The sequence below is a fragment of the Vanellus vanellus genome (assembly GCF_965231255.1).
Source record: "Vanellus vanellus genome assembly, chromosome: 5".
In the NCBI taxonomy this organism is placed as follows: Eukaryota; Metazoa; Chordata; class Aves; order Charadriiformes; family Charadriidae; genus Vanellus; species Vanellus vanellus.
Genome location: NC_138910.1, coordinates 49,760,442 through 49,821,389, shown reverse-complemented (window position 1 = coordinate 49,821,389; position 60,948 = coordinate 49,760,442). Strand labels below are relative to the sequence as shown.

The window sequence follows — 60,948 nt, the reverse complement described above, 5'->3', positions numbered from 1 at the left end:
TCTCCAATTACTTGGAAAAGGCCTCCGTAATGTCAGAATATAATTATTCAGGGGCACATGAATTGCTTGATCATTAGCTCTAGTTTTCAAATTTGTAGTTGTTGCAGTTCTTTTGGTTATTTGGGTGTTCAGAAAGCAACTGTTCAAACATGTACCTGCTTCTGGGAAAAGCAAATTATTTGCTTGCCTCCTTGAGAGCAGGACTGATAGCTCTGGACTATTTGACCAGTTGAACCAAAGTCTCCCTTCTGACAGCTGTTGTGAATATTTGAAGTGCCATCTGCCTGCCTTCTGTTAACCTATTTAGTTCTTCCTTGATTTTTAATCCTGGTTTAATCATTGTGTTACCGTTAGTCATTTGCATTGACAAATGCAAAAACTCTTAATTTGAAATGAAAGGAACGTGTTCTAGACATGCTTGTCTGCTATTAACTCCCTAGTCTTAATCATCTATGGGCTTGGGAGTTCTTATGATTGGTAGAAAAATTTTCCTAGGTAGTAGATCATGAAACCATTAAGTGTTGGTCACTTCCCCTTTCTTTTAAATAAGCTGTAAGGGGCGTATAACATCAACCAGAAATTATGAAGTTAGTCACGTGTATCTTCCCTGAAAATTTACTATTTGACCTTTGTTCAGGTTATATGTTTTGGGCGGTATGATCAGAAGGTTTAAGCTTCCTCTACACGTGTTGTCTTTTAATGTTCATTACCCTTGTGGTGCAAGGGATTGTATGTTGAGTGAGAATAAGAGGTCAAGAAAATATTGTATTAGGTTTCATTCCATTTTTTTTCCTGTGAAACACTAGATAGATAACTTTATTCAACAGTTTCTCGTTCTGTAGTAAGACATGAGCTTTTGCTGCACAGGATGTTGTGAAGCTTAAATAGTTGAAAATTCCTTTTAGATCCTCTGTTGGGCAGGTACTGTGGTAGAGTTGTGATGGTGGTGGGGGTTTTTTGTTTCTCTTGTGTTGTTACAAGCCAGGAAGCTTCAAATGAGGGATAACATCTTGACCTTAACTGGCCCCATTTTCCTAAGGTACTCTACAGACTACCAAATAAGAGACTTTTGTATGAAAGTAGATAAGCTTCCTTTGTTTTCATAGTCAAAATAAAAATTATTGATGATAATAGAAAGCAAATCTTGAATCTGATTTAACTGAGCTTCAGTGAGTTTGGGACAGAATTTTGATGGGATTCATGATTTTTGTCTCCCTTTTTTTTTCTTTAAAAAAAAAAAAGAGACTGGATCTCACTGAAGCCTGTTGGTGTTTGTGTAGCTTTGAAAGAAGGGTGGGAACATGTGTTACACACAAACTTCCAGGATTTTCTGTTGGGTGGGAGTTTCTTTTGTTGCAGAGCTCTAGTCTTCTGGGCAAGTGTTCAGGCAGCGTTGGGGAGCATGTATGCGAGCGGGCGTGTGCACAGCAGAGGAATGAGGAAGTGGAGCACTTGCTGTCAGTTGACGGTGTACAGCAACGTTTCAGAGAGCAAACAGGAGGGGAAAAAGAATCTCAATCTATCGGAAATACTGTTCTGGGTTTATTGTATGTGTTGTTCATGGAGCTCCCTGGGCGGAGGTAAGAAGCTTTTTCTTCTACCTACTCGTCTCTGATCAGGCATGGGCTTTCTCTCTCTTCAGTTTTTTCAGAGGTTTTTCTGTGGAACTCGATACGGAAAACACAGCTAGTGTGATTTATCCTTTTCTGTGAACCATGAAGTTGGCAGTACTGGGTGTTTGTGTATGTGGCTTCAGCATGCTTTTTGAGAGCAAAGTAGTGAGTCTGTATAAACAACCCATTAGTTTTGGCTGGTCAGGGTTTCCCATGGGTTGTCAAGTCAGTATTTTGCTAAAATGAAACTCAGGACTTTTTAAAGTGTTAGGTCCTGTGCTTGTCCTCAGGAAAGAGAGGAAAGATACTTCAGCATTCTCAGAAATACTCTTTATTACATGGAGCACACTGGAATGGAAGACTTATTTATTTAAATAGGCACTGTGAAGCACTGGGGAAAATTGGTCGTATCTGTTTGGCATTAGGCAAGTATGGAGGGGTCCAGTTGTTGGGTAGGATAATACTGTGGGTATCTGGTAATCCTGATTAGTAAGGAATTGTTTTACTATTATCTGTTCGTTTCATTTAAGTTGTCGATTTAATTTTAATCTCGAGTGTGAGAGAGGTTTTGAAGTAATTAATGTTTCACAGAACCCGTCTCACAGGAGAGAGAATTGCATCCTTGGCTAGGTTACTTTTTCTCAGAAATGTGTATGTTACTACTAAGGAGTTAGTCTTTAAAAAAATTAATAAAATGGTATTTTCTTTATTAGATTAAATTGCAGATTACCCAAGAGCGGTATTTGCGTGAGCAGATCGGTTGGCAAGCCTGAGTTTGTTTTGGCAGTGAGGACCTGCTTTAGTGTTCAGCTTTGCACTCAATAGGGCTTACTTATACGTTAACTGTTGCAGGAAGTTCTGCTTGCTTTATTTCTGAGTAAGACTCAGCAAAAATGAAATGGCTTCAGGATTAAAATAAAAGCAGACAATAAAAACTACTATTATTCAGAATTTTGATCTTCAGGTGTCAAGAAGATGATAATGCTTGGGTAAGAAATGCTTACTGAAATGCCATAGAGAAATATGTAAAAATACGGGAGCAGGTAGTGCTGTCAAGAGCTGTGTATACTGAAACGGCAGAAACTGAGCAGAGGGTGCCCCGTAGGTGTGCTGAGTCATCTGCCTATAACTGTAACATGACTTACTGTGGACTGCTGCTGGGAAAGATCAGTCCAACTTGTGCGTGACAAAGTGGCACATGATACGTCTGTGCTAGTCTAGTACACGTTGGGTCCAAATAACATGTTAGTGAGAGAAGTTAGTATATACTTGTACCTGTACAAAAGGACTTGGATTAATGTAAAGGGAGTTGAATTTTGAATTTTAACTGAAAGCAGGAGAGAGTTTTCCTTTATGTCATCGTGTACAAAACTTGATGCAAGTGAATATTGGCACAGTGTTCTGCATTTTAAAAACGTCTTGTTTCTGAGGGTTGAATCTGCAAATCTTTTTAGCTATGTGTGGAAGGCTGTGGTCATCATGGACATAAAGCAGCTTGGACAGGAGACTGTTTTACCGCTCTGCGTTGTAGTATGGCAGAGTAAGGAATGCAATAAAGCATTCAAGCAGTTGTCCAGGTGGTTTATAGAATGATCCTGGCTTTCTCTGAAGCACTGGCAGGGTCCCAGAGGAGACAGGTCACTGATCTGATTACAGTGCGACATTTCCAGTCTGGGTTGAAGGATGGAATTTCAAGGGTTTTTGGGGAGTGGGGAGGGCCCAGAAGAGAGGAGAAATTTTTTTCAGGTTCCTCTAGCTGTGGATGAAAACAGCTTATGCAGGGCTAATTGGGAGGAGGGGACTTGCATATAGGTATTTCATATGTTCGAACTCAGAAATAACAAAACAAATCTGTCTCTGGTCCCAGTGTAGTATTCAAGGTCTATGTCTTGAGGAATCTTCATTATTAATTACAGCTTTTGTCCTTCAATTTATGTATTGTGGATGTATCTCTTTAGTTTTTTGTTTTCTTGTGTTTGCCATATCTTTATTTTCCTCAATCATGCACGAAGAAGTGTGTATGTATATTTAAAGTGTTAGAAGCTAACAGGTGTGAAATACTTAGTGAATTGAGAGGGTGAGTTAAAAATGTCATAGTACTATGGGAAGGGGGATTTTATTTAAATAGGTATGTCTTTTATAAATGTTTGCATTCTTTGCATTTTGGTCACCTATGGCATAATGCTGGAGAGAAACGTCTGGAGGGGGAAAAAAAAGTGTTGTACCATGAAAGTGTTAATGTGCTTTTTCTACCTTATCTGTACAAGGAAGTATTCTGTTTCTCTAGTGATGATAGTTCCAATAGTAGTCTGTGATAATGAAACTGTCTTGTTTCCATCATTTTACTGTAATCTCTCCAGTTTAAAGTAGCTCTTTGAAGTTGGAGAATGTTTTGTTTCCAGTTATTTCCAAGGTCATAGCAAGTCACAAACCTTGCAAAAAGGTGCACATCTTTCCCAGCTTCACTTCTTATGTGTATACCTGATCAGTATGTTTTGTGCCTAGGAGAGATTTATGTTATATCTCAGTGTTTGACTCTGCTTCCTTGTCTGAAGATTGAAGATCCAGCAGGAAAACTGGACTGTGTATGTGGAAAGCTGTTGCAGCAGCAGCAGTACTTGGTTTGGTGCCAGCCTGTATGCATGCAGCTCATGAACCGTCAGTCCCTGTCATGCCGTTCCCCTCTTACACGGGACCAGAGGAATTCCAGAGTTCTGTGCTGATGTGCTTGGGAGATTTATTAGCAGAGCAGGGTTTGTTGCTCAAACAGCTATTCTTTTCTCCTGTGGGGAAAAGGTTGACTGGATTGAGCCAGTTAGCCATCTGTTCCAGCAGTTAGACCGTGCTGAAATAGATGATTTCCTGAGGTTTCTCCCAGCTACGTTTTCCATTGTCAGTGCTATCTGTGGCCTTCCTCAGGTATTTAGGCAACCAGTATGTGTCCAGAGGCACTTCAGAATCTGGTGAAATGAGAGGTAGGAGAGAAGCCCATCATGGGTAGGGGGGAACTGTCACCCACTGGTGCAATGTGCCTCTCTAGTGATTGCATATCCACAGTCAGGGCTGTGGGTTTTCCATTCATGTGTGACGTGCCCTTCTATTCTGGCAGTTCAGTGCTAGGCTTGGACTCATTGGGACCTTTCTGAGAGTTGCGCTTGAGTGTAAGCTTTGCTTCTGTTGTTCTCCAGCCTTTTGAGACCTGCCTTGATAAGGGATGAGGGATGCCACTAATTACTCCCTCCCTCCTGAGACTCCCCAAACTTCTCTTTCAACTGTTGAGACTGTAAATAAATGACCTTCATATTTCATGATGCCAGTTGTCTGGAGTGGCCAGAGGTATAGATAGGAACAACATGTCTCTGTTTATTATTTTTATTAAATTAGTGAACTCGCGTTAAAGTTGTTTTCAACTCCTTTTTTCCAGTTCAGAGCCTGGGATGGTAGAGTCTCCATGTTCACATCTGCTTTTTAGTATAGATGGTATAGCTTCATCTTAGCTTCTGGTTTTAGATTTTCTCACTTAGTAAGAAACTGCTCTTTTCCTTAATGCTTGGTTAATACACAATGTTTCAAATAGATTGTTCAAATTGTTTCTGAATTGCAGATGAGTCTGGGAAATTGTTGATGGACATTTTAATTCCAGTGTGGTAGAAAGGAAGCAATATGATGCAGCTCTTAGATTTTGGACCTCAAATGGTATTTCATAGCACGGCAATACATACACTAGATTTATCTAGCTCTGTACTGCTCTTTGCAGAAGGATTTTTGTGGAGTTTCAAGGTAATTTCTATTACAGATTTGGTTGACGAAGAAAGGTTGTTGCTGGGATACTTGATACTAAGGTTTACTTAAAAATATCTAAAGGGCTAGGAAGGGGGAAGGTTTGGAAATAAATTTCTTGGATGTTTTTGGCAGTTAGCTTAATCAAGTAACTTACAAGTATAAGTGTTTTCCTTCGGGTTATGATGATATAATAGTAATTGGAATGATTTGGCTGACTGCTGACAAGATGAAAAAAATTACTGATTTGCTATTAAAAAGGTCATTTGACCTTGAACAACCTTGGCATATATTCTAATTGTGCAGTGGTGGTGTTAGGGTTAACCACATGCGGTGCCTCTTCCTCAATACAACCCTATCTGGGTAGTATTGATTTCTTATTGATCACTTGTTGGCTGGTAAACAGTGGCAGTGTGGCATTGTACGTTGTATTTTGAAGACGGAAGTAAAATTTTTTTATTAGCTTTAGAAATAGGCTTTAATGTTTTGTTGATGAAACACGGATAAAAGCTTAACTAGTAACTCTTCACTGTTTGCCTTGGCAAAATGACATTAGCTGTGAACAACATTGCACTAAATTCTGGAAAAAAGCCTGAGGCTTTTCAGAATCTCTGTTTTAGTGTTAGATTTTTGTTGCTCTTTTAAAATACTTTGATTCTGAATTGCACAAGTCCTAACTTGAAGTTTCTCTCTGCCTTTACTTAGAATTGAGATTTTAATTTTGAGATTTTTTTTTTAAGCTAAGATTTGATAAAAGGTTGCTGTTTTTCTTATATAAGGACTTTCTGTCTGAACAGATTAGCAAGCAAGTGCACACTCTGGTATAAAACCTAAGCCAGTGATGTGTGGGAAAGTGAAACTAACATATTTGGGTGTCTGGGGTGGGTTTTTGTTGTTGTTTTGCTGCTTGACTTAGAAAAATCTGTTTGGTAGTAAATCTACGTGACCAGCACTGTTTTTTTTGCTAACTTCACTGGTGATAGAAAATAAGCCAGACATCAGAAATTTATTATTATTAATATTCCTTTTGAGTAATGATCTTTTTCTTATCACTTACTCTGTCTACTCTTATATTTCTCCTCACACACAGAGTTCTGCTTTTATTTAATTCATTTTGTCCCAAAGAGATGTCTTAGCTTCCATTGCCTTAGAATTAGTAACATTTGATCCTCTTAACATTTTTATTCAAAAGTGCCAAGTAGTAAAGACCTCCCAAGTTCTCCTCTATTTCAGTGTTTCAATATAATCCCTCGCGTAAAAAATGTTATTTTCTCTGTCAAAACAATCTCTAGATAGCAATTAATGATATAAATTAGGGCTAGAAAAGGATTCTTGAGAAACAATGGTCGTTCTTCTGGTCCAAAGTGACCTACAGAAATTTTCTTCCTGCTTTTGAGGAATGGAGCTGCTTGGTGGGCAGACTGAAGGCGAGTTATCAATGCTGAATTATACCGAGCTATGCATGGAGTTTCCCAGGGGAACCGAGATGTGACCAGATAAGCCCCTGTGATACCATGCAGCTCTGTACAGATCACCTTGTGTGAGGGTGCTGTAGTAGCAGTACGTAATATTACCTAGTGATGAGTGTGAGCTGTATTGCATGCAGACAGTGTCTGACTGTACACTGAGCCATTCATCAGTTTCTTCTTGAGGTTATGGCAGCTCAGATGTCTCTGCAGTGTCATTGTGTACAAATTCAGAGCCCACTGAACCTTGCTTGTGATAGAGGTTTTGGATGAAGCCTTGTCTAAGCAGAATCATTTAAAACTTAAAATGAATACTGTAAAAAAATTGTTTTAGTGGAATAAGCACAACAGCACTTCAAAAATTGTCTTTTTGTTATTCAAATCTAGTTGATGTTAATTGGCTCATTTGTAAAGAAAAAAAAAGAACATAAAACCCAAAAGCTATTTAGTCTTACAACTTCAATAAGATAGATAACTATATTTAAAAAAAAAAAAAAGCTGCATAACAGCAGAAATGGTTTTAAGTGGCTTTTCCAGTGCCAGAGACTAGCTGGAATTAAAGCAAGTCGTGACTCGGTCCTCTATTTAATGTCAGAACTGCACTCCTAGTTCAGCTATACTTCTACAAGTGGTATTTACCTAGCACTATGGATTTCACATGCTGGTTCCAGTAGAGAATACTAACTTTTCTGTTTCTGTTTTCTTTTAGGTTATGTTTCACACTATGTGCTGACTGTCTGTACTTACAGAAGATATTTAAAAACAAACAGACTTTTTTTCAAAGATTTTGATTCCAGTGGAATCTGTGCTTTAGATTTTTGTCTTGTCAATTAACTCCTGAAGCAATGCCTGTACAAGCTCCACAATGGACGGATTTTCTCTCCTGCCCAATTTGCACACAGACCTTCGACGAAACAATCCGGAAGCCCATCAGCTTGGGTTGTGGCCACACTGTCTGCAAGATGTGCCTCAACAAGCTCCACCGTAAGGCATGCCCTTTTGACCAGACCACTATCAATACAGACATTGAACTCCTTCCTGTGAATTCAGCCTTGCTGCAACTAGTGGGCGCTCAGGTATTGGTGCTTTTTTTTTTTTTTTTTTTAAATCTGTTTCTATGTTGTTTTCCTCCATTCTTCTACATGGACAATTCATGAATAAAGAATACGACTCTACTAATGGTGTGGAGAGTATACATCTACCTTTTTGTAGACTGACTTTGATGAATATGGGGTTTGGACCTTTGACGTGCTGTAGTAGAGGTGCCTAGAACAGTTCAAATCTTGCTTCTACCAGTTGCTGACTGTGATTTTGTGTTTACATCTAATTTAGTGTAACCATTGGCTGTCACCAGAAACGGCTGTTTCTGTTCCCTTCATTCTTCCCTAACTTGTATCTATCTCCCAAAAGCATGAACTGGATCAGTGAGCTTGTCTGGTGGGAAGCCATTCTTCTTCTGTGTTACTTGCTTTACCATATTCACCATATGGGCTTGTGATCGGTTGTTCTGAAAGCAGGAGGGGCAAGTAAGGGAAGTGGGATAGATCCCACTGGTAGCAGCCTTTATACTGCCTTGTGTTTAATTTGAAACTGTGCTCTGGAAATGTAATTTCCTGAGCTGACATGTTAATCTAAGTCCGTATAGGTGAATGGGGGGAGCCTGCCTGAGACACCCCTTTCTGAAGAATTGGTACTCATGAAGTCAGCTGAACCGGTGATCTGATGGGGCTGAGTGCTCCAGCAGCACTGGTACTGACAGCAGCCTGAGGAGAGGGGCAGGGATGTGTGGAAAGCAGAATCGCCCTGTTCAGTTGCAGCACAGACTTAAATTGGCATAAGCTTATCATGGTTAGATCACTAGTAGTTTCCTGTGACCCTTACCTCCCAAGGGTGGACAGGATTGTGGGCCTGGGGAGGGAAGGGACAATCATGTGTAACTTACAGATGATGAATAAAAATGTGGATGGGATGCAGTTGTTATAGTGGGGTTATTGTTTTGTTCTGTCCTGTTTCTGTGTCTGGGCTCTGCTGAGTTGGAGGCAGCAGAAAAATCTATGAGATCCATAGCTCAGGAAGAGCTATGTTGTGGAGGAACTTTAAAAGGTGTGGAGGAAAGAAAGAAGTGCTTATAATGCTTTTCATTAGGTACTCTGACCTAGAGATCCAGACGTGCTTTTGCCACTTCTTTTTTTTCGTTTGGTTTATCGAGTAACATGACTAATTTGTTGTTCTTTTGTGGTGTATGGCATAGAAATTTAAATGTATATTTCAGAAGTTGAAAAATTGAGTTATGTTTCTGGCTGTGCTAAGCGACTCATCCTGCTCAGCAGGAGAAGGCAATGAAGACTGTGTGCTTCCATTTCTGTGATATGTGTATGCCGCCATCTTTGAAGAGCTTCAAAGCAGTGTGAAATCTGTGGGTGATGCCATAAATAAATATTATAATTATCTTTCACCCTTCTGTCTTCTTCCATCCTCTCTGGAGTCTCTAGAATAGTTCCAGCTGTATCCAAATGTCCACATTTATGATAAATGTCTTTTTCCTCCTGCATTTTATTTAATCAAGATTCATAGGATCTTGTTTCATGGTGACCTTAAAGCTGCAAATGCCACCCAAAGATACAGTATTCCCTTCCTTTTATTTGCTACTCATTCCTGCATGTATGCTGCTCGCTGCATTGTTACCTAAACAATAATCAGTGATTTTAGCTGTGTTTTTATTACTGAAAAACTTTCCCCTTAAGAGAAATTTGCAACACCTCCCCCTCCAGCTCCTAATTTCAATGAGCATATGAATGAAATCAGCATTTGATGTAACTCACCCTCTTTTCTTTCCCTTTCCCTTCCTGGCACCTGTAGTAGAGTTTACCAGACTATGGAGTCCTAGAAAATATGTACTACTTTTCTGTGAAGGACAGGGAAGCAGTTGCTATTTTCTACTAAGCTCTATAAGGCCTTTTTTTAGCTTTTTACAGAAAAAGTCTTGGTTAAGGACACAAAAAAAAGAGTACTTTAGAGAAACTACAGTAATTTTGAACAATATCCTGTTAAGAAGGTGGGCTCTCTTTAGTACGTGTCAATAAAAATGATCTGTGAGCAGCAAGCCAGCTTACAGAGCATGAGTTTACAAAGCCTGTTTTCTTGTTCCAGTTCTTGGTTTAGTTTCAGGAGGGTGTGTGTCACTAATGTCCCCTAATCTCCAACAAACCCCGGTATACCTTAACCTGAGTCCATGGAGATGTGTAATACTTCTATTTTTAAATTATAAATTCAAAAAACCAGAATTCATTTTAAAGGAAATACAGTGCAACACAATTAAAGCTTTTATCGGGGGGGGGGGGGGGAGAACAGTTTGTTCTTTTCTCTTTGGGGAGGCTTCTGAGAAGTTCACACATTTATAAATGTTAAGCGCTTTTTTGCTGGAGGCAGAGGAGGAGACCAGGCAGTTTGAAGAAACGAATCTATTCTGCTGTGACTGGCAGCAATGATAGGATTCCAGGGCAAGTCACGTTGTTTGACTTTCATGCAGGCATAATGGATGAAAAGCAGGACTGTACTTCTGGGGAAAGTGTACTAAATTTGTCACACGGGCACCCAGGGAAGCAGTAACCTATTTCTCTGACAATAGCATTATCTCTCTGCGTAGGTTTTGTCACTTTAATGATGAAAGAGTTGGTTTCTTACTTGAATTACAGGCTGTTTCTCAGTTTTCCCTTTCCCCACCCCTTTCCAAAAATGAAACCTGTTGCCCAGGTTATAGCCACCCTTGATGTGAAAATTAACTGGTGCAGACTCAAATTCCTGCTCCCCCACCGTAGCCTGGTACACATCAACAGTGATTACAGGGTCTTATTCCGGAAGGCAGTGGTCGGGCAATTCAGCCCACATATAGATAAGTTCAGCCACATAAGATGATGGCAGTGATAAGGGATTATAAGGGGAAGATAAGAATTATTATTCCTGGGAGACCTGGAAATAGCTGAGGAGCTAAGCGTATTGTGAGGGAAGGGAGGCACAATGGCCTTGAACACAAATCAAAAAGTCAGTCATGGGATATCTTGCTTTTTAAACTTCTTGGGTAAAGAAGTCCCTTAAGCCAGTTTCTATGGGAATGAGGTTTTGAATTTTAACTATTCAAGCATCCATGTATTACTTGCTCTATGCAACTATTTCAAATGTTCACCAGGCCAGTGTTTTAAAGGTGCATAATCATGGATCTGTCATCTAATCTCTTCCCTCCTGTTTTTTTAACACATGAAACAGCAGTGTGCACGTTCCAAACAGGTGACATTAAGTGGCAGAAATTCCTGTGGTGCTTTAATTTCTTTCATAGTCTCCTGCTGGACATGATAAATATTATTCTAGGCATTAGGCAATGGAATCATGTATACGATGAGAGAATGGGTGGGGTGATCTTAACTCACGGCCCTTTCAAAAGGGGAAGATTACAATTGCAGAGATACTAGTGGCACATTTCATAATGTTGTATTGTAATTTCTGGTGAAATGAAGTGCAACAAAAGAGGAATTATCTGTGAAGAAGTTGCCTTAGTGCAAGCTCTGAGGAACTGAAGACAGTAGGCTTTGTTTTTTTGGTTTTGGGTTTTATTTTGGCAGGAAGCAAATCATCCAATCACAAGGGGAAAAAATACGGGGGGAAACAGTTTTCAAACCAGACAAAAAGGGGGTTGGTCTGTTTTACACGTTCTCATTCTGCGCAATTAGATGTCTAATGGTAATTAGTGACAACTCAAGCTGACATCTTTCATCAAATTATACTTAAATCACCAATTCAAAATCACTGCCTGGTATGAGATGATGCTTTAGCATTCTTTTCCGGTCCCCTTCCTCATGCCGTCATAACCTCCTCCTTCCCACAGCCACAAGTAGTCATGCTGATGGGCAGCATTCCACTGCCAGGATACTTGCAGTCATTGCCAAGGCAGATGCATGCAAAACATCACAAATTTAAAGTAATTAAAACATCTGAGATTGTTTTTCCTGTCTTGTTCTAGTCCCCCTTGGGAGGTGTTTATTATATTATGTAAATATATTTGCAGTGAAAACTGTCAAAAGGGTGCAGTGTCTGAGAGAATGGAATATTGAATGAGGATGAAAATAATGAACTCACTCTGCAGGGCATCTATTTCGAGGCTCTCAACAGGCATTGTAAACATAAGTGACCATAGGGTCCTGCATGCTATTGAAAGGATATTTTGCAGAAGGGAAATGAAAATTCTTTGGATTTGAATTATTTCTCATTTGTCCCTCAGTAATTCCATGACAGAGCCAAAATTAAAATTTAGATCTTCTGTGACTCTTATGAGTTACCATTTTTCTCTTGGTAGATGCTGTTTTTATAATCATTCTAACCCTAAAATATTAAAGTCTTATAAGTGCATATAATAGAACCAGCAAAAGAGCAAATTATTTGTAAGTTTTACTGTGAGATGCATCACATGAGTGAAGATGATGGGGGAGGGGAGAAATACATTCTCTGGTCCTGAAGACTCCTGAAACCTCAAAATAAGTATCTTGTTTTATAGTTCAGTGCTTCATTTGCTCCGGCTTAAGATGACAGTTAAACTCTAATATCTGTCGGGCTTATTTTGCTAAAAGTACAGTTGAGCAAGGTGTTTAGATTTTTTACACTGAAGCTTCCTTTGCAGAGAGAGGAAATGGGAATGATATGCAGATACAGCGTTGAGTAGCTTGATTAATTCTTGGAAGTTTTTCTATGCCAGCTTTTTCCTGGGGGAGGGGGAAGTTTTCTTTTAGCTGCCTAGATAGTCCTTGTGTCTCGCTGGCGGAGTTGTGCTGTGTATGGCATTCCAAACCGCTGCTGTGAATGTGTGCTAAACCTGCCTTAATTCAAGATGGAAATCCACGGCTGAACATGGCTTCCTGTCCCACGTCTGTTCCAAGCCTGCTTTGTCTGCTGGGTGTTGCGATGCTGTAGTTGTATTTCAGGTTGTTGCCAGTGCCAGACTGAATGCTTGCAGGACTAAATGGGAATTTGCACAAAATATATTACAGCAGTAAACAGGGCAGGGACGCTGTAGTCTCCGTCTTGGTACAATGCATGAGATGCACGTTGTTTGATCAACAAGCAAGTTCTGCTTGTATAACTTCCCAGACAGAGCAGACTCCTAAAATGGCAGTAGCTTTGAAAAGGAGGTGGATTATTCTGTTAACATGAAAGCAAATATTGAAGGTGTTAATATTTGTTTCCCAAATCCCAAGAAACCAGTCCAGCTGAGGCTGTTGCTTTTGCAACAGTTACTGGTGACCACTATAAAATGCAGTTGCAAAATCTCCTTTTGCTGAAAATTTTCTTGCTTACAGACAAAAAAACAACAACAGAAGCAAACCAAACCACCCCAAACAAAAGCTGCTTCATCCCCAAAATTAAAACAACAGAAACAAACAAACAACAACAACAACAAAAAAAAAAAAAAACAAAAACCGAACAACCCCAAACTTCACAAGTTAACTGCAGTATTTGAAAAGCATCTAGGCTAACCTGGCAGTCTTGGTGTGATTAAACTTGGTTTTGTTTTTCCCTTCAGTAGAAGTAAAATGGAAGGTGTCTGATCCAGGCTAAATTGATTATGTTAGTTTTGGGGTGGTATCAACTCTCTTATTTGCAGCTGATAGGTTACACTTGGAGACTTTTTTTGTCACCTACTATAAAAGGAAGAGTCATGTAGCTAGTAACTTCTTATTTTGCAACGTGTGTCAAATGAGCAACTTAGCATGCATAGTTGTCTAAACCTGTAGAAGTGTGATCTAATGATTGAAACTTTGTATCAATTAATATAAATAGTTAGATATACTTTCAATTAAAATTGATAGGAAAGCTCCAGTCCACATTGGTGGTGGCAACCATATATATATGTCTGTGTGTGTATATATTTTATATATGTTCACTGCTTTTATTTGTTGCTGCCATCATAATGCTACTGTTTACATGGCTGGATTGCACGTGAAGGTGTAGCGGGTTTGTAGCTGTCTTTAACTCAAGCATTAAAGGCTTGTGCTTTTAGATGGAGGGCCTTGGTTTGTCCCTGTAAGCAGCTATGTGCGATTAGCATGCTGTTATTGCCAGTGGGGTAGTGATTGGTTTGGAAATACAAGTTGAAGTCTGAGATCTGTTTGCACTTTGGTAGCATATGCAAAAAGTGCTTGTGTTTAGTCTTATACAAAATTCCAGTTCTTTATACTATCGTATATTGAGTTGATTGCTGAGTAGTGATTTTGAGAAACATTAGTACAGTGCTATACTGCACCTCCAAATTTGTTTAAAGCTTTAAGAATTTAACTGGATGAAAACAAAAACAAAATTCGAACTTGGGGGAAGGGGTCCAACATTCCTTAAAAAAATCCTGATTTCTGGTAAATGCCTGGATGAAGAAATAAAAAAAAAAAAAAACAAACAAAAAAAAAAAAACACCAAACCCAACAACAAAAAAGAGAACCACCAAACCAAGACAAACCAACTCAAGAATGTAACTGGCCTGTGTTGTCAGGTTAATACTTGCAGGTTGTGTTCATATACACTGTGCAGGTTAACTTGATCTTGCTGCTTGGTAATTGAGCCTAGTCCGAATATGTTCCAAGGGTGCCCTAGTATATTTGCTGCTAAGTCTTTATCCCACTAATCCAGGTAGCTCCTATCACTTATCCCTGGATGATTTTAGAGCTGAGGCCCTAGATACAAATCTGTACTTAGCTGCAAACCAGGGTTTTTCTGATTTTGTTCTGATTTTTGGAGTTGGTTTTGGGTTTGTTTTTTTTGGCCAGCCAGCTTTGGGGGTGTCTCAATGTGTGTGTTATTTCAGCCAAAGTTTTATAGTTATAAGAAACGCCATATTTTTTATGTAGGGTGTTTTTTTTGTCATGGAATAAGTCTTCTGCTTCTAGTTCCTGTCAGCCACTAAATAAAAGAAGTCTGCTAATGATAAATTCTTTATATTTTTGTCTTAATTTCTTGGGTTTTTTAATGCTATTTGTTTGTTAGTAAGCATTTTTTCAGCTTGTTTAATATAGAAAAATAATATAGAAATAATATAGAAAAAACACAGAAGGGAAACAAACCAGGAAATGCTTGATATTAACAAGCTTCATGTGGTGTTTGAGCATGACTGCCACTTATTTGTGCGTATTCATCATAGATGTACATGTCATCTCCTTTCAGGTTCCTGAGCAGCAGCCAATTACTCTATGCAGTGGAGCTGAAGATACGAAGCATTATGAGGAGGGCAAGAAATGTGTGGAAGAATTAGCGTTGTACCTCAAACCACTCAGCAGCGCAAGAGGTAGTTCCTGCATTGTTTCCTTTGAAAATGAAAGCTGGAAAGAAGATGCAAAACAAATTATTCAAATGACTAGTTATTCTGTTTGAAAAAAATGGATGTAGACCTTGTTTAGAAACAAATTGAAACAACTTTCCTAAGCATTAAGGTTATGTCTTCACTTGGCGGGGGGTGGGATTTAAAGGCATTTTGTCAGAATTTATACTGGAAAAAGGCCAAGGTATTTGGCTGCAGTATAGTAAGTTGAGACAAACTTAGTAAGTTGAGTTGACCTCTGCAGACTAAGTAAAAATACTTCGGCTTTTTTTTTTTTTTTTTTTTTTGAGTTCTGCTTTGATTCAAGATAACTGTTGTGATGCAGGTTGTTTGTGGAGGAGGAATAAACTGAAATGAGAAAGATACTGCATATAGGTTATGTAAGAGAAATAAGTAATACTCTGTTTATACAACATCTTGTACAAAAGCTGGGTCAATCTGAGTAATTCTTATTTAGCAAAACTGCACTAGGTTCAAGAGTACAGATTTTATCTATATTACATATGGTGGACTTGAAAAATCTGTCAGCCCAAGCAGTAGAGGTGAGCACCGTGGGCATCAGCTTTTCAAAAATGAATTTTCACAAAAAGCTGTCTCAAGCTTTTCCAACTTGTACAGTGTGATAGCAGTATTGCTCTGAGTAGTAGTGGCCCAATGAACAAGCTCTGTGCTGTGGAACAAACTGAGTATGGCAGCTCTGTGTCTAGCGAGTTACTTGTTCCTTTAACCTGGTTTCAGTGGCTCCCAGCACATTTGTGAATCACAGTTTTTGCACATTATTAAACATTACCCAAACAGTTTTGAACTTGCACGAGTTCGGTTTGGCTAGGCCAAATCAGTGGAGATATCAGATACAGATAAAAAGACTAAATGCCTTGTGAAAGCAGGCAAATACCAAAGAAGGCAGTGATCCCTGAAGCCCGTGAATAAGGGAAGGACTGCAGCATGATCCTACCCTTGGGAGACACTTGGGAAATCCGTATAGGAGGGTGCAGGACAGATTTCCAACATGGGGAGAGAATTCATTAGAGCCAAATCAGTCAATCACAAGACTTAAACCTATGGGAAAGATGACTCCCAGGCATTATTGGCTTTTAACACTGAGTAAAACAAACTGACAAAAATGAACTTCTGATATGTCTTCTCTAGTGTTCTGTTTAACAAAGTGGACATCAGGAGAACTGGGTTTGCGCTTCTACAGTACAGTGGTTGAAGGCTGGTATAAGAAGAGATGGTATGAGGTAGTTTATTTTTTTTCCTGCTTTGTTTTTATTTGAAGGTGTGGGTCTTAACAGTACTACTCAGAGCGTGCTAAGTCGTCCCATGCAAAGGAAACTTGTGACATTAGTTCATTGCCAGCTAGTAGAGGAAGAAGGGCGGATCAGAGCCATGCGTGCAGCACGGTCACTTGGTGAAAGAACAGTAACAGAGCTCATTCTTCAGCATCAAAACCCTCAGCAGCTCTCTTCCAATCTCTGGGCTGCAGTGAGAGCCAGAGGGTGCCAGTTCCTTGGACCAGGTAGGTAACATCACAATACTACTTCTATACGAGAAGTAATTCAGAATTGAGGAGGATTTATAAAGGGGTGTCAAATTGTGTTTGAGTGATTTTATTAGGCAGTGGCTTAATTTCTTAATCGTAGGTCTTCTCAGTATCACACAGTATCACAGTATGCTAGGGATTGGAAGGGACCTCAAAAGATCATCTAGTCCAATCCCCCTGTCGGAGCAGGAACACCTAGATGAGGTTGCACAGGAAGGCGTCCAGGCGAGTTTTGAATGTCTCCAGAGAAGGAGACTCCACAACCTCCCTGGGCAGCCTGTTCCAGTGCTCTGTCACCCTCACTGAGAAGAAGTTTCTTCTCAAATTTAAGTGGAACCTCTTGTGTTCCAGCTTGAATCCATTACCCCTTGTCCTATCATTGGTCGCTACTGAGAAGAGCCTGGCTCCATCCTCATGACATTCCCCCTTTATATATTTATAAACGCTAATAAGATCACCCCTCAGTCTCCTCTTCTCCAAACTAAAGAGACCCAGCTCCCTCAGTCTTTCCTCATAAGGGAGATGCTCCACTCCCTTAATCATCTTAGTTGCCCTACGCTGGACTCTCTTCAGAATTAACCATATCTCTAATGAGCTGCTGTCATGAACTTTCTAGCATTATTAGTGCTTTTGCAAGTCAAATTCAGAATAATGTTTGTCCTTCTATTCTTGTGATAAGATAAAATTAGGTTCTTACTTGCTGTTCTTTGAAGAAGTAAGACCCTTCTAGAAAAAATAAGGCTACTAGAACTGACTGGACATAACTTCTTTTCCTTCTCTAGGGCAATAAACATACAAAACAGTTGTGGGGAGAGATTTGGTACATTTGAGGGCAGTATAGATTTTTAAAAAGTTACACACTTAGAAATTAAATTCCTTTTCATAGAATACTAAACCAATCAATTTTGCTTAAAAAAATAATGAAGTCTTGTTACTGAAAATGTAGACTTTGCTTGTAGAGGACCAACAAAAATAATGCCTTGAATTATGAAGCTAATTTCTTAAAATAAAGCAGCTTTACCCTACTGAAACAAATGAAGGAAGACTTAACTTTGGGATGCTAACTTTTGTGCCACTGCAGGGAAGAGAGAGGCTTGTTACCTAGCAAAATATGCAGTGCTACAGCACCTGATTTATTTGTGTGGGCACTAATTGCTCTCTCATGGGAACCAACCTTGCCCTTCCTCAGCCTGTTGGCTTCTTCTGCTGGTACAGGTGTGGGACATAGACAGTACACTTGTTAAACTCTTATATTAACAATTGAGAGATGTATACACAGAAATGAAGAATTCTTTCTATCATTTGATACCCAATATAGAACAAATAATAATTAAAAAAAAAATATCAAAAAGTCCTATTTCCCCAGTCATAGTCTGGGAATCTGGAGGTGTGTTTTTCTGTCTTTTTCCCTCCCTTCTTGCTCAGCTCCCTTTCCTGTCTCTGGGGCGGGGAGTGTTGGGGAATTTTTGTAGCTGGTCTCCCACTTGTAGGGAAACAAGTAACTGTAAATAAGTCTTTCTTGGTCTTCCCTCATCTTTTATCTCTTTTCTTCACATTTTCCTCCCCACCAGCAATGCAAGAGGAGGCTCTAAAGCTGGTTCTACTGGCTCTGGAAGACGGATCTGCGTTGTCACGAAAGGTCTTGGTTCTCTTTGTGGTTCAGAGGCTGGAGCCGCGATTTCCGCAGGCTTCTAAAACTAGCATTGGGCATGTTGTCCAGCTTCTTTACAGAGCCTCGTGCTTTAAGGTATGTAGAAGATTCTGCATAGAGATTTCATAATGCTGTGAAAACTGTTGTTTTTAATTTTCAATTTACATTGTCCTGTAGTATTAAATGTGCCTAACAATGTGTGTAGTTATAGAAAGTAGTACTTGTTAAGTCCTACATGTGTTTGTAGAGTTCTTTGTCATACAGCTATGTTGGCAACATAGGCTGAAATTTCAACTTCAAGCTGTAAAGCTAGGTTTTTACTCTGTCCAGGTTTAATAGATACACAGTAACAAAACCAGTAAGTCAGTATAATTTGTCTCCTTAGAAGAGGCTTAAAGCTGGAAAATCCCCAGTTCTGTTAATTGTGTGCTGGTCTGGTTAGAAACAAAGAAATATGAGGCTCTTGGATATCAGAGTTATATAAAGAGGACTTAAGCTGCTTACTGTACAGCATTTAATGGTCCATTCCTAGGTGCGCAACTTAAATGTCATTCACTTTCACTAAATGAGAAGAATGTTTTGTTGGTGCCAATTGTACCGTCAAACAAAATTCTGCAATACAAACAAAATACGTTGATTAGAGAAGTAAGATGTGGATGCTGTAAAGTCGCTTAGGAAGTGTGACACTTCCACCAATATCTGGGTTAGAGTCTGAATAAATTGTTTGGTATCCATTTCATAGAGGTTCCATTTTATGAAGTGTGTGTTATTTTAGTAGGGCTAGTGTTCACTGCATAGTGTCATAGTTCAATTTACTTTGGGAGGAAGAACTTAGTTGCTGACTGAAGGTTGCACTTGTGTTGGACTTTACATAATCTCTGTCTTATCCTGCTTAATTGTATTTGGCTCATTTCTCCCCTCTAGGTGACAAAGCGAGATGAGGATTCTTCCCTGATGCAACTGAAGGAGGAATTTCGGACTTACGAAGCTCTGAGAAGGGAACATGATTCCCAGATAGTTCAAATAGCTATGGAAGCAGGTTTACGCATTGCACCAGATCAGTGGTCCTCACTGTTATACGGAGACCAGTCTCACAAATCCCACATGCAGTCTATCATTGACAAGGTAAAGCCACCTAAAATCAGCCCAGTCTATCTTGTTTGCAACTGTAGTAGATTTAAATGCTCGTAACATGAGTTTACAAATTGTGCCCGTGTGGACTCACGTTACTCATTAATCATTTGCCCTGTTATTGCAAAACCCATTATGGCCTAAATAATTAGAATATACATTTGTAACCTGATGAATCTTGCTCCCTCTGCCATCTCTTTCTACTTTACCTCTTTCTGCAGATGGCAAGCCACAAAGGTTAGCTGCCCGGTTGGGATGTGTGCTTTCTGAACAGCTGATAACTGCCAATGTAGTAAAAGAGGTTAACGGTTCATGTTTCCATGCAGGAAGCTAGTGTGTACGTTGAAAGAAAATCAGTCCCCTAGTCTATACCTGAAGTTGGTAAGAGAGGTGGAAGCATATTTCTTAAATAAAATGAATTGATGGCTGGAAATGCCCAGGCCCCCTTTTGTTTAGAGGGGACACAGGGGAAAATGGGCTTTTAGATCAGGGGATTCACATGTAAGTGCCTAAATTAGGTGGGTTTGTTGAATCTTTACAAAAGCTTTGAAACAACTGCTTTGGCTGCAGTCCAGGAAGATTAGCTTCAGGATTGGTTTGCTGTGTATTTGTGCATTTGCCCACCTTTTCAGGTGTTGTGCCAGATATCCCCTGAAGGACCTAGGCAGAATTAAAGTATTTTAAATACTGAAATTGTGTCATGTTAGTAAACAGAATGTTGCTAACTGTCCTTCAGCCCTCTTGTTCTTTGTCTGCTGTACTCGGTTTAAAGCAGGGTGCAAGCCTGTTGGTTCAGGGATTGGAGATACTAGACTCTTCAGAAGTCTAAATTAAATTGTTTCTAATATTCTGTGGGGTTTTTTTTCTGGGTGCCAGCACAGCACAGAAAAGAAATAGATTATGTTGCTAGAAATAATGCCAGCCTTCGTTTTATCTGTTTAGAGCTGTTTTAACCTGCGGTGTCAAAGAATTGTGCGTTCTTAATGCTGGAGAAGGGATTTAATAAAAGGTGCTGAAATGGGCTTGTGCGAAAAACATTTTACTCCAGTTCTGAAAGACAGCTCTTGTGAGCTTGTGGAGTAACCTTCAGAAACCATGAGGATTGCTTTGCCTGTAGAAAGTTAATTATTATAATTTTTTTAAGTTGCAGACCCCAGCCTCATTTGCACAGAGTGTTCAGGAATTAACTATTGCTCTTCAGAGGACTGGAGATCCAGCTAACCTGAATCGTCTTCGACCTCACCTAGAGCTCCTGGCAAATATTGATCCCAGTCCAGGTAATTCTAGATATTTTATAAAAACCTTTGACTTACAGTTTAGCAACAGGAGCCTAACGCTGTTGATGGATTGAAAGCTGTTCAACAAGTGGAAAGGAACATCCCCCAACTCAAACTTAAGATTCTTGAGTGTTATTAATAACCAGCCTGGGAACAGCAGTATCCGTGTGAGGAACTGAAATATTCTGAAGCTAAAATAGATTCAAAAGTATGGTAGGAATAATTTCACCACTACTCCAAAGAGAGCTTCCTTGTTTGACAGCACTGGGTGAGCATGGATGTGGATGTTGAATACATATAATACTGTGAGGTTATATGGTGTGTACTTTGATATTGGGCAACGTTAACTGGGGGGAGTGGCAGCAGTCTTAACTTCCTCCTTTTCCCTTTTTTAGTACATGTGCTGCTATTTAAAAACAGATTTGCAGAGCAGCAGGAATATTGATAGAACCGCTGTGCTTAATGCAGAGCCTTAGCTGTCACTCCGAGATATCTTTTTCTCTCCAGTTCTTTACCAGAGCAAATAATTTGTTTACGAATGAGGGGAATTGTTCAGGAAAACACTTATCAGGTTGAGGACTTCCACTAACTAATCTAAAAATTTCATGTCTTTTTCTTTGTCCTAGAAATTCTGTGTATTAGTTTTTGATTTGAGGTATCTAGCCTGCAGGCATTGCACTCAGAAGACTGTCTTAGGGGCATCTTAGAATCATAAGGCATCTTCTAATTTGTAATCCAAAACACAGAATTTTGATAGATTGAATAGACAGAAGCTGGGCAAAAATTAGTCTAGAAAAGAAAGATTTGTTATTCTAGGGAATTTAGTATTTTTCTTGGCACTACGTAATTCTGCAAAGGTGCGAAAGACAGTCTGGGAAGAGGAAGTTAGTTGGAAAGAATGTAACTGGGAAAGCTGTTGACAGAGGAGAGAAAGATGGAAATTATTGAAAAAGTCAACATCACTGTGAGGATGGACCGCCCTGAGGGAGTGCTGTGGCTGAAGTTTTATTTTATACCCGTTAATATTTGTAAAATCAGTATTAATATCAAAATAGTGTGAAGGCCTAAACTATGACTTCAGGAGATGAAAAGTTTTAGTTCTTAGTCTGTTTAAACAAACAGAAACTAAGTTGCCTTTCAAATGAGGGCCAGTTGTACTTTACAGTTAAAGGAGATGCAGTGTTTTCTTCCCAAATCTTTCATACTGTAACAAGTCAGGGACAAATTTGCTTACTGCAAGTCACTGCAAATTTGTTAGCCAAAGACTGATACAGAAGGTGGAATCGCTCAATTTCAGTAGGTGAGTCTGATCTTGATATTTCTCTACTGCACTGTTGAGTTGCTTCCCTGGTGTTCTATACGTATGTTGAAGTGCATCTGGAAGAATTTAGTCCTTGTCAGTGGAATAGAATGTAATTATGCTAAAGATCTTGAAAGACGCTTATTGAAGCATTTTGAGGTCCTGTGTTTTGCAGCAGAGTGTGTAGGCACGTGGTGGGAGTGTTATCTGCTGGACCAGATTAAATTATTCAAAAAGGAAATTGGCTAGAAAGAACTAGTGCCCCTATAGAATTAAGACTTTACAATTTATTCACACTGCTGTATGTTAGATGGTGGTTTGATGCATAGATTTGCCTTGTGATGTTTTTCCATGTGAGAGGCATCAATTTCTGTTGCTATTCAGTGACTGTGCTAGCGTAATCTAGGCCAGTGAGGATGGTGTTAGTTCAGAATGGTATTACCTATTGGAGTCTGAGTGCAAAGACGGATTTTCAGCCCAAAGGAAATAATTTGACATGCTAATAATAGTCTTGCTGACTCATTCCATATTTTGTATGTGGCTCAATCTTGAGTCTTTAGGTAGCTTTAAGTGGTACATTTCCCTAAATTAAGGTGCTGAACACTTGTTATCTAATGACACATGTTCCCGATAAAATCTTTTTGGTTGTCTAGTGAAGTTTTGTGATACTGATGGCGTCTTTGTACCTGGTTTTGGAAAATAATTTTGAATTTTCTTTTTCTTTATATATTCTCTGTTTGCTGTCTATGCAATAGATGCTCCACCTCCAACATGGGAACAACTGGAAAATGGACTAGTTGCTGTGAGGACTGTGGTTCATGGCTTAGTTGACTATATCCAGAATCACAGCAAGAAAGGAACAGATCAGCAACAGGTAAAAGCTAAATTATTTAGGAAATGCTTATCCCTAAATTTTATTTGCTGTATCCAATAGTAGAGGTTTACTGATGTCACCTGGAGAGGTTTGGTTTGAGGAGCTGATTTAAAATATCGCTGCTGTGTCATATTTATCAAAAAAGAAGAAAGGAAAAAACCCAACACAACACACACGCCCACCCAGTATCTGTTGCGCACCTCACTAGGATGAAAGGAAAACAGTCTCATCCAGCTGCAAGCTGAAGGAAATGAATAAACATCCCTCATGACTAGAAGGTGGGGCAGAGAAGCCGGGGTGCCTAGTACTATGATCTGTGGGAATTTTCTTGGGAAATGTGTGACACATTTCAGTCGGATATCTCTGTGTTAATGAAATTATTCTTATAGCTTGTGCTTAATGGTCTGTGAAGTTTAAAGTTTGGGAAGACTTCATATAAAGGTATCATCCAAGGTCCTGAAACAAAACGTTTTGTTTCAGAAATGAAATGGTGTTGCCAAATATATATATTAACTTATCTCATAGTTATCTTATCACATGTTCCTTTGATCTCATTTCATTGTATGGCTAAGTTGATATAAATGCTTGCTGGTGCTGAAAGACAGAACTGCCTGTCACGCATTCCCACTCCCTCCCTTGCTTTGACGCTCATCCTCTTGGAGAGCTGGTTCAGGGAGCTGAACTAGTATAAAAATTCTCTCTGCCAAAAAAAAAAAAAAAAAAAAAAAAGTAAAATTAGAGTGAATTATTTCTGCTGTTCTACCTTTTTGCATTAACTGCGATGCCTAATGAGCAGTGTTACCAGCAAAAGAAAAAGCAGTAGGAATACACAAGTGGTAATTGGGGTAGGAAAAACAGTGAAGGGGTTTGTTCTGGCAAGACCATTGCCTAGACCTAGTATATGCTCTGCTGCTTGGAAGGGAACCCAAAGCCCCCCAAGTGGGAAAGGGAACAACTGCTGAGTATTGGGCAGAGTTTTGCTGGCTGACAGCAGTGACCAGTAGAGGGCTGTGCAGCTTACGTACACCCTGCCTAAATCCTGTTTTTGCTTCAGTAGATGGCCAAAAAAAAAAAAAAATCGGTTTGCAGATGGCTTCTTATGGATTTACATCTTTTGGCTGAGTTTCTCAGAAAGCAAGGGTTTACTTTTACAGACCTTTCCCTCGATGGGAACTTTGATAGGGTATTTCTGCCTCTGATTTAATTCTGCCATAAAAACTGTAGGAACTTAAATGTCTTTGAGACCACCTCTGGCTTTCTGTCAGTGTATTTAGGGAGACTGGCAAATGGGCGTACATGCAGACAGCAAGACTGCAGTAAGTTGTTTCTTGGGAAACCTAAGTAAGAAAAATACAGAAGACAACCCTGCTGATCTGTGTCAAATAATTTGACATGCCTCTGATTTGAAGACAACCCTGCTGATCTGTGTAGGAGTAAGATTGCATCCTCAACCATTGATGGAAATAATTATCATAGATAGCAAAGAGATTTTTAGTTCAAAGGGGAGTAAAGAACTTGATGAAAAATAACTCTCACAGAGATCGAAGGGATACTCAAGTGCCATTTTGAGCTAACAGAAAGCAAGGGAAAAGTAACTAAGTTGTATTTATTTTCAATCTGCCACAAAGCTTGGTGAATATCTGGCAATTTCTGATTAAGCATGGTTGTGTTTTTCAGCCTATATCAGTTTTGTCCATTTAACTGTTTCCTGTCAGCTGTGTTCCAATCAAGCTTCAGTAAGGAATTTGAATAAATGTTTTAAAAACCTGATAGCGACTTAGTTGTCAAAATATCTCCTCTTGTATCTATTAGTTCTGTTGAATGACCAAACCACGAATACTTCTCCAGCCATTTATTTCACATTAGGTACTTCTGGAACATTTAAATTGAGGGACTTATCAACAGTCAAACATCAGGCCTTTAATAAGAGGATATGTTCAACTCTTTGTTAGGTGCGCTTATATTCAGGTATCTCACCTGTTTTCTTCAACCTTGTCAGCCTCCTCAGCACAGCAAGTACAAGACATATATGTGCCGAGACATGAAACAGAGAGGAGGATGCCCCCGAGGGGCCAGCTGCACCTTTGCACATTCACAGGAGGAGCTAGAAAAGTAAGTGTACCTCTTATGGTAGAAATCAGTCCAGTCTTTGTTTCATCTTACCCATAAGTTATTTATATTATCTACGAATAGGGAGAGGAGGCATAACTTGTCTGTTACGTTAGCAGGAAACATTTTGAAAACCTTGTAACAGTCATCTCTTAGATTTTCAAACTGTTCTTAAATGTAGGATGTTTTGCTTTGTTCAACAGTAATGCAGCTCTGAAAGTTTTGTTTACACAACTGTTGTTTGATATTTTTGAGGTGGGCTGATTTTCTCATTTCTTAAGTGTGACTGAACATGCTGTTTGACTGCATCCATTATGGTGGTTTATTTGTGTGTATTTCTCATCTTGCCTTTATATTCAGGTATGAAAAGTATGTTGCTGGCAGTTTTCCAGATGTAGGGGTTCTCTAGTTATTCTGCACTGCTAGGGCTATCCAGAGAACTAAAAACGAGCATTGCAAGTTTTCTTTCTGCAACAGTTATTCTGTGAAATTCTTTGACAGACATACATAAAGAAACATACAGAACATGTCAGAACAATTCTGACATACAGAAACCTAAAAGTAGTTATTGTTCAAGAGTTAAAAAATGGTGGTCATATGAAGTCTGTTGCAAATAAGTTACATTCATTATAGATGTAGAGGGGGCACCCAGTTATCCAAGAGCAAACTGCTGCTGTTCTGAAGGTCATTTTACTGTTTTTTGAAGTAAAATGGATTATTTAAGAGTTAAAAGAAATACAATGTATTTTATGCAGTGTATATAACTTCTTACTTAGCTTTTGGGCTGAAATCATTCACTTCTTTAAACGGTGCTTTTTTAATCAGAAGAAAACTCCAAAGATTTGGAAATGGTATGCAGTCTTTTTTTTTTTTTTTTAAATCCAAAATGTGAGGCATTGATATAACACTTGTATGTATATGATATAACAGCTGGCTGTATAGCCAGCATGCAGTGCATGGGCAAAACAGGAAGAAAAAAAGAGCGAAGCATGTGGCGTTAGAATGACAAAGGCAGTTATTCAAATGAACAGAGAGTAAGGCTTTGATACTTATGTTCTGCAGAAACAGTTGGGCTTTTCCCCCTTTTGTCATGGTGTTAAGAAAATGGAGATTGGTAGTGCTGGTTTGGATGGTTAATGAAGGTGGTAAGTCAGTATTAGCAATTGCCAACTCTCTGAACTAGTTGTGTGTATCAAGAAGGACAGTTTGTCAGCTTTGTAGGTGGAAGAGGTGTATTTTATCCAGACTGGTTTGTATGCCTTAGTAATAATGTTGTTATGGGGTGAAGTATATGCTTGTTCTATTTCAGGTTGCAGCAGTTTCTGTAGGTGGCTGAGGAACTTTGAGTTCTAATTCTTCCTTGTACCTTTTATCTTTGCTTAATTCCTTTGAGTAGATATTCCATTAGTGTTCCTCCTTTTAAAAATGTTTAGTATGAATAATATGCATTGTTGTTGCTATGTAGTTCCTCTATGTCTATATATAGCTTAAAGTTTGCAGGAAGGTTATGGGGCGGTATGTGGTAATGCCTCAGCAAATCATAATCTAGACTTGGTTAAACATCAAGTGATTCCCCTCTTGGCAAGGGACAAAGACCTAGTGTGTGTAGGTAAGCATTATTTTTATGTCCTGCATGTGTGCAGACTGCAACAAAGATTCATAAAATTGTTCAGAAAAAATCCAGAGGGCAGCTCTGCACAGCTTTTATTCTTTCCAAGTATTTTATCATGGAGCGTGCTATATAAACTCTTCCTGTCACCTTTGATTGGGTAGGTGTCTATACCTGTGCACCTGTCTCTCTTGAGTGTACTGTTGTGTTCTAGATGAATGGGCAGGGATGGCCAGTCCCTTCTCATCTTCAATTTGTGTGCAAGCCTTGAGGGTCAGGAGCCATCAGACACTGTACCTCTAAGAGACCTGATGGGAGGCAGATGTCTAGAAGTAATTGGCAGGGAGAACATGGCAGTGATTTCCTGACATCCTGCTGGTGCTTTGCAGGGAGAAGCTATTTTGGATATTGAACAGTACATCAAGGTAAAGCAGTAAGTTCAGCCTGCCTTCATGTGTCTGGCTGACTTGCATGGCTGACATGAGATGCCAGAAAGACTTCTGAGCAGCATAGGTTTAAGAAGTTGTAGTCTGTCCCTACTCAGATGCTGCTACTGTGGTGGTAGCCTGGCTTGTTTATTCCCTTTTAATGCTTTCTGAATGATGCCCACCGTCAACAATATGTAGCTTGAATTTATAGTTTGATTATGTGGGTAAAGATTAATCCAGCCAGGAAACTGAGGTGTTGATGGAGAGTTAGGAGCGTGGCTAGAAGATAATCAATGAACTCTTACACATGAACAGGTCAAGTCTATATGGCAATATTACACTTTGTCTGCACGTCTGAAAAACAAAATGACCACAACATCGAAAACCTGCAGCAACAAAACCCCTTTTTTTCCTCTGTTGCGTTGCTGTTAATGCTGTGCATGTGGGCAAACATAATCTGAAGATTGAGTAATAGGGTATAACTGCCCCCTTTTTATTTTCTACAAGAATGTGTGTACCTTCCTAGTCTGTGTTACCAACTCAATTTGCTTGTTAGATATGATATGAAAGTGTTGGCTTCAACCCTGTTGAAACCTTCTTACGTAGGAAAGGGCCTCTTGTTCCGCAATATAAACAGCAGGACCACTCAGGCCTACAAATACACCCTCATACTTGCATTCTGGTATCTAAGCTAAATGGCAGGATGTTTAGTGGAGGACCTTCAACTCCAGTACCATCAGTCTCCTGGTTTTTGTGGAACAGTTCATTAAAAGGCTCATGTTTGTCCAGACTTATCAGAAGCAGTTAAATTTTTGGAATTACAGGGTGTTCATAGAGTTTTTATCTCTGTAGTCACTTAATTTATCAAATAATGCAAACAGTGTAAGCTACATATTGGTATAGTAAAAGTAGTATAAATCTTAACAACTGTGTTTTAAAGCTATCACAGCTATGGATGGGGCTTTAAGCAACCTGATCTAATTGAAGCCCGTGCTTATTGCAGAGAGTTTGGACTAGATGGCCTTTTAAAAGTCCCTTCCAACTCAGTCTGTGCTATGATTCTCATGACAAGCCAATCCTTCATCGTCTTATTGTTGGACAAATGATGTAAAAGGGAATCTGTTCATCTTCTGTCACTTTAATTTTCTGCTATTATTTTCTTCTCTGAATAAAATAGACTTGAATAGTCTGATTTTTATTCTCAAGCTGCTGTTACTATAGGTAGTGTTTTTATGTGATGTTTGGTTATGGTTTTCTTCTGTACAGTTGAAATGCATATATGTACAGGAAATAAGACTTCTAAACTTGCCATGTGAAGTTTAGCTATGAATTCTTGGTGTACTTGTCATTAAAAATCCACCCTCGTTCTTCTGAACAGTTCAAATAGCAGTGAAGCTGTAGTCTTAACAGGTATTCATAATAAATTTCTCACAAGCCCTTAGGAAACTTTAATTCAAACTTGAAGCTTTTGGTAGCATCTGTGTTTGAAAAATCCTGAAAATGCAACTCCTTTTATTTTTTTTCTTTCAATTTTTGATGTGTGGTTTCTTTTTTCCTGAAGATTCCGTAAAATGAACAAGCGTCTGGTTCCCAGAAGACCCCTGAGTGCCTCCCTGGGCCAGCTGAATGAGGTGGGCCTACCTTCAGGAGCAATCCTCTCGGAGGAAGGGGGAGTGGACTTGCCCAATAGGAAAACTTCTGCTCTGCCAAATGGAATTGTGTCAACAGGCAGCACGGTGACGCAACTTATTTCTCGAGGGACAGACTCCGGTTATGAAACTGCTCTGAAGCCAGGGAAGATGGACCATCTGAGTAGCAGTGCCCCTGGATCCCCTCCTGACTTGTACGGGTCTTCCTAACTGTTGTTCAACATGTCATGTGTGTAAACATGCAGTAGAAACAAAGTAAACCCATTCTCTAGAAGAGAAACAGGACAGGTTGTCTTTTTGTTTTGAAGTAATTAAACAGTAGAGTAGAAAACTAAAGCTGAAACTCCAAACTGCTTTACTTCCCTGTTTCCTTATATTTTAATTGGAGAAAGTGATATAAGCCTTTAGAAGGTGGAATATAGACAAAGAACAGTGTTTTAAAGTACAGTCTGCTATATCAGGCCTTAATAAGCAGTACCATTTTTCTGCTTTTTAGAATGGAGTCTGTGCCCAAGAGCTCTATTTCTGCCTTACCAGTGAACCCTCATCCTGTGCCCGCTCGGGCACCAGCGGATCTGCCTTCAGTGTCTGTCACCAAGCAGTTGCAAATGGTACCACGAGGGTCTCAATTGTATAATACTCAGCAAGCAGATATGTTTTATCAAGATCCTCGAGGAGCTGCCCCACCATTTGAACCAGCACCCTACCAACAAGGTAAGTTTGAGACCAAGCTCTCTATCTTTCATCTTCATACTGATTTTATTCTTTCTTCCCATTCTGGTGTTTACTTGAGCTCTTAAGTTGGAGTTGTCTTGCGTATCATGTGGACTATAGGCACTAGTGTGGTGATGGCATAATAGAATGGAAGTTGGCAGGCTTTTTATGTCTTGACTGAGGATTTTAATGCAAGTGAAAAGAGAGATTTATACCCATCCAGTGTAGCAAATCGTTCTTTCTTCAGTTCTTCCTAACTCTGCTAGATAAGGGATCTAATATGGTAAACCTTAATTCAGTTTGACTCAGGGAAAGTTGAAATAAAGTTTAACCAGCAGAGGGGTTTATGCTTGAGGGGTGAAAGCACTTACATCATTAATGAAAAGTGTATGGGTGTTTCAGAAATGCCACACATTCATATGATAGGTAGAGACAAGTTAAATTAGAGAAGGGCTCTGCACAAAAAAGAAAACATCATAAAAAGGAAGTAAGAGGAGAAGTTCTAAGTATAAAGAGACCGAGTGGAGAAAGATCACATTGAAGGGGATTAAAAAGCAAAGGAATGGCTATATATAAAGATAGGGAATGATTCTTTTGCAACATAAGATTGGAGAGAGAAATGACAAAGTGAATATGAAAGAAAAATGAGGAATGAAAGACTGGAAGAAGTGGAAAGAAGAAAAAGGTGTAGAAAGGAAAGGGGGGAAGGAGGAAACCACTTTTGAAAAAGTTGCAGAGCGTTTTGAAGGGAGAAAAAAGCTTATATTTGATTATTGTGTGCAAATGAAGATCTGAGTTGTCTACCAAATGCACATGTTGTTAATGATGTGCACATATTCATGCATATTTTTAAATTATCCAGAGATCCCAAATAGGTTACTACAATCTTCACGTAACTAGGAGGTGTGATCTTAATACTCTTTGGTGATTCCCAGTACTGAAATTTCCTTCTACTGTTCAAGAGGTAGAACATATCTAAAGATATCTTTAAATTCTAATTAATCCAAGTTTCTTTACACAGGCAGTGGCTCTGATATGTTGGGACAAATTGAATTTTAGCTGTGTGGATAAAAGTGTACAGGCTAATCTTCAGTTTACTTTTTAGGTCTTGTCTAGCTAAAAGCATTCATATCAATCTGCAGAGACATTCTAGTGAATTATTTCTACTTGGTATGCTAGCAGGACTTCTGGGGTACAGGTGGTGGTCTCAGTCTCACCACCTCTTCTCCAGCTACTGTAACCTTTACACCTTGCTGGTATCTTATTTAAATAATTAAACTGTGTCACTTGAGCTTTGGATCAACTTTTGCTTCTTCAAGGTTTTCTGTGGTTAATTTTTGAGCAGAAATATCAGTTAGACAGTGGGGGCAAACAACAAATATGAGTTAATTTATACCTTTCTCTTCGTGATACTTGTAGACTGGGGTATTTGAAACGATTTGTTTTTGTGAACAGTTGTGATAATCACTTTCTGTATTTTGTTTGTTCTTTTTCCTCTTTCCTTTTTTCAGGAGTTTACTATCCTCCTCAATCCATGTCTCGCTTTGTCCGACCTCCTCCATCAGCTCCTGAACCTGGTCCACCTTATTTAGACCATTACCCACCCTACCTTCAGGATCGTGTGGTGAGCCCACAGTACACGCAGCCCCAGCAATATCCTCCTATGGGACAACCCATTTACCCACCACACTACGACAGCCGTCGGGTATATCCCCCTGTCCAGCCATATCAGCGAGAGGAGATTGTCCGAGGAAGCCCTGTACCTATTGAAATTCCACAAGCAGCTGTACCTTCCTACGTACCTGAATCCAGAGACAGATACCAGCAAACAGAGGGTTATTGCCCGGTGGCTCCACATCTCAGTCAGATTAGACCTTCGTGCCACAGGGTATGGGTTTTATATTGCATTTTTGTAGTTGAGAGAGAAAATATAAACTACTTGAGAAGTTGATTTTTTTTTTTTTTTTTTTTTGCAGTAAGGTGATGGTTTTTGTAAGGAATTAGAAGTTTGAACTTTAAGAGGTACATTTGACGAAGCTGTTCAAAAACTGGAAGGCACTTTAGTTACTGGTCAGCTCTGCAATTGTAATGATGTTAATATGTAGAAAAGCAGACTGATACTTAGTGCTCAAAGCAGAAAAGCATTGTAACTCATTTTGGAAGTCTCATACTGCCCCAACTTCTCCAGTAAAGATTAGGCTGGAGAGGACCACTGTCTGTCTAGTGCAGATTAAATCCAGTGTGTGCAAATGGTTATGTGTGTGTTCTTGTACTGGCCATCTGTGACTGACCATCTCTGTGCCTAAATAAATAAATAAATATAAATAAATATATAAATACATCCCTTGATAAAGGAACTAAAAGTTCTGCTCTTCCAAATTTTCCTCTGCTTTAAGATTGCTAACTGGAGAGTCTTCCTAGGAGAAGTGTACAAACTTGTTTTGGTAAATCACCAGCTGGAATTGAGTCCTGTAGAGCAGTTGGACTTATGTAGCTGTCATTCACATTAAAGGTTCTGAATTGTATTGCTGAGTCCAGGAAGCATTTTTAACATAGCTTATAGATTTCAGTTTTGAGACATTTGTGGGATATTTAATTTTATGCAAAATTAATAATAAATGCAAAAGAACTGTGACTAGGTTATGATACGTAGAGTTCTACCACTTACCCTGTATGACTGCAATGGGGACTTGCCACGTTGCAACATGTTCCAGTGGAAACTATGCCAAGTTGGAACAGAGTCATGTTGAGCTACCTGCGAGCTAAAAGATTAGTAGTTTTAAAGTTAGAAACACTGTGGTAGTTGAGGATCTAATCAGTTTTAGGCAAATAACATTCCCTGCCTTTGGGGTGCATTGAACTAACACTCTGGCTAGTGTGGGAACATATATATCCTATATTAAACATGAAAGTTTACAGATAGACTTTAAGAAAGTGATCGTGACCTATTGTTGTAATGATACTGACTATTCACTGCATTTTCCTTTTCACGCAGTATATGATTGCCATATTTTGTGTGAGTAAACAACATTTTTGAAATTACTAGTTCTGTCCCTTAGCGCTTCAGAAGATGCATAACATATTTCTGTCTTCATTTCAGCCTCATCCTAGCCTGGACGAACTTCACCGGCGAAGGAAAGAGATCATGGCCCAGCTAGAAGAGAGGAAGGTGATTTCTCCACCTCCTTTTGCACCATCACCAACCTTGCCTCATCCTTTTCATTCAGAGGAGGTAAGCATATTTTGACAAAAATGTGACTTACTGTCATGTTTAGAAAATACTTCAGAGTTTGTGTGTGCTGATAGGTGAAGACAACAAGAAAATTAGAACAGTGCAGTGTTGGCAAGTGTTGCGGACGTAGATTTTGTGGTCCAGGTGGGAAGCCCTTTTACTGCAGTCTCCAGTATCTTGATTGGCTGTTGATTCTCTGATCTACCACTGATCCTAAGCTATCTACTTTTGGTGCAACCAAGAGAAATAGTTTTGAGCCATTATTAATTGAAGTAGTCGGTCTTCATGGTCACTGGACTTTGCTTCATTTGCTCCTGACATGTTTAGAGTTAAGTAACAGCTCGATAGAGGTTTATTTTTTTAACCAAGGTCAAAATATCACTTTCATACTGGCCAAGAGAACAGTCAGCACTGGGAGTGTAGCCTGGTGATCAGAATTTTACATGCTTGCCGTGAGAATTTCATGCTTGCCGTGGCCCAATTCCAAATGATGATGTATCTGATAAAATAATTCTGGTGGTGTTTTTCTTCAAGTTCACTGCTGTTGAACTAAGTAGTGGTAACTGTGAAGCTGCTTCTTCCCTTCACTTACAGAACCAGATTTTTGTTTTTGTACAGTACTTGGATGAAGACCTGAAGGTAGCTGGGAAATACAAAGGAAATGACTACAGCCAGTACTCTCCCTGGTCCTGTGACACCATCGGCTCCTACATTGGAACCAAAGATGCAAAACCCAAAGATGTTGTGGCAGCAAGGAGTGTGGAGATGGCGGTACGTAGGGATTAGGGGAACTCAGAAAAGTTAATACTTCTGTGGGTTGGGAAGGACTCTGTGCTTTTCAGGAATATGGCAGTGCTTCTATTTAAGCTCAAAAGTGCATTGCATTCAAAGAATGCATTTGCAAGTGTGCGGAGTGCTTTATTTTCAGTTATGAACAATCCTACATCTGTGTAGCTGTTTTGAAACTTTGGGTATAGATACAGGCTAACCGCTCTGCACTAAAGCCATGGATATCAAGAGATATTTTTGCCATGATTCTCTACACTTACTTGAAATCCAAAAGACTCTACTGGCAGCTTGTTCATTAAACATGTCTGTCTGTTGCTTCCTGTACTACTTTCTGTCAGAAGGAGGTGCTGTAACTTAACTTTGTGCTATTAATCCTTTTAAGGTGATTGTGACCGCTGTTAGTAGTGTTACTGGTTTTTACTTGAAGGACTCTGTGATTTGAGACACAAGAATGCCCAAAGCTTGCATGAAGCTTTTTGAGAGAAGCATAGTCATAACATAATACTAGGCTGATTCTTCTTGAGGGCAATTTCTAACTCTGCTGTATTTATTCAATCCTTCACTGAAGCCATGAGTGTCTGACTGATCTTATTTCGTGCTGCTGCATTTTTGCTGGGTCAGTTTTGCAAAAAGAAGGGGCTGCTAGGGTGTCATTATTGGGAGTTATGCATGTAGAAGTAAAGAAATAGGATTCTGAAATACCACCACTATTCTGTTTCTTCCTAACTTTTAAGCATCGCTCAACAGCAAGAAGTATGCTGGTAGCCCATGCAAGTAGGAAGACATTCAAGTCTTCAAGAGAAAGGACTGTTTAGTCTGAGGGACTATTTTAGAGATGCATCTGGTTTTCTCTTTCACCTCCCATTTGCCAAAAGTATTCTATCTTTTGTTTATATATTGTCAGTGTCACCTTTCTTTGGCCAATAAGGGGAGGGGGAAGAAATTTCTGTCCAGAATTTATTCTTCTGTGGACAGGTGCTCACCTGTTGCAACCACTTAACTAAATCATAGGATTTTTCTGTCCACCTTTTTCTCTTTACCCACAAGCATGCTTCCCTGTTTCCTCTCTGCCTCACTGGAATTAAATGTGTCTGGTTTCTGTCCACTGAATTGCTTTCCCATAAGACCTCGAAGGCACTGTGTTAAGTGGGAGCAAAAAGGAGGCTTTCTCCCAGAAAAAGCAGAGCAATAAAAGGCGTTTCGTCTACAGCTTTGGGTTTTTTACATGTCCTTTTGCTCTCTGTTCTGCACGGTGTGTTTGCCTTGAGTCATAGTGCTGTCATGTTTGACTGGGATAGTACTGAGATTACTCAGAATTGGCTTGTTGCTGTCCAGGTTGCAGTGTTTAACCAACAAATAGCTTATGTCTTTCATCCCTGCTGCTATAAAACTGTGCAAACCAACTGGTACTCAATTAAGAGAAGTAATAGGGTTCTGGAGAAGCAGCCTCCTTTTTCATTGCTGAACAAAGTGTTCTGCCCAGAGCTAGTTTCCAGATAAGGCAATAGGATCTCTGCTGCTCTTCAATTTTTGTCTCCTCACAGGAAAAAAATCTCAGATCTTCACTGCAGGTGGCAAGTGAATTAATTGTTCCTTTTTTATTGTTCATAAGAGATTCCTTTTTTCAAAGATAAGAATAGTATCATCTGAGAGTGCATAATGCTGGATTTATGCAGATGGCATTGCAACTACTGTGTTCTTTCCCTCCACTCAGTAAATGGAAATAAATTAAAATTGGTATTAGCATCCTGTAGTCTTGAGATTAAAATGTCATTTTTTCAGAATACCAAAGTAGATGCTGTCTAATGTCTCTTCCAATTTCAACATCTTACATTTCTTGAGTTTAGCTTCCAACTCAGTTGTGACTGCCATTTTCACCCCTTTATTGCTGCCTTAACTATGTTATCTTGTCTGTTTCTAGCAATCCTCAACCTCATTGAAAGCTTGCAGAGTTTTATTTTAATTTTGGACCATACCAAAGTTTTTAGCCTTTAGCCAGTCCTCTTTTTGTAGTAGCGCCACTTACCTTGTTCTTTTTGCTGTACACAGCACTGTTTTACTACTTCTAGCAAAGTCTTAATTCGATTTTTGGCAATTCTTACTGTGTTACGTTTTCTGGCAGCCAACAGATAGCTTTCACATTTAACTAAGCACTTTTCCCATTTCTTTTAAATCGAGTCTGTTAATTCTGTTATTCTTTTGTGTTTATCTGGATGTGGTGATTATTGGGGGGGACAACTATTTTTTGTTTTGTTTTGTTTTTTTTTTTTTATATTGAGGAAGCTTTTTTTAAAACTTATTTTTATTCATGGAAACAGCCCATTGACTTGTGGTTTTAAGTTGGTTGCTCCAGGTGATTTCTCCCATAACTGGCCTAACTTTATCTCAGGAAAAGCTTGTTGAAAATCTTTATGATAATCTCTTGTTTCTTTTTCTAAATAAGTTAAGTCAAATTGACTTATCCTGCTAAATCGAGCTTGTTTTCTGTGCACATCTTTTCCTTTGTGACTGATCAGCAAAGTTCTTTGAGTAGAGAAAGAACACTTTATCTGTTCATGTGCTGACCTGTTAAGGTGTTTGAGTCTGAAGCTCACTTAGAAACCAGGATGTTCAAAGCAGTACTACTGCTTAATGAAAAACGTTCCTGAAAAGATATACTAGACGTGTCCAAGTAAGTGCTGTACTGAATAATTCCCATTTTGAGTCATCTGCAGGCCGTTAGATGATACGGTTCTTAATACTGGGGTTCAGAGAAATTTAATTTGGAGTTTGGAAGGAGTATGTATTCCTCAGAGGTGCCCACTGATCTCTTGTTTGACTTTATCGTGGAGGGTTTTTTCCCTTCTGTCCCATCAGACTTTCTCTGTCTTAATTTCCTCTTGCTGCTGCTCCCTTCCCTTGGATTTGTTTGCAACTAATTATGCAACTATTTCACAGTGGTGGTAGTAATGGTCATTTTAAGTTAGGCCATTCAAACAGTGGAATTATAAACTGAAGAGTAGGAAGACTAGTTGAAGGATGAAGGGAATAGAGAATACAATAGAGACTTACTATACCGGGTCCAGCTTGTTGTAAAAGGAATCTGGTTTTGTTTGTTACTGAATAAGTTTTTGACTGCCTTTTCCATATCTTGTCTAGAATGTAGATAGTAAAGCCATGCGTGAACAGCGATTAGACATGCAACGAAGAGCAGCAGAGACTGGTGGTGATGATGACCTCATTCCATTCGGAGACCGACCAACTGTGTCAAGATTTGGGGCTATTTCTCGTACTTCCAAAGCGATGTACCAGAATTCTGGTCCCATGCAGGCCATGGCGGTTCAGGGAGCTACCACCAAATCAATCATTTCAGGTATGATGTGTGCTCTTGGATTTTGCTGGATGTTGCTATTTTCCTTAGTGCTACAGTGTAGTGTAAGTTGAAGACAGCTCCTGTAAACTTGTTTCTTGTCTCAGAAATATAGACAAAATGTATGTTATGCCACAAAAAATAACTCTAGGTAGGGCTACATGGTGAAGCCTGAGGAAAAAGGCTGTCACTATTTCTGTTCCATGGACAGGTTTGTGCACACATAGTATAGGTGTTCGTGATTTGTTGTTGCTGTTTGGAAAAAGTCATTTTGTTCTGCTGGTCCCTCTAAGGTGAGGCTTCTTTTAAATCTATTGTAGTAGAATCCAGAAAGTTGCTGCTTTCTCAAATACATAATGCAAAACCATCATAACGAAGTACTGTACTGCGCTCCTACTTTATGGGCAGTTGCTGCTGCAAGCTTAATGCAGCCATTTTGTTGTGTACTGTTTGGCAAAGCAAATAAAGTAGGAGTGGTTTATTTTCTGCACATCTATTTTCTAATCACGTGTATAGTGTGGCTGTATATCTTACTCCAAAAGATGGTCTCCTTGAAGTGCACTAAATAATCCTAAAAAAAGACTTAATTATATTCCCCCAAACTTCCGTGTAGATTTTTTTCAGGAGTTAACTGCTGGAAACAAAACAAAAACTCATTTGCTTAATTCCGGCAATAATTTTCTAGACTCTATCACAGGTAGAACTGTGGCTTCCCTGAAAGCTTAATCTGCAAACTGGTGTTAACTAGGTATCTCAGAAATGTCAATCAATTTTCAAGCCTTTTAGGAACTTCAGTAATTAAAATAATTGCTCTCATAGTGGCTCTAATTTTTAAATTTTTTTTTGAGTCCCCATCTCCCCAAGTGTCTGAAGTTCTTCACAAACTCAGACTCTGGAAGGCTGTAGCAAATCTTGTTGGATGTGCAGGAAGAGTCATGCCTTATGCACATGAGACTTGTCACATGTATTTCTGTGTTCATTTCAGCAGAAGAAACATTAGACTCCCTCACTCTTAGAGGGCTGACCTTCATGGTTATTCTCTAATTTCTGTCCAGTTCTGTGTGTTGGCTGAACTACTTAAAGGATGTTTTTGTAGTAATGCAACATGGTTTTCTTTCTGTTCACTGGCAGACTACAGTCCTTATGGAACTCATGGTGGCTGGGGAGGCTCTCCATATTCTCCTCATCAAAATATACCTTCTCAGGGACGTTTCAATGACAGGTAGGATTGCTTTATTTTTCCTTTGACTTTTTCTAAATTGTCTTTATCTATTTCTTTCTGTGCCAGCTGAGTAAAGCTCTTTTTGGAAATCTCCTTATTTTTGCTTTTCTGATCCCAAAGGGAGAGACTGTCCATGTCAGATGTGGCTGGTCATGGGAAGCAGTTGCCCTCAGCTGAACGAGAGCAGCAGCTGCGCATGGAGCTGCAGCAAGTAGACCATCAGATTAGCCAGCAGACACAAATGCGAGGACTAGAGGTTGGTACCAACATTTGGAAGAGTAGTGAGGGGTGGTATGGAGAGAGATGAAGTTAGTAAAGCTGCTTTTCATATGTTGATGATCTTTCTCTGACTGTAATGATATTCAATAACAGTACTTAATTCTGTGATGCTAGGCATCAGGGCTATGGTACAAGTGTAAAACTCTCTGCTTAGCAGCAGAAATGTCACGTGCAAATCAACACCGTACTTGAACCTACACTCTGCTCATTCATGTTTGCTTTCATTCTTTCTCTTACTTACTCCCCCTCTCTGTTCATCTGTTAACTCAGAGGCAAACTTGTGGTGTTAGTTACTTATTCCTCTTGGCTTTACTGCCATTGAAAATGTCTGGTTTTATGTACAGAAAGTGATGATCTTCATCTGTTTCATGTTTGGCTTTGTGTAGTACCTGTTTCTTCCTAAATAGCACAAGCCACAGGAGTTGATAAAGATAGAAGATTTAGCTTGAAAAACTAAAACTTAATATTTTATGTTTTCTCACTTAAAAGAAATGTAGTTGCTTGCAACATGAGGAAAGATGGGAGTATGCATTTGTAAAAGAATTAATGAGCTGAAATCTTTGTTTATATTTTGAGACACATAAGGAGAAGTGTCAAGGCATAATGAAAGATTTGTTTTAGCAAAGCTTTAGTTACTCCTAGGGAAAATCAGTAAATAATTATCAGAAAACTATTCATATTAATGTTTTCCCAGAAGGAATTGCTATAAGTAGTAGATAGTGGCTTCTGCTGAAACTACCATTACCTAAGAACATATGTTATAGAGGAGGGTTATTGCAGATTAGTTGTAAGTGCTTACGATTTTTAAGTCACAGCAGTTACAAGTAGTATGCATTTCTTAGTTACTTGAAGCATAACTTGTGTTCTTGTGCTCTTGTTTGGGAACAAGAGGAGAAGATGTTTTAAATCTTGCATGTTTGCCTTTGCCATAATAGAAGAGTATTGGAAAATTGCAAAACCGTAAGTGGCCTGCCACTCCTGCTCATTATTATTGTGATTGTGTCAGTGTTAAATTCTGCATAGTTGAGTTTAGAGGTTTGATTTTTGGCATAATTTGAATTTGTCAGAACTAATAGGTTATTTTGATTAATAACAGCTTTCAACTTTATCTCTTGTTTTCAAAGCTGCGAGTAGATATTTAAAATCCAGGAGGTACCTGGTACTCCAGATTTACCTGTTGCAAGATCATAGCAATCACTTAATTCAGTCTCAGCATGAAGAACTAGATTATTTTGCTTTCTTCTCAAATGAATAAACATTTCTACTTGTAGACCAGTCAGATGTTTGGTTGTATGGAGTAGTAGATAGCATGTTTAAATGCAGAGCACACATTTTTGGAACTGTTTCCCGAGTATTAGCAGATTTTTGGAGTGGCTGACATGAGTACTGCTTTTACTTGGCTGCTAGTAATTTGCAGCTTGTGACTGACTGTAGTCACTTGTCCCTCTCTCTTCCTGTGCTTCCTAATCTGGGTCAGTAGGGAGCTACACACTGATGTCCACATCTCAAGATGTTTTACATGGTTTAGTAATAATACTGGCTGTACTGTAGAATTTGATAAATTATGCTACTGTAAAAAAAAAGCAGCAGATTTGCTTATCTGCTGTTATCTTTTGTTCAACAAATAGCTCACAAGAGTAATGGTTTTGTTCAGGTGCTTAATCTTAGTTTTGAGAACCAGAGCTGTATGGGGAAAACCCATGCAAACTTATTACAGTAAAAGGTATTTAACACTGCTTGCTTAAAAGTGAAGAGACTTGCCTGCATGTAAAAAAAAATGTTTAAACTTGCATTGGAAGTGATTGCAATTGGGACTTTGTTAAACAAGGAGAGAAGTGGCCTTGGTTTTGCAAGTAAGCAATACTCTAGAATTATGGCCTAGAGCTCTTTCTGTGCTTGGTGTGTTGTGTGCTCAGTTGTGTATGTGCTTGGCTTTATGCATTTAGGCTGTTAGTAACAGGCTGCTGTTGCAGAGGGAGGCGACTACCCTGGCAGGCCAACCACAGCCCCCACCCCCACCTCCCAAGTGGTCTGGGATGATCTCAAGTGAACAGCTGAGCTTGGAGCTACACCAAGTGGAAAGGGAAATTGGGAAGAGAACCCGTGAGCTGAGCATGGTGAGTGCTGTGGGGGTGGGAGGCAGAGAGGTAGAGTGGAGAGCTGTGTAGCTGGCTGCAGCCCTTTCACCCTGGCAAAAATGCTCTCTGCTGGATGACCACAGCTGGAGTCATCCATCTCCCTCTTCACCTCTTTATTCTTCAAAACCTCCTGAGAAGTTTCTTGATTCTTCTTCATGAAGAATTTGAATTCTAGCCACTTTAAAATACTCTGCTGTTTTTTTGTCACCATTTGAAAAGAAGTGTGGCGCTGTTAAAAGCTGTGGATAGTGCCCAAGGTCACTGTGCCATGAGTTCTATAAACTGCTTTGACATAGAAAACATCATCTGCAAGCACAGGCTAGTGTTCAGAAGTCTGTGTGCTGTTACAGTCTATGGTCTTTGCTTGTTGTTACAAGAATCATCCCTTCCTTTCAGGAAATAGTGTGTCCTGAGAGGATGAACATATCTTAGTGAGTCTGTTTTCTTGTCTCATGGCTTTTGTGGGTTACACTGTATGGCTCCAATTTACAGGCCTTCGTCATTGGTCCCAAAGGATGAAGTCTCAAACTCTTTCAACACAATGTTAAAGAATTTTTTCTTTTGTCCTTTTTTTTAAAGGAGAGCCAGTCATCACTGGATATAAAAAACAAACTGGGCACCACTAAACAGACAGAAAATGGACAATTAGAACCACAAAACAAGGTTCCGGCTGAGGACCTCACATTGACATTCAGGTAACGTGGGTCTTCAACCTTTCTTTTTATAACAGGAGACTGACTTAATCAAGGTCACTCTCTGGTATATGAACAATAGCCCTTGCTTCTCATTGTCTCTGTGGAAGCATCTACTAGAAAAATATTATAAAAAATTACAAAAATTATAAAGTAGCATGAATTAAGGGCCACTTCAGATGATGAGTAAGTGAGTGGAATGAGATTGTATATCGATTAATGCAACAGAAGAATTGCAATGCTTGTAAAACCAGAAGAGTCCCTCTGTCAATATTGGATGATTGGTAGAAAGGAGCAGGAGATAAACAACAACCATAAAAGAAATCTTTACCGTTTTAGTTTCAAAGAAAAGAAATGTTCCAAATGTGAGAGGAAAGTTTGTGATGTGGATGTTGTCTAGGAAGGTACGTAACTTTGCAACTAAGTTCAGTTTTATTTGTAGGCAGCAATTTTTATCTGTGTAGATGCTGGGATTGATTTAAACTCACATTTGATAGTTGATTGAAATAAGATGTTGGCTGTGAATGCTGGAAATCTACACAGCAGCCATTTTCAGATGGCTGCAAGCATCTGTGTGTATTCAGACTAATACTTGGAGCAGAAAAGCTCAAATGCTGCATATGTTTCACTAAGTCAAGGTTACATAACTTCACGTGAGCAGTTTGGAATCTGGGTATATATTCAGAAAATGTGTCGCTCAGTTGCTGATGAAGTCCTGTCCTTGACTTCTGTGCTGCACCGTTAGAATTAAGATAAATAATCCAGATACGTTACATCTTCTGGAATGTGTGCATTGTACAGATTCATCCTGGACATCTTACGGCACATACTGAAATACTTTTCAAAATATAACTAATCTAGAACCATAAAAATACATAGTCTTGTTGTTTTTCAATTAGCCTTTTATTAGTTCTTCATTTTCTGGTAAGTACCTACAGCATACCAGACAACCTATTTATTGTACATGGCAGGTCTTTGCATGTTTACATATGTTCACAACTGTTCATTGAGATGCTATGGCAACAAATATTTAAGTCCTTTTACTTAAAATAAATGAAAAATCTCAGTAATTACTTCTCTTTACCCCCCCTTCTTCTCAACTTTCAGCAGTGATGTTCCGAATGGATCAGCCTTGACACAAGAGAACATTGGCCTCTTGTCAAACAAGACAGCATCTCTCAGCCTGTCAGAGGACCCTGAGGGAGGAGGAGACAACCACGACTCCCAGAGAGCAGGAGTTACGCCCACGTCTGCTCCATGAAGTGAGGCCAGCATACCCCAGATGTTCTCTTGCTGGGGTGTTGGTAGCTTCCATCACATTTTTTTTCCAGAGGTGATTGGAGAAACCCAAGAGCAACAGCAGTAGCAGAGCAGCAGGTCCAGAGGCAATGTGCACAAACACAACTACTAGAAACAAATCCTGCACATAGTTCACATTAACGCATTTTTTAATTAAAAAAAATGAAAATTAGCAGTATCTGCAAGCGATTCAAATTAAATTTGTTTTTGTTCTGTGAATGAACTTTATTTTAATAACTTTGGACGCCTTGGATCCCAGGGCTTAAAAAAAAAGATATTATATATATACTCTGTTTGATTAATTGTATGATCTTAATGAAGTAGGTTTTTTCTTTTATTTTGGTATTATTACATACCCAGTGCGTATTTCCTTCTCATCTTAATTTCTCAATGACTGAAACAACCTGGCCGCTTCCTTGTATAGTTTAAGGGTAAACAAGGAATGAGGGTTGGAGAGTAGCTGTGAATTGCAGTGTCAAAAGGTGTGCAGCAAACTTCATTCTTAAAACAATTTCTCCCATTGTGGCTAGGAACTGAAGTCTAGCTTTGTGTGCGACTGCTTGCTTAAATTATTTAAGTTTAAACTATGAGTGACAGAATCTTTGCAATGCAACGGGTGCGGTAGTTTAAGAGGATAACAAAAGTAAGTGTCCAGCATACGTTGTTTTGCTTGAAAGTTGCTGGCCTTTTATTTTCTGTTGGGACTAAAGAGGTCAGCAGAATGCAGACCAATCTACTACAGTATGGGGTATTTTTGAAGATGGTTACCTGGGGCTTGTGCTAGAGGCTTAATTAACCAGTGAAGGTTGTGCAGCTGTGACCAAGGCAGAATCTCTAGAAATACAAAGTAGAGAACGTAAGGTATGCAGTTGCTGGAAGGATGTTAACTGCCGATGAGCTGGTGAACCATGCTAGTTCATCCAGTGTTTGCTGGGGTTTCCCCCCCCTCCCCTTCTCATTATGCTTTTAAAACAAGCTCGCCCAGAGTCCATACAATTGGGTTGATGCAGAGGGACTTACTGACCTCTCTGCCTTTAGAAACAGGGCTTTCACATATGCCTCCTTCTCAGCAACTCTTGCTTTTGATTTTTCTTCATTACTACTTTATTATTATTAAAAACAATAATTTCCTCTATAACTTGATTTTTTTCTTTTGTTCAGTGATAAATTAGTTATTTAATTGTAATGCTGTTATGAGGGCCTTTAACTGAAGGAGACCAACATCTTTGATTTGTGCGCATCGATGATAGCAGTCTTAAAAAAATAGAGGGAAATTTTTATTTCTTTTTTAAAGTTGGCATTGTTTAAGATCTGTGTGTATTAGAATTTGACACCTGAGAATCAATCTGCAGCTTGTTTGCCACTGCTGCAGTGAATCCTTCCTAGATTTCCCTTTCATAGGGGAAGAGTTGCCTCAAAGGTACAGCACGGATTCTGTCAGAAGTGTTGAAAAGCAAATTTTGCTTGATAGATCTGGTGCGCTACTCCTCCAAGTAGATGCTTTGTAAGCATAAGTTGGAGACAACCATAAGCCTTTCTAGATGTTTTCTTTAAAAGTTAAAGAAATGAAAGAGATTTTGTTCTTGCTGCACATTTTTTGACTCTTGACATGCACTGGGGTGAGACCCTGTACATGAACTCTGTGGAGAATGATTTTTGAAGTGCTGCTCCCTCTGCACCTTCTTGGCCTGTTCTCATTTTTTCTGTCTGAGTTAGACTACTAAATCAGAAAGCACTGGTTATGTAATAAATTACTGCATTGCTTTGGTTGGGTAAAGCAAGAGTTAATAAATTTTCTTGGGTTTTAGTTTTTTCCTTAACCTTAACTCCTGCTGAGGTCATAGCAAAACTTTGAGCTAAGCTTTGCATTCATCATACTGTTAAATAAAACAAAATGGGGGGTGGGAGGGGATACAGTCCCACTATTGCCTACCAGTAGGAGAGTCCAAACAGAAGACTCTTTTGAGTAGCAATTATTTAATTTGCCCAGTCAAGGCACCGCGTTTATATACTATTTCACATTGAATTTGATTATGCCCTACAGACCTGGCTGGTCAAGGATTTGATACACATATTGGCTTGGGATTCGAGCTTTCTTTTTTATTTAAATAAAAATTTATATATAAATATATATATACATATATACATAGTTATATCTGTATATATATTGGGTATGTTTTAAGAATTTTTTCGCATGAGCGCAGCTGTTGTGATCAAATGTCTGGGAGGTAGAAGCACTGAATGAAAATAAAGGCATTTTTCAGCACACGCCCACACTTTCCATGTGTCTTCACAGGGGTTTATTTTGCTCTTAGTTGAACTTTGGCCTCTTAATTGCAATGAGTAGTTTTGAAGCTTGCTTTTTTCCTAACCCCTCTTAACTTTTGGCAAAGAATCATCTTTGCACTAGAACAGCTTCATCTACGCCTTACCCCCATCCATCCATCCATCTGTATCTCCTACTTGAGGCTTAGCATTACAGCTGCTCCCCTTCAAGATGGGGAGAGCTAGACTGATGCAGTTTTGAGCCTGTCGGGTCTGTTCCTCCCTTCTCTGCTCTGGGCATGATGATGATTAAGGTGTTCCCCTGGCAGCCTGTTCACAAGTCAACTGACAACAGGCACCAGTCCCCTGTTCTCCCATCCTTAAGTGCAGAGCACCACCGTCAGGTCAGCCTTCTCATTACTATTTTAATTAGTTTACTTCTTCCTGCTGTGTCTTTAACACAGGGAGCTCATTTTAGTTGAGATAATTAGTGCAATATTCTAATCTAGGATGACAAGCCCAGAATGTGCTTTTTGACTGTGTATAATTCTTGATGTAAAAGGAATTTTCAAAGACGGTTATGATATGTTTGAATCTATAGATTCATTTTCAACACTAGGAAAAAAAATCTGGAGGGGCAAAAAACTTTTTACCTTTTATTACTCGTGCCAGCTAGTTTCCTTGCCAGGTTAGGGATTAATTTTTTCCTCCACTTTTTCTCCCAAGAGGAATTCTGTAGTAAGAACTACTCAGATAGCTGGCCTACATATGGTGAATGCTTCCAAAACCTGTGGATTAGAAGGGAGACCTTACTGTTGTTTTTTCTCCTTTATCCAGCTGTCTGTGCTGTACTTTGTGCATAGTGTCCTTGTTGTGATCAGTGTGTCCAGGTGAATGCCCTGTATTCTAGTTTGGCTTGTTAAATAGTTTGCTTAATGTCTACTAACAGTATTGATTTTTGGCTTTGTTTTTTTCCCCCTCCTCCTCTTATCCTTTTTCTGCTTTTTTGCAGAAGTTTAGTTAATTAAACAAGTCAAACAGCAAAATGCAGTACATGCTTTTAAGTTTTCTGGAAGCTGCACCTGAAATTTTCCCCTTTTGTGGAAAAGCATGCTCGTAGAACTGGGAGGACAGATAGCTCTATGTATAATGGAAGCATTGGTGGTTCAAGCAAGCAAGCAGGGAATTAAAACTTTTGGAGTAACTGTATCCTTTACATTCATTTCTGTAGCCCGTCATTGTTCCAGTTGTACAGGAATGCTGCCCACCTCAGTGAAATTGGTCTCAGCTAGAAAGCGGTTTAGTTCCTTCTGCTTGGGCAAAAAAAAAAAAAACCAAACAGTATTACAATGGTGTTAGGGCACTACTGCATCTATTGGTAGGTAGGCTAGATTTTCTACTGCAGTAGACAACTTTGAACGTTCATTGATACCTGGGTTTCAGCCCCAGCATGGACAAACTACCCAGAATAGGAAGCTTCAAGTGTTAGATTAAGCTTTAGTATGTTAGTGATTCAGTCGGCATAGGAATTATGTTTGTTTATTCTGTAGTGTTATTTTCCTCCTTCTGTCAACATCTCTTCTTACTTTCCTATGACCTAGTTCTCTCCTTAATAGAAGTATACGCTTTTTGTTTCTCTTGTATACTATTGTATCCTGTCTTAATTCAGAGTAGGACTTTTTTTATTTAGATCAGAACACCTCTCAAACTTGCAGCACTGTTATCCCCTTTCTTCTCAAGTTCTTCTCTGTCTAGTTTCTTCTGAGCCTTATTCTTTCCCTTTTGTCCATACCTTGCTTTCCTTCTGTGGCTTGCCCATTCACCCTCCCTGATTGTGTAACAGTGACAGCTTGCTGCCTCAAAACAGAGCATTCAAGTGAATTCGCTTAGCCAATAACTTCTGTGAAGTTGCCTTTTCTAATGGTGTTATTACTCAGTGATGCACAAATGTGATATTGCCCCTACTGGTAGGCAAACAGGGGAATCTGTATAAACATGGCAAACTGCTGTTTTTCTTTAAAGGAGAGCCAAAGACTTGTGCTTTACACTTTTTTTTTTTTTCCTGGTGTAGCCATTTTGATTGTCAAATCTTTGTAGGGTTTTGTGAGTTGACTGTATCCTAATAACAATTTACAAAAGTTAACGATTGTCAAGCCTAATCCATGCATTGAATTGTGGAAAATCATTCCATTTAGTCATATAGTTTGCAATGTACTGAGATGTATCTGGGGTATTCTGACATGTTTTCAGTCTCTCATGCGCTCTCTCCGCTAATAGAATGGCTCATTCAGGGAGGGAGAAGGAACGTAGAAATTTTACATAATCAAAGAAGCCTTGTCTTTAAGTGTTTAAATCTAAATTGAATACTGATTTAAAATTTCTTCAGTTACAGTAAAAGATAAATCTGTGTTGCAAATGTGACTGACTTTTAAGCCCATTGGAACTGAAAAGACTTGTCAAACTGTAGCATTACATTAAATTAGATGTGGAAGAAGCAAACCTGTATGATGATATTGTCTCTTGACAGCATGAATTGAGTAAGGTGGGGCAAATTCTGTATTAGAAAGGGCTAGGACTGAGGTTTTTCATTGATAATGCAAGAAAGCTGCTTGCATTTCTCTTCCTTGATCTAACTTAAACTCTTGCAGACTGTTACTAAGGTTTTTAGGTTCAGAAAGAAATCTGTAAGTCAGAGTAGCACAAACTCCCATTTCCATTTATAAATCTGGACTGTAATGAAGCAGACTTACAGGATAGTTATCTGAAAAACCCCAACATAAATTATCTTTGGTTGACTGGCTATTTCAGACCTTCTTTTATGGTCCACGAAATTCAGTGCTAGTAATCAGGAGGCTCAACAGCAGGAGTGCCAACTCATCTAAAATGGGGTGAAAAAAAAAAATGTAGTGTGCAAGTTTTGTGCTTGTCTCTGTGTGTATGAAGAAGTTTTTGTAGTCCTAGGACAGATGGAAGGAGCACAGAGCCAGACTGGGGCATGACGTCATCTTCATATTCAAATTTTGTCATTGTTCACTTTCCAAAACACACACTTTCTACTCCTGTCTCCTAACATTGGTAGCACTGATTTAAAACAACCAAAAAAAGTCAGTGTTACAGCAATTTCATTTTTTGTATCACAACAAATCAATTCTCCGTGGTGGAAAAAAAGGAATCAAAAGTTCTTGACTTGTCTAAATTACCATTTAGACATGAACTGGAAAAACACCTGTCTTGCTTGAGTAAAGGTAAACTCTGATTTTATGAGTAAAGTGAAGCAGCCCTTCCTGAGCCACCTTTTAGGTATAGCCTTAGTGCTAAAAGTTGGGTGTAGCACAAATTGAGTTGTTCTCAGATCAAATATAATCTGAAATGTCAAAAACTTCATTGGGGATTCTCTTTTCCCATACTCAACTGTTATCAACTGCATTATTTTCTGTTGAAATGTCAGGGGAGTGAAAGAGGCTAGAGTAAGTTAGTTCAAGTTATACAAGTAAGCGGTTTTGGGGAATGTTATCCCAGCATAGTGTCCTTATACAGTTAACATGTGGTCTTTATTCTTGTGTAGGAAGAAGAATGTAACTGCTTAGTGTTGTCACAGTTTTCAAGGCACTTCCTGTGATGCAGGTAGACCCTTGGTTAGCAGGGAAGGGAGAACAAACTTCGTATTGATTTTTCTTTATAATTTTATTTCTCCATGGCAAATGTAATATCATGCTGTGGACACTCTTTGAACACTATAGTAAGCAAAGAGGGTGCAGCTTTTTCTGAAATTTTCCAATAAAAAGAGCATGTGGGAATGTGGATTTGTCTGCATCAGAAACATCCCAGTCATTTGAAGGTTAAAATGTGCGACCGTAATAATCAAAATTGGGTGCCTATAGTTTAGTAACCTAAATAACTGACCTTTCCCAGGCAATCTTTGCAATTCCAGTGAGTTTGTGTACATTATTAGTGCAAATCGCCAGGTGTTCAGCATTTGGGAAAGTTTAGGTACCTAGCTTCATCCAGCAAAGCGGGTGTCTTTGGATACACAGGTTGGATGTTTTCATATTCCAGGAAACAACTGATTCCAAGATTTGAAAGTTTTAGGAAAACACAATTATCAACTTCAATTTGAAAAATACAGTCTTGGGAGAGATGGAAGCAACAGGTGGTGCAGTGTCTCCGAAAATAAAAAGCATTAGAGATGATGGAATCACATATGAAATGTATATGGGGAAAATACATCTGTAAGCAAAAAAAAAAAAAAAAAAGAAAATCTTGTGGAATATTTGATGTTTAAGAAATTACTTGCTTCTTTGTAATGTTAAAAATATTTATTAATAGTTCTGTGGCAGACAGTACTCACAAGTCTTTGGCATCCAAACCAAATTGTGTATTGGATGGATCCCACAACTGGATGTGTGCACTGACCTCTTTATTTGTAGCTTTTTAAAAAGAAATTTGGTAGCAGCATTTTATAAATGTATAAAGCAACCTGAGACAGAAGAGGAGAACCCTGTTCATGTCACAGCTGCTGCACAGTTCAAAATTGGTACCTTTAATCTGCAGTCTCTCCTGAGTGAAGCTGCTCTAACATGGGCAAATCTAGCACATCAAATGACTTTCATTTTTTTCTGATCTTAAGGCCTTTTGGCCTCTGCTTGCTGCATAAGCAGCTTCTATGCTAAGAGGAGCTTTCTTTGAAGTCAGCTTAGCAACTGTGCTGTAGCTTGATTATTTTTCCTGGTTTTCTATAACTGGTAGCATAGCGTCAAGCTCTTTCCCCATTGTATTTGTTGCCATGGGGAGGAAGAGGTGAGGCAAGGTATGTGTGGGAGGAGGAAGGAAGAGTTGTGGGATCTTCTGTGTGACAGCTCACACCCCCTCTTTGAAATCATCTACTTCCAGTTGTGGGATTTCTCTATAGGTGACTTTTTTTTCCTGTTTTTATTTTGTAAGCCTAGTTTTCTTTGATCTTGTTAGTTCCGTACAAGTCTCCCCGAGACATTCTGCAGTCATTATCACCTTTTTGGGTGGAGTTTATTTTATTTTTTGGTTTGTTTTTTAAAATAACTTTTTAACATTGGTGCATATATGCTTGGGATAGAGCTCATGTAATTTTCCAATCGTATTGATTGTATGTGATTGTGCCCTGCAGAGGTATATTTAACAAAAAATAAAAAGGATAGTCTAGGTAATAAAGGAGACAATGAGATTTGTTGGGTCAGGTTATGAGCTATTTCTTAAATTTATTTAGGATCCTGGATAAGTGAAATTCCCTGTCTGCTGTTCTCATAAATCAATGCTAAACAAAATGTCATGAATTCTCTCTTTCTGTTTGAACTGGTTCTTTTTGTGCTTTTCTTCTCCTTCTGCTGTTTTCTTCTTTTCCTGCTTCTCTTCTCCATCACAAAAACCCCAAACCTTGAGCTTTTATGGGAATAGCTGACTCTGGGTTGATATTGTGAATATTTATTGTTTGTAACTGTCAAAAGATTTTTAATAGTATTAGAGATAAAGTAGAACGTATGAGAAGAATTCCATAAAATGAGTTCTTTGCAAGTTCAGGGGAATTTTGAAGTCTTGTACCTACAGGCCGGGTAATGGGGGAGACATTCCAAGGCACACGAGGCATTGAGATCACTTTCATTGAAAGGTTAGATACTTTACTGCCTTTTGGAAAAAATCTGAGGTGACAAAAGGAGTAGAAGAAAGAGTTCGCTATATCCAACTCCCTGTGTCTTTAGTCCTGCATCATACTTTTTAAACTTGAAAGGAGAGCCTTCTAGATACTATGCTGAAGTGGGATGGAGTGGATCGAAGGAGGCAAAAGGCAAGAGGATCCGGAGATCTGAAAGTCAGTATTTGTCTCCTTTATTTCTTTTTTAGAACTATAGAGCAAACAGTGTCACTTCTGTATTAAAGAACAAGGAAGTGGAGACCTATTGTGTGTGCATGGTGGTTATATAGAAAAAGCCATATGTTGAAATGCTATTTCTTCTTCCGTTTTCACCTTGCTTTTCTTCCTCTTAAAGCTGACTCAGCCTCACCTTGCTTCTACATAGTGTTTAAGGGTCCTTTGAGTTGCAGATTCAACAAAAAAATATTGAGTGGAAAGGAGGTGATTCACTATTTGGTTTGTAAATAGATGGAAGTGTCTACAAGGTCTTATCTGCTTTTCTGTCAGCATTTATATTAAATGATAAATTAATGGAGAACACTTTGAAAAATCTCTCTTTTTCTGTCTGGTATGAGTGTACATTTTTCTAAATTTTGTGTGAGGTGTAAGACTGGGTAAGATTGACTGTGTATGACTTTCTCCAGGTCAAGGTGTGTTTGTTCTTTGCTGGGCTGGAGCATAAGAGGTGCCAAATAGCAGAGAAGCCGTGTGCCTCTGTTTGGGCATCTGGTCTGTTCCCCAACTCTGCCTGTAGGCAAAGTGGCTTCTTCATGTCTTCAACAGAGGTGTACGAGAAAGGATGCTCAGCAAAATGGATTCTTTTAGAATCATAGAATCATAGAATCAGTGAGGTTGGAAGGGACCTTTAAGATCATCAAGTCCAACCATTAACCTACCCTGATAAAAACACCACCACTCCTAAACCATGTCCCTAAGCACCTCATCTACCCTTTTCTTAAACACCTCCATGGATGGTGAATCCACCACCTCTCTGGGCAGCTTATTCCAATGTTTAATAACCCTTTCAGTGAAAAAATGCTTCCTAATATCCAATCTAAACCTGCCCTGACATAACTTGAACCCATTTCCTCTTGTCCTATCACTTGTCGCCAGGGAGAAGAGGTCAGCTCCCATCTCTCTAAAACCTCCTTTCAGGTAGTTGTAGAGGGTGATAAGGTCTCCCCTCAGCCTCCTCTTCTCCAGGCTAAACAACCCCAGATCCCTCAGTCGTTCCTCATAAGGTTTGTCCTCCAGACCCTTCACCAGCTTTGTAGCCCTTCTCTGGACACGCTCCAACACCTCAATGTCCTTCTTGCAGTGAGGGGCCCAAAACTGAACACAGTACTCGAGGTGAGGCCTCACCAGTGCCGAGTACAGGGGGATGATTACTTCCCTAGTCCGGCTCACCACACTGTTCCTGATGCAGGCCAGGATGGTGTTGGCCTTCTTGGCTGCCTGGGCACACTGCTGGCTCATGCTCAGCCGGCTGTCCACCAACACCCCCAGGTCCTTTTCTGCCAGGCAGCTTTCGAGCCACTCCGCCCCCAGTCTGTAGCGCTGCATGGGGTTGTTTTGCTTGAAGAGAGTCTGCATATTTAAAAAAACAAAACAGAACAAACCAAACCCTTCAGAGCAAGGAGCGAGCGGTGTGCCTCTAATGTTGAGCCTGTTCAGAACTGCCTTAAAGTGAGCATAAGGTTTGCCCCACAGTCTGGTTTGTGGTTTTTAATCTCTTTTCCCTCCTTTTTGTGGGCTTTAGCAAGTCTGTAGCTACAAATCCAAGACTGGCTGAACATAGTCTGATATGGACTAAGCTGCTGCTTTGCTGAAAAACTATTCTTCCTCCTATTCCAGGGCAAGTACAGCCTTCTGCCCCAGGAGTTCATGCATATGTTTATTACATATCTTTACTTTTGAGCCCAAGTACTGTGGATCCAGTCTGAGGTGTGTGCTTTGCTGGACTGAAGCCCATCACTGCTGACTGTTGGGGCCCCCTTGTACCTCCACACAGTTGTATTTTCTTGCTGGATGGCCTGAAACATGCAGTTCCTGTTAAGGGAATTGCATTTAGTGGGCAATACAGCAGAAAACAGGATGTTTCAGGTAGTGATGGTTTCCTTTCCCTTTTTCCCACTAGTCTGAGGGTCTGGGATGCTCAGGTACTTACTGAGGAATTAAAAAATAAAAAAGTGTATTTCTGCCGTGGTCGGCTTTTAAAGATCTGAAGTGCCGTGGAGAGTCAGATCCCTGTGGAAGGGAGTGGTGGCTGCTCTGCATCAGGAGACCTTTGGGGAAACTTGGAGGTTTTTTGATATGGAAAAGAGGGGAAGCTGTGTTCAAATGGATGGCAGCTGCTGGAAATTTTTTTCTCCCTTTGGGTATGGATACCAGGACAGGAGGGAGCTGGGAAAGGCTAGCCTGGAACATGGGATTCCTTGATCCTGTCTTGCTCTGCGAGCACGTAAGTCTACCTCCCTGTGCATCACCATAAAACTCAACATTGAACACCCAAAGCACGACCCAAAATCTACACCAATTTGTGTTCCTGCTTGCCACTCAAGTATGTTTAAGGGCCATTTCCAGCTTCTCCAAAAAGGGGCAATCCAGAGGAGAGCATGAGCATGTTGAGAAAACATGTTGTCTCCTTGCTGCTGTAAATTGCTCTGGGCTCTTTTCTGTGAAAAGCAGAGAACAGAGCTTGTGATCTTCCTCCAGAGGCGGCAGGCAGCAGTGTCCTGTACATCACAGCTCCACCGGCATTTGGAAAAGGCAGCAGCACCCTGAAGTGAAGGGGGTGCCCTGTCCTGGCTGGGATGTCTCGAGTTCTGTAACCTCCTTCCCTGTGATTGTGAACTCTCACTCCATCTCCTGAACTGAGTGTGAGGCATGATGCCTGCTCCCTCCAGGTATCAGGTTTGCAGCTTTGGTGCTTGGTGATTTTGAGCGGCTGGTCCCTGTCTTGTGTCTGTGAACAGCTTTGGGAGAAAAACAGTCCCTCCACTAGAGCAGATGAGGCAGCTAATGATTTGTATTAACACACTTGTCATTTTGGATGCTTCCTTAGGTATAGCTCTGCTCAGGCGTGCATGCTGGGTTGTTGCTTTGAGCTGAACTGGCAATAAAGTGCCACTTACGTACCACACTCAAAAATCTATTTATCAGCCACCCTAAAGGGTATGGCTTGGCCAACTTTGCAGATCCCTTCAGCCCTACAGTTTCAGTTCTGGAATTAACCTCACTGTCAATAGGGCCACCATCATTAAAGAAAGCATTTCCATGCTCAGCTTTAGGCGTCTGGCCTCTTACAGAGAAGGGAGCATGCAGTCGCAATACCAGTGTACTTTGTCACGCTGTTGAGAGTTCATTCACATCAGCTCGAGCTATATGGGATGTCCAAAATACCATAGGTGTTTGCTCTTGCTTTTACTGCATTAACTACCCCTAAGCATTGGGTGAATGGAAATCCCTGCTTGGATGTCTGCCTGTTGCGCTCTGCTGGGGGTGGAGAATCCCTCATTCCCCCCCCACAAAGACACTGGGACCTCCAAGCGTGGGAGTTATCTTGGAAAATTAAACCACCAGTCACTTGTAGCAACAAGGTATGGGGGTGAGAGTCCTTCTTCATAGAGGACACTCTACTTCCTGCAGCAGATTACAAATACCTGACCTGTGGGTTCCTCATCAACTCGCACTGTGGGTCTGGTCTGACGTGCAGTCAGGCAGACAGCAGTTCCGAGGAGCGGGCAGTTGTGTGTGTTGCTGGGCAGTGTTGAGAGGGGATTGTGTAGGCTTTGTGCTTGCTTTTGATGAAGATATCCCTGATTGTAGAACTGATGAGAGCGCAAGAATGATGTTATGTTGGGCAGAGGCAGTTTTTAAGAGTGGCACTTGTGGCCCCAGGCTATGGAGGGGAACCCACAAAAGCAAAGTTGGGTCCAGCGCACGTTGTCCTTTCATTTATTTCCACAATCTCTGTCCTATTTAATTCTAGCCCTTACTCTTGTAGTAAGGTCTTTTGCATTCCCTCAAATGAGTTTACAGCTGCATTTTCCATTAAGAACCAGGCTCTTATCGGAGGCCAGTAACAGGACAGCTTTAGCACCCTCTGAGCCAGCCAGGTCCTCGGTTTTGACGTTCAGGAAGCAATGCTGTTGAATTTGTAGAGCAACTGCATCTTAGATATGAAATTGTGTTGCTCAGTCCTGCTCCCAACACTGCTACACATGGGCTGGAGGCTGGGGGAGACACTCATAATCCTCAGCTTTCCAGTTGGGCAAGCGAAAAGGTGAGCATAGTTAAGAGGGGGACGTATTTGAAACTGCGGAGTGTGAAGTGGGGGCAGTTTCTCCCAACTTGTGTCTGTTTGTTTGGGAATGGGGGTGATGGGACTTGGGGCAGAGGGAAACATTTTGCTGAGCTACAAGATACTAAAGGGAGATTTACAAATACCTTAGATCATCACATTTTTATTTGAACTCTTGAAAGTTTTGGCGTCTTTTTTTTTTTTTTTCGTGGTATGAGCAGTTAATTTTCTGTTGGCGAGAACTGAAGGCATCTGGCACTTGCGTGGGGTAAGTGGTCAAACTTTCCCTTGTCAGATTGAACTTTAAAACCTCTTTCAAACTAAACATTGGGGGGTTTTTTGCTCTTTGCTTAACCTTCTGCAGCTGGTCATCAGCCTTTGGTCTCAGCATCCTCTCCCCTCCCACCTTCCCCTGCTTTTGTCTCAGCTCTGCTTCAGCACAGAAATCTAGTGGGGAAACTGCTTTGGACTGGTTTGGGCTCAAGCAAGACTGCCTGTCCTCTTAACGATTTGCATTTACATCCTAAAAGCAGAAGGCTGGAGGTACAGGGGCAGGTAAGAGAAACAGATTCCGCTAATCTTTTGTTGTTCATTAATTCCTTGTAACAGGTCCTTTTCCCTTTGTAGGAGTCTATGAATTTTAGCTGCTGCCAGAGTACTTTTTTGCGCTGGGCATGGGCCTGAGGAGCTGTTTCAAGAGGGCCCTCCCATCCCAGCTCTCATGAAGTCTTCACTTCTGTACAGCTCACTGAAGCGTCGTACTCAACTTTTATCCCCAACCTGTAGCAATGCTTCATGGTGTGGAGGGCACTTCATAAGGTCAGCTTGTCCTGAGTAGTCACTGATCTCTTGCCCAGCTGCAAAAGAGCACTGCTGATTTGCTTTGCACTCCGTTTTTTAGGGTGGGAGGGATGAGGAAGGCTTTTCTTCTCAGGAGCCTAAGTCAGTCTCAAAATGGTTTGAGCTACTTCACATTTGCGGGGCTCTTTAGCATACTGTGGGTGCTGTGGGACATAAATGCTGCTGTGCACAGTACCAGCAGGTTCAGTAGGGTGGTTGCTGGAGGATGAGCTGTGGGTCTACGAGCCCAGTTAGTCCTTTCACGTGGCGATGAGAAACAGCGGGATGGAAATGTCCTGCGCTGGCTGGAGCCCAGCTGTGTTGCACAGCAGGCGTGGGATGGGGAGGGGGGGGTTCTGTACGCTTGCCTGAAGTCTTCTGATTTTGAGCTGAATCAGCAACTTGTTTCTTGGCTTTCTACGCTTCTTACAGGGGTAAAGCAGAGGAAAAATGAACCCTTCCTAATTTTTACATTCTTCCTTGCCAGTAACCCTTTCAGGCAGTGGTGTTGTGGTTATACTTTTGGGATACTTTCAGGATGAAAGCAGTTGACGTATGGAGCATGTGGCAGTGCTGCGGGGGAAAAAGGAGTATCAAAGAGCTGTGGAGGGGGGAGGAGGAGTGTTTTTTGGCCAGGTGCTACAGTGCAGAGCTGGCCTAAGAAATTGCGAGGGCTTTTGCCTGTAAGAGACAAGATTGGACATGTCAGGGGCCGAGTCAGCCTTAGTGGCTGATAAATTTGATTTAAGGCGTTAGCGTGAAGTCCTGTATCTCCTCTAGTTTGATGGAGTCGGGACTTTACTGTGAAATATGAACAGGGAGTGTTTCCCATTTAATCGGGACAGGATGAAGATGAGGTGCTCTACCCGCTCTCGTGCTTTGGGTTTTAAACATGAGATTAGCAGCACTTTGTGTGATGGCGGACACCATGGTCTGCCTCTGTTTTGACAGAAGCAGGCAGTTGTGCTTGTGGGGGCAGGTCAGCACATGCTTGCGGACGTGCCTTTCCCTGGAGCTGAGCGCAGTGACAGGGCAGGGACTGCAGCGAGGCTGTCCTTTCTGCAGCGGGGCTGCGAGAGCCAACGAGAATTAAGTGTGATTGAAGGAGGGCTGCTGGCAAGCAGCAAAGGGTCCCCCTGGTCCTGGCCCTAGGGCTGTGGAGCACAGAAGTGTGCTGGCTGATTTCTTCCTGTAGGAGTGAAAGGTTCGGAAGAGCAGTGCTTCCTGGAATACTTTCAATTGTCTGAATAGTTTTCCTTTCTCTTGCCCTGCTGCCCTGAGTGGCTTTTTTTTGTTGTTGTTTCTGTATTTGGTTGACTTCCCTCCCCTTTTAGATTTTTTTGCCCTTTGTGCTGTTGCATCTATCCTAAACCTTTTGAAAGATAATCTGTTTGTTGTTACCAGCAAGAGCGGTGGCTGTGGCCTGAGCAAGTACGTCTTGTTTTGCATGTTTTCTTGCAGTACTTGTTGCTATGCTATTAGTGTATGCTAGAGAGGGCCCCTTGGGGCTCGATATGGTCTTAGTGCCAAATGAGGTAACTTCTGCTTTTGCGGAGGAACTCTGGAGCCGAGATGAAGTCATTGCCCAAGAGCCCGGGGAGAGGGTTGTGAAAGAACCCAGAGGTCTCCTGCATCCCAGATCAGCCATCAAGCTGCTCCCGTTTTTGTCCCCCAGGTGCTGGCCCACCAGCGCTGGCAAGACCACAGCCATGGAGATCACCAGTGATAAATGCAACTCATCTTTAATTTAGTCACTCAGGAGGCAGTGCTTGGTAGTTGTGGCAGTGAGTACGTGGGGGCAGGCAGAGACCTACCCAAGTTAGACATCTCTGAAAAAGTCTTCTGTGGTAGGCAAGCCCTGGGCGGGCTGCCAGCCCTTTCCAGTAGTTGTTTCCCAAGCTGTTGTGGCTGCGGTCCGTGAGCTTCCTCCCACGGGGTATGTGAACAAACCCAACACGGAGTCATGTAAAGGGCATCTGAAAACCACAGTGCGCAGGAAATCTTGTGTGCCCCTTAATCGGCTCTAGGATGGCTGATGAAGCCTTGCTGCCAGAGCTGAGGGGGTGTGCAGATCCCCTGCTTCAGCAAAGGTGGAAAATATAAATTATTTCTGCCTTGCTGGGAGATTTTCAGAGACCTGCTTTTGCTGGAACATGGTTATTAATGTTAGTCTACGCTCTTCGGTTACCAGGGACAGTCAGTTTGCATGGAGGTGTTGTGAACTTTGGACAGGAATAGCTGTGGTGCACCAGCTACACCATACACACTTATAACATACACTTTCTGGGGATTAAAGATACTCAATGCATGGAGGGACCCACTCCCCTGGAGACCTCTTCCTTATCACTTCTCTGCTGTAGTGTTTCCTGTATCGGTAACTTAAATAGTGCAGAGCTGAGGTGTGTCTGAAAGCACAGACAGTAATTGAAGGGGACAGAGGAGCTCAGGTGAAGGGAGAAGAGAGACCAGGAAAATTAGGAGATTCCCCCAGGGAAAAGGGGAAGGAAACAGTCAAAAACATTCTGTCTCAGGCCAACTGGTCTGGGGGGGCTTGGGGTACCCGGGGGTTGCTTTGAGCAACCTGGTCTGGTGGGATGTGTCCCAGCCTGTGGCAGGGGGTTGGAACTAGATGATCTTTAAGGTCCTTTCCAACTGTAACCGTTCTATGAGTCTATGATTTTCCCCATGAGGAGGACTGGTAGGATCAGTACAGAAGCATAAATGCTTCTATACTGCAGATCATGGCAGCCGGGTGGCTTTGGTGGGTCCATGCTGGCTCCTGTCACAGGCAGGCCTGGGGAAATGCAGCACAGACAGGGTGCTTTCATTGTAGCCTCCCTGGCTGGCTGATGGGGGGGACTCAGAAGTTCAATTCACGTGTTTTTGTACAAAATTGTCAGGGTTGAGCCCACTGCTTAAAAAGAGGGCACCCAGGGCTCTGGGAAAGCACTATTTTCAGTGTATTGTTTCTAAAAGTGGTGTGTGCTCAGAGGCACGCTTGTCCTGCCGATGGTGTCTTTCCTCCCCATTTATCCTACAGCTGTGGGACAAAAGGATGATTGGAGAGGACCGTGGGGCTCCTGTCCATTCTGATATTGGCTGAAACAGGGCCTGCGGGCTGCAGCCACAGCATGGGTTTTCTGGGCAGGTGAGCGTGTGTAAGTTCTCTCTTTCTGGTTCCAGGACAATGCATCTTTTTGTGGTGTGTCTCTTCGGTATCTGGGGTCTGGCTGCCCCTGAGCACTATGTTGTGGAAGACATTTGCACTGCGAAGCCACGAGACATCCCGGTGAATCCCATCTGCATCTATCGCAACCCTGAGAAGAAGCTCCAGGAGGGTGAGGGGCAAGGGCCAGGGAAGGGGAAGCTCCCAGACTCTACTAACCCTCGGGTCTGGGAGCTGTCAAAGGCCAACTCACACTTTGCTGTTGTCTTCTACAAGTACCTGGCTGACTCCAAGGACAATGGGGAAAACATCTTCATGTCGCCCCTCAGCATTTCTACAGCCTTCGCCATGACCAAGCTCGGAGCTTGTGGTAGCACCCTCCAGCAGCTCATGGAGGTTGGTGGAATTTCCTCAGCCTTTTCCTGTAGCTGTCACCAGGGTCTGAAAGACAGCAAAGGTGATAATGGCCGACTGCTGTTAACGAGCTCTCTGGGTCAGCGTGGCTCCCTGGCTTGGGAAGGGAGACTTTTATTTAAACAAGCCCCTGGGAAGGACGTATGCAGGCTGCTTGTTTCTGGGTCTGTTTAAATCCCAGCTCTTTCCTCTGACTCCCTATTTGGATCCAGCATTCAGGGTGGATTTCCTGGGTTTGAGAAGTTAGTTTTCATCTGGAGGAAAGGAAGCCCATTTGGGAGATTAGGGAAGGGAATGGGAACAGTTTGTTTCTTGCAGATTGGGCAAGCACGTAGCTGAGCAGGTAGCTAAGCCCTTCCTTATGCAAAAAGCAGGAAAAGCCATGATATCAAGTCCCATTGGGAGAGGCTCTTTTTCACACTCCCTCTCTCTCCCTTTGGACAAAAATAAGACACATAAGACGCCGTGCAGTCCAGCTGGCTTCCAGGGCTCTGCCACCCTGCGGGAGCACAGGAACATCAGTTACTTTTTGAGGCCCTCCTTGTAGTAAGCGTAAGAGCAATCTGAGTGCTTGGCCAGGACTAAGCAGCTTCCATTTGGTTGTGTTGGGCAGTACTACAGCGGCACAGTAACAGCCTGAGCTTCCTAAGCATGGGAGCCTGTACACAGGGAGCCTCTCCCTCCATCTGCGGCTCCTAAACTCAGAGGGGCGCTCTAGTCTCGGACTGAGAGGTAGTCCTGAATTCTGGTTCTTCCATGGGACCTATTAACTCCCTGCCTGTCCAAGCACCCTTCTTGCTGTCAGACCCACTTGCCTGACAGCTGTGAGGGTGCTCATCTGCCACGTGAGGTTTGGTACTGCCCGTACCTTCCTCGCAAATGGGAGACTAGAGCCCAGAGAGGTCTTTCTCCCTGCAACAAGAAGGTGTGAATTAAACTGCTCCACTTGTCCTCACAGATCCTGCCTCTGGAGTAAGTAATGCTGGGGTCACCTGCCATCATCCACGCAGTCTGGGGCAGAGCAGAGCAGTGAATGTCTCCCAAAATCTTTACTCATACCTTCTTTTCTGGGCAGCCCTCCCTGCTGCAAGAGGACCCTTCTCTCACTGAGTCACCCAGGATGTAGAGCTACACTCCTAATCCTCCCTTTTCCCTACGAAAGGGCTGGTAATGCTACCTTTGCCATGTAGGAAATGGTGCCAGAGATCCTGGATGTTTGTGTGAAGCAACATGCTGTGGGTTTTTCTGTGTCTGAAAGCCCTGAGGTTGGATAGTAGTAGGCAAATCATAACTGTCCTTCCAGCTGGCAGCCAGGAGAAAATGGAAAAAAATAATCACTGTGCTGCAGAAATCTACCCTCAAAATGATTGCTACATAGTTCTGTTCCCTGCAAAAATAGATAAGATGTACCAGAATTACTCAACAGGCCATGAGAATTGCTCCTGGGAAGGAGCAGCCTTTAGCATCGTCACAGGAGGGTTTAGCACAAACCTTGTGAGTCTTCCTGTGACCTGCACTGACCCAAGAGCTGCTTCCAGGCCCCATCAGCGCAATGTTCATCTCGTGTGAGGATCTCACTGGGGTGTGGTAGGGGTTTGTAAACACTGTGCATAAACTATGTTAATTTTAACAGCACTGGGGAAAGCCTCGTGGTTCATATGCCAAGCTACAGTCTGTTCCCCAACAGAGGTCAGAATGCACAGAGAAAAACATCTCCAAGACCTTCATGTGTCTTCTGCACAACCACCTAAAAGGCCTAGCTAAGTCATGCCCACATTTGAGATAGATATGTACAAAATGATGC

The 60,948-nt window shown here is 40.7% G+C and overlaps 2 protein-coding genes across 5 annotated transcripts in view; both read left to right on the top strand.

The window, feature by feature from the left end:
• Nucleotides 1-6,704: 6,704 nt before the first annotated feature.
• On the top strand, nucleotides 6,705-42,877 carry RC3H1 (ring finger and CCCH-type domains 1). Of its 4 annotated transcripts, none has more exons than XM_082484509.1 (19): nucleotides 6,705-7,935; nucleotides 15,056-15,176; nucleotides 16,489-16,728; nucleotides 18,324-18,499; nucleotides 19,328-19,528; nucleotides 20,679-20,811; nucleotides 22,867-22,985; nucleotides 24,985-25,097; nucleotides 28,693-28,974; nucleotides 29,277-29,494; nucleotides 31,006-31,382; nucleotides 32,595-32,726; nucleotides 33,345-33,497; nucleotides 36,654-36,867; nucleotides 37,996-38,086; nucleotides 38,207-38,342; nucleotides 40,312-40,482; nucleotides 41,083-41,198; nucleotides 42,303-42,877. In XM_082484509.1, exons 1-19 carry the CDS (start codon nucleotides 7,705-7,707, stop codon nucleotides 42,454-42,456), a joined length of 3,378 nt encoding a protein of 1,125 aa, XP_082340635.1. In that variant the 5' UTR covers nucleotides 6,705-7,704; the 3' UTR covers nucleotides 42,457-42,877. The 4 variants fall into 4 exon arrangements, with proteins under 4 accessions (XP_082340635.1, XP_082340638.1, XP_082340637.1 ...); XM_082484512.1 differs by having other exon boundaries at nucleotides 32,562-32,726; nucleotides 40,339-40,482; nucleotides 42,306-42,877; XM_082484511.1 differs by having other exon boundaries at nucleotides 32,562-32,726; nucleotides 40,339-40,482.
• A 15,874-nt stretch (nucleotides 42,878-58,751) lies between these two features.
• The window catches only part of SERPINC1 (serpin family C member 1), a gene marked incomplete at its 5' end in the record, with an annotated part of 5,044 nt that continues 2,847 nt past the window's right edge, over nucleotides 58,752-60,948 (top strand). Inside the window, one exon of the mRNA XM_082483345.1 lies at nucleotides 58,752-59,126. Within this exon, the coding sequence (XP_082339471.1) occupies nucleotides 58,752-59,126 (375 nt within the window). The remainder of the gene's footprint in view (nucleotides 59,127-60,948) is intronic.

Bases quoted from the DNA above. Each gene is read 5' to 3' on its own strand.
- RC3H1 (XM_082484510.1), top strand. From the start codon at position 7,705: ATGCCTGTACAAGCTCCACAATGGACGGATTTTCTCTCCTGCCCAATT. The intron at 15,177-16,488 runs GTAGTTCCTGCA...TTTTATTTGAAG, and splicing joins ACCACTCAGCAGCGCAAGAG to GTGTGGGTCTTAACAGTACT. The intron at 38,343-40,311 runs GTTGGTACCAAC...TTATGCATTTAG, and splicing joins CACAAATGCGAGGACTAGAG to GCTGTTAGTAACAGGCTGCT.